This window comes from Dermochelys coriacea, chromosome 16 (genome assembly GCF_009764565.3).
Source record: "Dermochelys coriacea isolate rDerCor1 chromosome 16, rDerCor1.pri.v4, whole genome shotgun sequence".
Taxonomy (NCBI): Eukaryota; Metazoa; Chordata; order Testudines; family Dermochelyidae; genus Dermochelys; species Dermochelys coriacea.
In genome coordinates, this window is record NC_050083.1 from 8422228 (window position 1) to 8494316 (window position 72089).

Here is a 72089-nt window from a genome sequence, read left to right on the forward strand (position 1 = left end):
TTCCCGGACAATGGAAGCTGCGGGAAGCAGATGAATAAATTGAGTTCCATACAGCGTATTCTGTGCGTGTATGTGGAGTTAAACATTGCATAGCTCCCCTCCAGAAGGGTTTGCTTTAGTATCTTTGAGCAAAATATGCCTTTCCTGGTTGTTCAATGTGGTGTTTGCATAATTTGTCACTCTCCTCCCTAGAGCTGTGGAATGGAAGACATTCTGTGAATGTAAAGGATGATGATTATTGAATCGAATCTGGCTCTCAGTCACACTGTGACATGTGTACCAATCGTTGAGCTTTTCTGGCCTGCCCTATACTAACAATTTCCATAAAAATGGAAATGTTTCAGAAATATTTTTGCACTCTATCCCCGTTTCCAACCAGGTGTGGGAATTCCGTTTTTACTTGATATCTGTAACAGAGCTCACCTTAAAGATGTATACAGTGGTCACCAGCAAAAAAAAAAAAAAAAATTTACCAAGAAAGACCAACTAATAACTTAGATCAGTTTTCAGAGTAGCAGCCGTGTTAGTCTGTATTCGCAAAAAGTAAAGGAGTACTTGTGGCACCTTAGAGACTAACAAATTTATTAGAGCATAAGCTATCCGATGAAGTGAGCTGTAGCTCACAAAAGCTTATGCTCTAATAAATTTGTTAGTCTCTAAGGTGCCACAAGTACTCCTTTTCTTAGATCAGTTTGTTTCTATGGTAAGCAGAAACCATGGCATCACATATACTGCTGGCAAATATTGACCTTTTAGTGGAGACCACTTGCTGGACTAGTGAAGTACCTTTCCAGTTGGGCCTGGAGTGGTGGGATAAAGCTGGCTAATACAATACACCACAGCTTCTGTCAGTCACTGATTTCTGATGAACGCAAGTTCCTTGTTTAGCTATTGTAGTACAGCGGGTTGAATGGTGATGGGGAATGCAATTATTTTCATTACACTCATCTGGAGGTTTTGAAAAGTAACAATTTTTAATTTTCCCCCCTATATTTTTTAAAACAAACTTGAAAAGGCAGGAGGGCTAGGGAGGTGAAGAAAAGGAAAACAAAAATAAACTTCCTCTTAAAATTTCTTTTTGAATCTTATTTTCAGTTTTCCTCCCCCCCCCCCACTTTCTCTTCTCTTCCCTCCACATTGCCACTAATGCAGAAGGGTGAGAAAGCAGGGAGAAGGAAAGAAAATAATATTCAAGCAAAGATCTAAAAAGCAAAAGAAATAAGACAATTGTTTGATTTTGGAAAAAAAAGAAAACTTAAAACAAAGTCATGATATTCTTTCGAAAAGTTCCAATTCTTGCTGATAAAAATGCTCATTCAGGTTGACAAGCTCTATTTTATCGTGTGGGTTATGAGTACAACATTGTAGGGAAAATACACAACGATTTATATGGACTTTACAAAGATTGAATTTTCAGAGTCTGTCTCTGTTACAAGGAAATGGAAGTTCCATAGCCTCTCCCTTACTACTTCCCCCCTCCATACGCACACACTCCCACACAAGCTTTTTTTTGCTAAGCCAACTATAAAATGCCTGGGGAAAAAAGTGAGATAAGCCCACTTTGCTTACATGGAAAAACTGGTGTATACCTACAAAGTGATGGAACTAGCCAGGAATGTTGTGGGTGTTACAAACTATGTCAGGTTTGAAGTTCACAAGAGAACTGAGGAATGTTTAAAATAAACTTCCTGTTGGTTATCTGGGCAGGAAAGAAAGAGAGCATGTCTGAGTAATCAGGGATGGATAATGGTGTCAAGTGGACAGGAAGGGAAAAAAATCACAAGCATCTTGTAAGTCCTTACTATGGGCAAGTTTAAACCTGCGTTTCATGGGTAGCTGAGAGGCCTGTCTATTGGAAAACTAGGACCCCACTTGTAAAGCTTGTCTTGGGTCAGTAAGATGTTAGCACTTAGTCCACACCCATTGAAGTCAGTGGCGAGACTCTCTTTCACTTAGAAGGACTTAAATCAGGCCCTTATCGAACTGAATTAAAGTATGCATGTGCAAATGAGAATTAATTGCCTTAGCGCTACACTGCGATAACAGATAGGTTCATCAAAGAGATTAAACACTCTCTACCATAGGCACTGACTCTCTAGTAATTTGGGGAAAAAATTACTAGGGTGCTTAGCACCCACTGGCAGCCAGCTTCTGCCTCCCACCCAGCGCCTCCCGTCCACCGGAAGCCCTGTCAAACAACTCCTCCCCCTCCCTTCCAGTACCTTCTGCCTGCCACGATCAGCTGTTCCGCAGCGTGCCAGATAAATAATTCCTTCAATAATAACCTCTGTTCCATGACATTTGCGTGTCTCAATTGGACCTTTACTGTCACATCTCCCCAAAATATATATTTTTTTCAAGGGTCATGACACAAATACACCCATTGCCTAAAATCAAACACACTTGTGCCATTAGGGGCTAAATACTGTATTATACATTGTCCACTTGAATGGTTTAGATGACATCCCTCTAAAGACCAAGTTAGCTGTGGGCACACCCATTTATTTTCCCCTGCTCCTCACAATGGTTTATCAATTCCACCAATTTAGAGCCCCCCTCCCCTTCCTGGATCAAGTGCGTACCAGTTATTTCTAATTTTCCGTTAATAATTTTCAGCAGCACCCAGGCCATTGCTGCTCTTTTCTTTTTTCCAGTGATAGCATCCTTCACTTCCAATCCCCTTTTAGCGTGGTTTGATTCCAATGAAACCTAAGATGTTTCTTCCATCCTATAATTCATTGTTTCCATATATGGGACTCTTTCAACCATTAAAAGGGCCATTGCTCATTATTCAGTATATTGACTATTCTCTTTATATACTGTATCCCATAAGCTTGAATCATTTCTAACACAATCTTGTTATTAATTTCTGACACACTCCATAAACTTGCATTTAAAGATGTTTCCAAGGCTCATATTTGTTTTAATTGGAACATTACATTCCTTATTCCTTGCTCCGATAATGTGCTGAAATTTTATATTACGTGCATTTGTATGGCTCCATAAACCTCACCCAAGATATTTTCCCCCCTAACATCTCAATATCAAATGAATTCAACACCCCAATCTCTGCACTGAGGCCACCCACAATAAATTCTCCTATATCTCTTTGACTCCATTGTTGTTGCCATGCTAGTAATAGAGGCAAACATATTGGTAGCTCTACACGTGGGCAGAGTCTGCTCCCCAATATTCCATTCCCAGCTCTGATGCCGCAGAGCCTAGCCTGTGTCCCCCTTCCATCATTCTCTTTTCCAATTCTCTATTTTGTTTTCCCAGGTGTTCCAACTGAGTCTGCATTACTTGTGCTTGCCTTACTTCCTTCTCTAAACTTTCCTGGCAGAATTTAGAACTTTCTTGCAGGGTCTGTAGCCCTGTACATGCCTCCCTCTTGTATTCAATTACCTTTTACGTAGCCTGCCACAACAACCCACAGCTGCCTGCTTCTTGCTGGCATTAGGCTCGTATAGCTGTACATACTTCTCAAACATGTTCTCTGATGTATCAATTATCACAACAGGTTCCACTGCATCCTCTATCTAATGCAGGTCCCAAATGCAATAATCTTCTTCTCTAACATAGAAAGGGCTTTAACTTTAATCCACTGGGGTGCTTCCTCTACCCCTTTACTCTTTTTAAAACATTATCTCAATAACCCCGCGTGGTATCTCCCCGCATACTCTCACTCACTTATACTTAATGTAGCACGTTCCCAAAACTCCACGCAGTATCTCCCATCTCTACTTTTAATCTCACAAATCCCACAAATAAGGAGTCACCCTTTAGACTCCCCCAACACTGTGAGACTCTGTTCACAATCCAGCACTCCTTATATTTCTCCCCCTAGCCCACCACAATTCTCCACTGTGTCCAGTATCTGTCCACATTCTCCTCCAAATGTCAGGCTCTGATAGAGGCCTACAGGATGGGGGAGCAGGCAGATACCGGACACAGTGTTGGTATATAATACTCTAAATATTTTTATTGATTACAATATAAACCCCATTCACTCCACATTCACACTCCTTTCACACTACACCAGAATCTGAACATCCAAATGAAATCCCAATGGCCAGTCAAAATTCAGTCCGATCACAAGGTCTGGGGAGCTGGTGTTATGCACCTTTTCTTTTTCAGAGCTCTGGATCTATGTCTTACTCCAAATTTCAGATATGTCAGGCAATTATTTATAGACCAGTTTGTTGCATCATCAACTTTGTTTCTGTTTACAAAGTCTTTCACCCATAACTCCAGGCAAACAGCTCTGGGCAGGCCACCATAATCTAAGAGGTTCCATTTCCCCCAATTTTTGCATAACTGCACAACTGGTGTTATTCCTTTCTCTGCTGATTCTTCATATTCCCCATAGACATAAAAGTTGGTTTTGCAGACTGCTCATAACCTTGAACGCTTGCTTCAGCTGCCAGCATGCAACTCACGTATTCATGTCAAACATACAGCATTTATACTAGGCCCATATGGCCTATAGCATATAGCATACATCACAACACAAACAATTCCATGCTGCAACCTCTGCTGCTCCTTCTAAGTTCCATGCAAGTTGCTGCAGCCTAGGCTTTGGTATTATGTCACTTAATTGCATTGTTGTTGTCGTCTGATCCTATTGGCTGAAGAAAATCTGAGCATGTGGCCAACTGGGATGACACGGTGATGGAATTTATGACCCAAATGCTGGTCTATGCTCCACTACTTCCTTTACTATTTTTGAACCATTCTTGGCCTGAATTCTGTCCCATGGAAGCCAAAAGCGCACTGGACTTCAAGGAATGCAGAAAGAGGCCTGTTTGTTTTTGCACAGGGCCAAATCCTGGACCCATTGAAGCCAATGCTGACAATGTCAGACTAGGGTCTGACCCTTTTTTTTTTTTTTTTTAAAAAAAAAGCATCATTGATGCATTGAATGAGAATGAAGCCAAATACATCAGGAAAGAGATTATTATCTGTGCTACAGACTTAAGCAAAAACAAAGGAAACAATAAAGTGTAATGTACAATGCAATGTTCAAGTCTTTGCCTTTCAATTTTAATGAAAATTTAGCATAATTAAATGTGAAGTGGGTGCCTTGTTATTGCTCTGGTCCTTTTGATTAAGAGGCAGGGTGCTATCTGCTTATTACTTCCTGGACCCTCCGAGTTGGGGAGGAGCTAAAAGGTGACTTTTCAGGCTGTATGCACTGAGTTGATGGAATATCGGAGGCAGTGGATCTTGTACATCCTGGACATGTCTATGTGCATGGGGGAAAAAGGAATGAAAATGATCCTTTATTGTGACAGCATGGTTGTAAGGATATGTGGAACGTTTATTTAAATCTGCAGCAGGAAGCCAGGCCAAAGGGGGAAACAAGGAATGTTCCAAATAGAGTTCTAACACAGAGCGAGAGAATGTACCTTCCAGATAATAATATTTCACTTGTTCTAATGAAGTTCCGTGTTCAGTGTCAGAAGCCAATGGTTCTTTCCGTAATGCTGTACCATTGCCATACGACAGCAGCTGCTGAATTACTCCTGCATAGAGGGAGGTCGAAGATAGGGGCACATAGCTAAAGATCTCATTAACATGTTAGTGATTATGCTTAAACTCATGTTTCCTCAGCCATGCACATTCTCCTACCACCCTGTGCTCTTGTAAGGGAGTGACTATGCAAGAGACTTGAGTTGCACTTTTACCAAGGGATCAGGATTATGCCTAGCCATTTTACCCTACTTTCACCTAGATGCAGCTACCACTCATGCTCGCACTGGGGAACAACAGCATTGCACATCCTGTTGCCCACCACATGGAGGATCAAGGATGAAATGATTTCTCTTAGACCCCATGATCCAAGGCACAAAAGAACCCCTGTGACATTCCCCTCTGGTGTTATCTGGACCGGTAATCTGCTAGGCCTCTCCAATCCTTGACTCTGGGAGCCAGCCTTATCCTGCTCTGCTCTGAGAACCCCCCACTCCTGGGCTGTTCACACACAGCCTCTGGGATGTAAGCTGCTCCCAGCTACTTGCAAGTGAATGACACTAGCCAGTATCTCCGGTCCCAGACACAACCCTAGGAACCTCCATCTTGCAGTGTCCAGTTATGCCCACTGGACACTGCAAGCTTATATGAGTTCATCAATTTAACAAAGAAATTGATTTGTACCATGCTTGTTATCCCAAGGTGAGCCTCTATCACACTTCAAACCAAATGCACTGCTTCAGGTAGAATAAACAAACAGATTTTCTAACTATAAAGATAGATTGTAAGTGATTATAAGTCAAAGCATAAGAAGTCAGATTTGGTCAAATGAAATAAAAGCAAAACACATGTTGGTGATTATGCTTAAACTCATGTTAACATCGGGGCACTAGGCGTTCCCCCGAGGTACAGAGCATCACAACCCCCCTTTCTTGAATTCCAAATCCTGAAAGTGCTCCTATACTTGGAGAAGTGACTCTGTAGAAATAGCAGCCCTGCATTCTGCAGTTGTTCCCTTCTTCCCTTCTAGGTCCAGTTTCTCCCTTTACAAATCAAAGGCTGGCTTTGCTGTCTGCAAGGGTCACTAACTCAGCCTGACATCTGAAAACTCACCTGTGCCCCTTCTGCCTCTTGCATTACAAGAGCTGCTAATAAAGGTTCTGCAATCTGATCTGATAGGCAGGTTGTCCCTGGCTGCAGCACTGGGGCAAGGAAAAAGGAAAGGTGCAAAGGGCATGCCAATTGCATTCAGTGTGCAATGGGGAGTCCACTGTGCACCTGCTGGAGATAGAATCTATCCCAAAGGGAGAGACAGGGCCATGGTCTCAGTCCTTCTTCACACTCAGTGTACCTATCCCTCTGAAGATGAGGCCCTAAGAGACTTGCTCAGGGTCACACTGAGTCAGTAGCAAAGCCAAGCCTGACCCATGTCTTTTTGAGTCCCAGTGCAATGCTTGAACCACAGAATCACCTTCGAGCTGTAACATTGCTATATCAGATCAGCATCCTCACCCTGCACAACCCAGGAACTTGCTAAATGGTTAGCAAAGTCCAAAATTTCCCTATTAACAACACACTTGCTTTCTTTAGCAAGGAGAGCTAGAAGGGCTCTGATGAAAGATCATAAAGACTGAGAATATGTCCTTTATCTGCTTTGCTATGATTTATGTTAATTAGTGGGTGAATGAAGGAGGCTATATAGTTGTAATTTAGAAATGCATAATGGGGTACCTTAAGCAAAAGGTAAACACACCTTTTTTATTGAACGAGTGTATAAATAAATGCATAAAATATTACAAAATATATAGGGTCTGATCCAATGTCTGAGAAAGTCTATGGGAGTCTTCCTTAATTCAGATTGGGTCAAACCCACAATTCCTATTTCCTAATATCCTACAGAAAAAGATGAGGAGAATGTTTTCATTCATTCCTATAAGATAATAGAGACAACTGACCACACCAAGTTGTCTCTCTCTTGACTTGTTTTAAGCATCCCTTCTGAATCATCTTGTTTTCAAGTCTTTCCTGTCATTTATTTGTCACTGACTAGAAAAATACATTATATCCAGGAAGGAAGAGATCGAAACATTTCCAGTTCCGGAAGTTAAAACAAATGATGCCAGGACTTGGAGGGCTGCAGGAAAGTTGGCTACAACCTAATTTTCATAATTAGACCTCTCAGATAAAGGGGTTTCACCTAGTGTTTCACAGATAGGGTGTGTGGGTTTACATGAAGTTGATCTTCTAGTCATCTTCCTTCTATTTTAGACCTAGCAGGCTCGTGATGGTTCATCTGTCCCTTAGGTATTTCCTAGCTTTGCATCTGGGTTGCCGATCAGTGACACAATGGGAACTAGGAGTACTTGGGGCACCTTATAGTCTAACTTTCACACTGAGTCAGTAGCAAAACCAAGCCTGATCCATGTCTTTTTGAGTCCCAGTGCAATGCTTGAACCACCGAATCACCTTCGAGCTGTAACATTGCTATATCAGCTCAGCATCCTCACTCTGTCATCACACTGTCAGTTCAAGACTCTAAGTTAAGAGTTTAACTCTAACTGGGAGTTTAAGAACCAAGAAATATTGGAGGTAGGGAAAACTGATCTGAGCCCAACATTCTTAAAGAGATGCATATCCTTGAATAATTTGTCTCTAAATGGTCATCTATCAGTATTGCTAGAGTGTCATTCTTTGCATTCAATCCCTTATCTTGGAATGTATGTGGTGCCACTATTCCATTATCATCAAGTTCTAGTACATTCAAATCTCTTTATAATCACAGATTTTTTTTTTAAATTCAAGCAATCTCAAAATAAAAGAACAAAGATATATTGCTGTATGGATAGCAATGACTCACATTACAAAGGCTGTTGTCGACATTTTCCATGGCAGGACCCTGTTTAGCAATATAGGAAAGGTGGGGAAGAGTGGTTGACTTTTTTTGGACACCTGTTTACAACCCTCAGGTCCAGAAACCAGACTTTGCAAAAAGTGTCTTACTAAATTGGAATTGCATTAACTCGCTAGGTTTTTCTACAATGTTCAAACACTCTTACACTACAGTGATATCTGATTAAGATGACCAATGACAAATATTATTATGACCTTTCTTTCTAGGTAGGAGAACCTAGGGCACTGGTAGGATTAAGTCAAGAGTTCTCAGAAGTGGCCATTGACTGTGGGTGTCCCTGAGTTCTGGGTGCCATAACAAGCTTTGCTCCAGAAAATGGAGACGGCCAATATCAGTCACTTCTGAAAACATTGTTCTGACTTTCACTATGGGACCTTGGATAAGTCAGTCAGTCAGTAGAGCTGGGAGGAGAGGCTGGGAGTTTCAAGGGAGTTTCAAAGGAGTTTAGGAACCCAAATCTTACTGAATTTCAATGGGACTTGAGCACTTAACTACCTTTTAGGCTCGTTGCTAAACCCCAGCCAGCACTCAGGTCTCTTGATCTCCAGTATCTCGCTGTAACCCACAAAGCACATGGCCTTTCTTGTAACAGCCACATTGGCCTGTTTTAAGACCAGGAAACAGGCACTAAGATGTTCTATGCTTTCGTGTACACACTGCATCACTGCTTAAGAATTCCATTAATCTTCCATTTCTGCTACTTTCACTTTCCAACCTACAGAACATCTGGTCTGAGCAATATCTCCTATGTGGGAGTGGAAGGTGGCAGACTCAGCAGCTGGGATAAGCAGAGCAAAGAGTGAGAACAAAACAATCGAGGAAATGGAAAGAGGAAGTGACCGTCCAAAAAGATTGCTCACAGCTTCCTCCCTCCTTCATGGCTGAGGAAAACAGGGGGCTGTAGGGCTGGGGAACTCTTTCTGGAAACCTCCTTCACTCTTCCTTTGTGACCATTACCATTTGCTCTTGAAAGGGAAGAGAAACTGGAGTTTAAAATCCTACCCTTGCATGTCGTCATGTTCCCTGCCACTGGTATTGGGAATCTTGTCAACAGGGCCAGTGCAAGGAGGTTTCACGCCCTAGGCGAAACTTCCACCTTGCGCTGCCCCCCCGCCCCCCCCTTGGCCTGGGGAGCCCCCCGCTGTGGCAGCTCCCCTCCGCCCCCTCCCTCGGCCTGGGGAGCTGCTGCCCCAGCTCACCTCTGCTCCGCCTCCTCCCTGAGCACGCCGCCACCCCTCCACTTCTCCCGCCTCCCAGACTTGCGGCGCCAATCAGCTCTTCGGCACACAAGCCTGGGAGGGAGAGAAGCAGAGTGGGGTGGTGCTCAGGGGAGGAGGCGAGCTGGGTGCAGGGAGCAGTTCCCCTGTGCGCCACCCCCCCGCCCCTGTTACTTGCTGCAGGCGGCCCTCCCCGCGCCCCCGTGCCCTAGCTCACCTCCGCCCCACCGCCTCCCCAGAGCGTGCTTTTGGCTGCCCCCAACCGCTTGGTGCCACAGGTGACCGCCTAGTTGGCCTAGTGGTTGCACCGGCCCTGCTTGTCAACTGTTCTTTGCAGTGTTCTCTCTGCATAATTTGAAAGATGGGGAGAAAGGATAGCTCAGTGGCTTGAGTATTGGCCTGCTAAACACAGGGTTGTGAGTTCAATCCTTGAGGGTGCCATTTAGGGATACAGGGCAAAAATTGCGGATTGGTCCTGCTTTGAGCAGGGGGTTGGACTAGATGACCTCCTGAGGTCCCTTCCAACCCTGATATTCTTCTAAGATTGTGAAAGCCTTTGGAAGCGAATCAATGCCTGCTTTCCTCTGGGGAACTTTAAAACAATCCTGCCACTTAGGATTTAAGTGTTTCAAAAGGGCTTGGCAGCCAGAAATGCAAGAGCAAAGCTCCTCTCTAAGCATCCAGTGATCTGCTGGGCAGGGAGCTCTTCTGAGACTCTGACCCTGAATATCACAAGGGGAGCTACTGGCTGCTGAGAAAATCTGGTTTTTTTTTTTTAGGTGTCTACACAGGAGCTGGGCTCTTTGGAAAATCCGACACTAGTCGTGGGTGCTCAGTCCTTGGAAACCTGGCCATGAGCTCTTTAGGTATGTTAAGTACTATGTAAAAAAGAAAAGGAGTACTTGTGGCACCTTAGAGACTAACAAATTTATTTGAGCATAAGTTTTTGTGAGCTACAGCTCACTTCATCGAATGTGAACTATGTGAGCTTATGCTCAAATAAATTTGTTAGTCTCTAAGGTGCCACAAGTACTCCTTTTCTTTTTTGCAAATACAGACTAACACGGCTGCTACTCTGAAACCTAAGTACTATGTGAAATCCAACCAGAAGTATTGTATTATTATCAGCCAGGGCTAAACACCAGCCCAGGTGCCATTATTCAGTGGTGTCCAGATATGAAGATGGGTACCACTAGGTGCAGGGACATCTTCATTCTTTATCACGTTGATTGCCGCTTCTGTCATGAATCCTTTATTTTCAGGACTTTCAAGCCTGGCTGTAAACATTTGCTCTGTAAACTGCTTACCCCTGAGTGTTTAAGCATTGTGTTGGGAACTGCTTTTGTAATTTGAAATGTCAGGGATTTTATGGCAAACATATTTTGTTGGAAAATACCAATTGAGAAGGTTTTTGCAGCTCTAGGATTAAATTGAGAGACAGGGAGAGTGAGTGCAGGCAGAACTCCAGAGTAGCCAGTTGTTATGTGGTTAGAGTAATCACCAGGGATGTGGGCGTACCACGTTCAAGTCCCTGTCTTGAAGCTGGGGCTTGCATATATCAACTGAGTGCCTTCACCACTGGGCTTATGACTAGTCTAGGGTAGATGTGTGCCTCTTTCTTTCTTTCTCCCTCCCCCCCCCCAAATATTGAAATGTCTTGTTTTTGATCCAACGTGGCATTAAACCAAATTCTGAAAGTTATTTTACAAAAGGGAATTCTTATTTTCCAGCCAGCCTTAATTGTAATGAATCTATAGGCTCCTGGGACTCTTGGGGCCAGCTGCATTAGGCTACATGCCCTGGCTGGCCCCTTGGAACTTCATATTGATGGTGAAGATAGAATTCAGATCTTCCTGCTCTGAAAACACAGCTCCCTCTAATCTGAACTAAAGGAAAATCCTCATTATCAGTAAAGGGCTTCTGGCATATGGTTAAGCATTCCAATTCCATGCAGTGCTGGAGTGCAATGGCAAACATGCAAACTAACCTGGGAATTATGACCAATCCATATGCACTGCTTTAAAAAGCTAGATCTAGATCTCCAGGTAGTGTAAACTGTGTAATTGACTTGGATGGAGCTACGCTGCTGTAAACCAGATGAGGATCTGACCCTAAAGTATAACTTGGGCTACAAAATCAGTTACATTTTAGAAATGAAAGGGAGTCTATAAACTTAACAATCACACTATCATTTAAAATTATCTCTGCCAATACAAATAACCACTATGAGTCTTGCTACTGAAAAAGATTAGAGAAAAAGAAATATCCCCTCTCCCGCTTCCCCCTCTGCCCCCACACACAAACTTAATTTTTCCAGTGTGTTCACATCCAGTAAAATGCATGGAGTAAAGCCAGATTTTCATAAAAGTTCAGCCACCTGAAATTCCCACTCACGTTGATGGGCAGATTTCCGAAAGGGCTCAACTCTGAAAAAGCGGTGCTCTTTTGATAAATTGGTCCTTTCTGTAGTATTTGTTTCTTCTGCACGAGTAGTCAGTTTCACTTTCCCCTTTGTATTCAGTATCCCTTGTTGTTTGTGGAGTTCTTTCACATAGCAACACGAGACAGGAAAACATTTTTGGAATGTGATTGGAAATCCTCGATAATAGCCCAGATCAAAACCCAATAAAAGGGAATACGTTTGAACACAACTGTATAATTAGACTGAAAATCGCTAAGGCTGAGAATTTAACAAGATTCAAAAAGGGATTGGACATTTATAGGGATATCAAGAATATCCAGAGTTCTACTTAATGCCAGCAAACATTTTGGAGTGGATATAAACATGCTTCATGGTTTAACCGAGCTCTGTTACAGATAGTTGGTATGAGGGTGGGGGAACACCTGGCAGATTATCCCACATATGTTGACTTCAGGTTTCTTTTTCATCTGAAACAGTTGGTACTAGCCGCTACTGGAGACAAGATGGTCCTTGGGTCTGACTCATTCTGGAAATTCCTATATTTCTGCAAAAGTACCTGAAACTACTTTTAACTTGCTTTTTGTTAAGTTGACAGCGTCTCTTTAGCCATCACTATTAATGAAATATAGCCTTGTCAATTAATAAAATCCCAGCATCTTCCCTTTTTATATAACCAGTAGGATTATTAAATCCTCATGATAGTAAATTCACACTACTGGGAAATCTCACATATAACCACAGACCTTAGCAGAATCATCATTATAATTACACAAGCATAACCATTGTGGTGTATACCATAGATTTTAAAGACCAACCTAGACCCAACATTTCCCCATTAACAAACCTGTATCAACAGCCTCATCTCTGAGGGTGAGCTTGGGGGGGGGGAACCCTCCATTCCCAAAGGTACCCCTTCCCTCCCAACGCCCGCTGCCCTTGTTCCATCTCTGGTTGCCTCCTGTCCATGGGATAGGTGTGGCAGCAGCTGCATGCCCCTCTCCTCATGGCTACTGCCTGTTCTGTGTGTTGTGGAGAGAGAAGCACAGCGACTTGCTGGCAAACTCACTAGGTGGCACACACCCAGAGCAGGAAGGTGGCGGCGGCCAGCAGGATCAGGGCACTCATCCTTTGCCATGCCAACCCCACAGGCTGGAAGAGGTGTTCAGAGATGACCCAACCTGAGCATGAGCGGGTTGCGTATTTCAGGCCTGACCTGAACATGACACTTGTTGTTTGGTCCCAGGGGGGTTGAGTCAGGTTGCAAGGCTCTAGTTTCCTGTCTGGAAAGCTGTTTCCTAAGTTATGAACCTTTAAGAGTAAGTTGGCACGCCTAACGTGTCTACAACATGGAATTCAAGATGGGTGCATTTACAGAATGCATCACTCGCACTGTTCTCTCTCTTAGGGGACTTTATATTCGTTCTTTCTTTCTTGATTTCTCTTACTCTGCAATAAAAACTATCCAGTCTCAAAGCTACTGAGCTCTTTGCCTAGGGAAACATCACAACCTTCAACTCTTATTAGCCTTTGAGGGGCTTCAGTGAATAGTAAAACAATATTCACACTGAAGTCACTGTTGAATATTGGATTTCACAACCTTAAAATTGCATTAAAGTTATTCAGGGTTTTTTTTTAACATTTAATATATATGATAATGAGGAATCAAAGTGCTTGAGCAATTGCTTAAAGTATTAGCAGAAGGTAAATGTACCAAGATTGAATCACCTTGTAGCTTTACAGGCTGAAATGGCATTGGCTCTGGAAAGCACCCGAGCTGCATTTAAGTCCAGCCCCATTCAGGACAGCCCCCAAACACACGCTTAACTTTAAACATGTGCTTATGACCCACTGACTTCAATAAGATATAAGCATGTGATTAAAGCTAAACAAGCGTTTAAGTTCTTCTCTGCATCAGGGACAGGTTACTGAGCACCATGCTGGATCAAGCCAGTGGAAAAGTGGCAATGAATATGTTAAAACACCATGTGCAAGCCATTAACCCTTGCTACAGCCATTTTACTCATAGGAATGTCCTATAGCTGTCCCAGAGATGTATAACCTTTCGGCAGAAATTTTAAACCAATCTTTAAAATTCCACAGCAGGGATCTCATTCTCAATTAAATTCTATGGGCCCAGTTGTCCTCTCATTTACACCCGTGTAACAGCTGGGGAATTGCATTGCTTTCAATGATGTTACTCCAAATTTCTGCTGGTGGAAGTGAGCCCAAAGTCAGGCCCTGTGTGTCATTACAGTAATTTGTTTTAAATCCTGTTTCATTTCTATAGAACAAAATTATGTGTTTTAAAAACATGGGGTCTGATTTTTCCCTTCACTTATACCAGTTTAACTCAATTGACTCTTGATTCATAGATTCATAGATACTAAGGTCAGAAGGGACCACTCTGATCATCTAGTCCGACCTCCTGCACAGCGCAGGCCACAGAATGTCACCCACCACTCCTATGAAAAACCTCACCCATGTCTGAGCTATTGAAGTCCTCAAATCATGGTTCAAAACTTCAAGGAGCAGAGAAGCCTCCCTCCAGTCAACCATGCCCCATGCTACAGAGGAAGGCGAAAAACCTCCAGGGCCTCTCCAATCTGCCCTGGAGGAAAATTCCTTCCCGACCCCAAATATGGCAATCAGCTAAACCCTGAGCATATGGGCAAGATTCACCAGCCAGATACCCAGGAAAGAATTTTCTATAGTAACTCAGATCCCATCCATCTAATATCCCATCTCAGGGGATTTGGCCTATTTACCCTGAATATTTAAAGATCAGTTACTTACCAAAATCCCATTATCCCATCATACCATCTCCTCCATAAACTTATCGAGTAGAATCTTAAAACCAGATAGATCTTTTGCCCCCACTGCTTCCCTTGGAAGGTTATTCCAAAACTTCACTCCTCTGATGGTTAAAAACCTTCGTCTGATTTCAAGTCTAAACTTCCTGGTGGCCAGTTTATACCCATTTGTTCTTGTGTCCACATTGGTGCTGAGCTTAAATAATTCCTCTCCCTCTCCTATATTTATCCCTCTGATATATTTATAGAGAGCAATCATATCTCCCCTCAACCTTCTTTTAGTTAGGCTAAACAAGCCAAGCTCCTTAAGTCTCCTTTCATAAGACAAGTTTTCCATTCCTCGGATCATCCTAGTAGCCCTTCTCTGTACCTGCTCCAGTTTGAATTCATCCTTTTTAAACATGGGAGACCAGAACTGCACACAGTATTCTAGGTGAGGTCTCACCAGTGCCTTGTATAACGGTACTAAAACCTCCTTATCCCTACTGGAAATGCCTCTCCTGATGCATCCCAAAACCGCATTAGCTTTTTTCACAGCCATATCACATTGGTAGCTCATAGTCATCCTATGATCAACCAATACTCCAAGGTCCTTCTCCTCTTCCGTTACTTCTAATTGATGCGTCCCCAGCTTATAACTAAAATTCTTGTTATTAATCCCTAAATGCATAACCTTACACTTCTCACTATTAAATTTCATCCTATTACTATTACTCCAGTTTACAAGGTCATCCAGATCCTCTTGTATAATATCCTGATCCTTCTCCGAATTGGCAATACCTCCCAGCTTTGTATCATCTGCAAACTTTATTAGCACACTCCCACTTTTTGTGCCAAGGTCAGTAACAAAAAGATTAAATAAGATTGGTCCCAAAACCGATCCCTGAGGAACTCCACTGGTAACCTCCCTCCAACCTGACAGTTCGCCTTTCAGTAGGACCCGTTGCAGTCTCCCCTTTAACCAATTCCTTATCCACCTTCTGATGTTCATATTGATCCCCATCTTCTCCAATTTAACTAATAATTCCCCATGTGGCACGGTATCAAATGCCTTACTGAAATCTAGGTAAATTAGATCCACTGCATTTCCTTTATCTAAAAAATCTGTTACTTTTTCAAAAAAGGAGATTAGGTTGGTTTGGCACGATCTACCTTTTGTAAAACCATGTTGTATTTTGTCCCATTTACCATTGACTTCAATGTCCTTAACTAATTTCTCCTTCAAAATTTTTTCCAGGACCTTGCATACTACAGATGTCAAACTAACTGGCCTGTAGTTACCTGGATCACTTTTTTTTCCTTTCTTAAAAATAGGAACTATATTAGCAATTCTCCAATCATTCGGTACTATTCCTGAGTTTACAGATTCATTAAAAATTCTTGCTAATGGGCTTGCAATTTCAGGTGCCAATTCCTTTAATATTCTTGGATGAAGATTATCTGGGCCCCCCGATTTAGTCCCATTAAGCTGTTTCAGTTTCGCTTCTACCTCTGATATGGTAATATCTACCTCTATATCCTCCTTCCCATTTGTCATGCTACCATTATCCCCAAGATCCTCTTTAGCCTTATTAAAGACTGAGGCAAAGTATTTGTTTAGATATTGGGCCATGCCTAGATTATCTTTAACCTCCGCTCCATCCTCAGTGTTAAGCGGCCCCACTTCTTCCTTCTTAGTTTTCTTCTTATTTATATGGCTATAGAAGCTTTTACTATTGGTTTTAATTCCCTTTGCAAGGTCCAACTCTACTCGACTTTTAGCCTCTCTGACTTTATCCCTACATCTTCTGACCTCAATTAGGTAGGTTTCCTTGCTGATCCCTCCCATCTTCCACTCCCTGTATGCTTTCTGCTTCTTCATAATCACCTCTCTAAGATGCTTGCTCATCCAGCTTGGTCTACAACTCCTTCCTATGAATTTTTTCCCCTTTCTTGGGATACAGGCTTCCGATAGCTTCTGCAGTTTTGATTTAAAGTAATCCCAGGCCTCAACTGCCTTTAGATCCATAAGTTCTTCAGTCCAATCCACTTCCCTAACCAATTGCCTTAATTTTTGAAAGTCAGCCCTTTTGAAATCAAAAACCCTAGTTGCAGATTTATTTTTGTTAATCCTTCCATTTAGTTTGAACTGAATTAGCTCATGATCACTTGAGCCAAGATTGTCCCCTACAACCATTTCTTCTATGAGGTCCTCGCTACTCACCAAAATTAAATCTAAAATGGCATCCCCTCTAGTCGGTTCAGCAACTACTTGTTGAAGGAATCCATCAGCTATCGCATCTAGGAAAATCTGAGCCCTATTATTATTACTAGCACTGGTCCTCCAGTCTATATCTGGGAAGTTAAAGTCTCCCATGACACGCAGTTTCCATTAGTATTTACTTTATTAAAGACATCAAAAAGGGCTCTATCCATAACCAAATTAGATCCTGGAGGTCTATAGCACACCCCAAGCACTATCATAGGAGAGGCTTTACTAGTTTTCTTCCCCAATGTAATTTTTGCCCAGACAGACTCTGTCTTATCCATTGCATCGCTTCTTATTTCTTTACATTCTAACTCATCGTTGATATACAATGCTACTCCACCCCCTTTACCTTTGTTTCTGTCTTTCCTAAACAGCACATACCCTTCAATACCTGTAGTCCAGTCATGACTACTATTCCACCATGTTTCTGTTATCCCTATAATATCTGGTTTCACTTCCTGCACCAGTAGCTCTAGTTCCTCCATTTTGTTACCTAGACTCCTCGCATTGGTGTATAAACATCTTAATTTTTGCTGTTTGGCCTCGCTCACATTTTGTACCCTATTAGGCACAGTCATTCTACAGCCATTATAACCTATTAGACTAGTATCCACACCGCCCTCGCTCCTTATATACATTCTCCTACCCATGGCTGTATCCTTTCTTACTTCATCTTCTTCCCTCTCAATGCTAAAATCTGGCGTGGAGATTTTCCGGACATCTCCCATCCATCTCCCCCCAATTCCTAGTTTAAAGCTCTCTTTATCAGTTGTGCCAGCCTCGATCCTAGAAGTCTATTTCCTTCCCTACTCAGATGAAGTCCATCCTGAGAGATCTGACCTCTGTCCGTGAATGCCTCCCAGTGGCCATACATCCCAAAGCCCTCCTTATAGCACCACTGCCTAAGCCATCTGTTGACAGTCATAATCTTGTCACACCTTTGTTGCCCTTCTCTAGGAACAGGAAGGATCCCGCTGAAGATCACCTGAGCCTCAATTTCCTTAAGCGTCTTCCGCAGCCTAGCATAGTCTCCCTTGATACTTTCCAGCGAGAATCTGGCTGTATCATTTGTTCCCACATGAAGGATAATTAGGGGATTCTTTCCCGCTCCCTTGAGGATCCTTTTCAACCTCAGGTCTACATCCCTTATCTTAGCACCTGGAAGACAGCACACCCTTCTATTCTCAGGATCAGCTCTAGTTACAGGCCTGTCTATTCTTCTCAATAAAGAGTCCCCGATCACATAGACCTGCCTTTTCCTGGTGACAGTGCTATTCTCCAGTCTCTCCCCTGTTCCCTCTGGCTGCAAGTTCTTTCCATTCCTATTTTCCCTTACAATTCTCTTCAACCCATCCTGTATCCTCCTGGGGCTCATATTTGGTGTAGTCTCCCTTGACTCTTCCCCTTTTTCTATAGGGCTAGCCTCTCTTCTCTTCTTCCTTACCCTTCCACCTTCAACAAGTACCTGCTGAGCCCCTTCTTCATTTTCCAACTCTGCAAACCTGTTCCTAAGCTCTATTTCTCCTTCACTAGCCCGTCTTTTTCTCTGCCTGGTTCTTTGAGTCACATGTTTCCACTGACCACTTTCCTCATCCAGTCTCTCCTCAAAATTCCCCAGCCCTGCTTCCATCCGAGAGTCTGAGCTTTTCCCTTCAGATACCTCATATCTTTGCTCCATCATCTGCTCAAACCCCTTCCTAAACTCAACGAGACTTTCCACCTGCATCTCCAAACCTCGGATCTTTTCCTCCATCAGCTCTATCAGACGGCATTTCATGCAGACAAAACTCTTACCGGTTCCCCCCTCCAGGATCACGTACATACCACAGCTTCCACATCCAGTCATCCTCAATGTGTCTTTCACTGCAGGAGTCACTCCCACAGCTTCCTCTGTATCTGTCATCTCCTTCCCACCTAAATCCTGTTAATCTGGGAAACACAAGCCACACCAAAAAGACCACCCCCCCCAGCAAAAGCAAACCCCAAACAAGCACCACAATCCAAACTCCCCTGTTTAGAGCTCTGTTTGCTAGCTCCTGTGCCGCTGCAGCTGTCTGTGCCGCTGCCTGACTGGCTGGCTACCTTTACACTGTGATTTACACTAACTGAAGAGTTTCCATTGAGTTCCATTGGCTCTGGACCTCTGATCAGTGGAAGCAGAATGCGAGGATCAATGCCAGGACAATTAGACTTCACACAAATCTGCCCCCCCCCCAAGAACTTACATGTATTGAGTTAACCAAAATTGAGCCGAAGTCAGCTGAATACCAGTCCACAATCCTGTCTGCACCAGAATGTCTAATGCTTGTTTGTACCCTGGGGCTTATATCTTTATCTATGACACTTACTGAGATTAAAAACAAACCATAACTGAGTTACAAACCAGATCTATTTATTCAGATTTCTAAAAAGAAAATAACAATTTACAAAAAAACCTGCTTCATTTTAGTTTGTTTACATGCCATTTATTTAGATGTCCTATATCTGTGTTCATTGCTAAAGCCCCAGGCTATACTATCTCACTGAACACAATCCTGTTTATACATATTTTGTTTAAATAGCCTTTAACGGTAAAGGCTTTGACACACTAGACCCAATCCTGCTCACAATGATGCTGATCAGAATCAGGTCCCAATCTGGATTAACTCATTTGAAATCAGTGGAGTTAGCCCAGTGCAAGATTCTCATCCTTCAAGGATTTCCACATGTACTTAACCCTAAACATGTGAATAGTCTCATCAATTTCAAGCACAGGGACACTTATTTTCAGCATAGTGACCTAAACTGGCATTAATTTTAAATGAAGTCAATGGGGATGCAGCAGCAATAGAACTGAAATTGTTTTAACAAAAACATTGTTGAACATTTTCAAGAAAAAAATACTGTCTTTTAAACTTTTCTTTTTAAAAATGTATTTTTAGAAATTGGAAAACAAAAAAAACGGCTGTTTGGAGAGTTTTTTTATTGCATGTGGAGGTTTTGGGGTTGGTTTTTCCTTTTCCCTCCCTCTCTTCCACTTTTCTCCCACCCATTTTTCAGTGGAAAAAGGAAGACATGGGGGTGGGGGGAGAAGGAGGGAGAGGGGAAAACAAAGAAATTAAAAATCTGAAAAGTTGAAACATTTCAAAAATGAATGTTTGAAGAAAAAATATTCAATAAAATATTGATGAAAAGGTAGAGTAAACAAATTATTCCTCTTCAAAACCTGCAGCATTAAAATGGTAGACATTTTAATTTTGGGGGGCTCCCCGCCCCCCTTCATTTTTGACCATTGGTAATGAGTGTAAACTGGTAAAAGTGAAATCCGATTCAAGCCATTAACTGCAATAGCATCCACTCTCATTCCTTTTTTTTCCCTCTCTCCACGTACTGAAAAACAAAATCTAAACATGCCCTAACCAGGAACGCAAGCCAACTATCTAAATATTCTCCAGCCCTGCTCTGCACTTGGCATCAATGATTTGCTGCACAAGCAGATGCCACTGGGGAGATGTGGGACTGGCTGCTGCTCTGAAATGTCATACTTTCCCTAGATAAATTCATGGAGGATAGGTCCATCAATAGGTATTAGCCAGGATGGGCAGGGATGGTGTCCCTAGCCTCTGTTTGCCAGAAGTTGGGAATGGGTGACAGGGGATGGATCACTTGATGATGATCTGTTCTGTTCATTCCCTCTGGGGCACCTGGCATTGGCCACTGTCAGAAGACAAAAAGAAAAGGAGGACTCATGGCAACTTAGAGACTAACAAATTTATTTGAGAATAAGCTTTCGTGAGCTACAGCTCACTTCATCAGATGCATTCAGTGGAAAATAATAATATTAAATAATAATGCATCTGATGAAGTGAGCTGTAGCTCATGAAAGCTTATGCTCAAATACATTTGTTAGTCTCTAAGGTGCCACAAGTACTCCTTTTCTTTTTGCGAATACAGACTAACATGGCTGCTACTCTGAAACCTGTCAGAAGACAGGATACTGGGCTAGATGGACCTTTGATCTGACTTAGTATGGCCGCTCTTATGTTCTTAATGCCAAGCAAGCTTCTGTTGGGCCTCTACTGTAAGAAATGATCACACGTCAGGGCTAATTACCTTTATAGTAATCTTTGTATTAAACAGGACTGAAGAAGACAAGGGCCCTGGAATATTATTGGTTCCTCAGCCTATCATTGGGTAGAACACTATCATGACACTAGTTAAGGGCCTAATCCTGCAAACACACAGGCCCTGTTCCTACAACCACTTACACGTGTGCTTATCCTCACATAAATGAGATGCTCATGAGTAATCCTCTTGGAGTCAAAAGTTGTTTCCACTCTTAAGCATTCGAAGGATCAGGTCTTAATTTAGTAGTGTCCCAGCAAAGAACAGGGCCTACATTTGTATTTGCACAGTGCCTAGCACAATGGGAGTCTGGTCCATGACTAGTGCTCCTAGGCAAAATAATAATACATTTTCAAAAGTAACCAGTGGTGCTAGGTGTTTTGAAGGGCACCCAGATTAAAGCACCTTAAAGAGACCTGAATTTCAGAAAGTGATAAACTCCCATCCTCTGAAAAGCAGGACCCTCAAGGAGGTGTCAAGTTGGGCCCTTAAAATCAACAATTGCATCTGAAAATTTAACCCTGGACATTTCTTCATGACATTTCTTTAGAGAGGGGGGGTCTCTAAAGGTAATATTTTCCAAAAGCATCCAAGTCCCACTGACTTTATATTAAACTTAGAGCGTGTCTACACGGTGTGCCAATGTGCACTGTGGCGGTGTGATGTCTAATGCTCACTAATGTGTTGCACATTAATTGGTCCGTGTAGACCAGACTGGTGCGCACTAAAGTTTCCCTAGGGTGCTTTAACACTGTGCTGTTTCAAACCATTTTTGCACACCAGCAGGGCCTACATGGACCAATTAATGCACTTTAGAAATCACATCCTGTAGTGTGCATTACACTCATGTAAACAGGCCCTTAGGCTCCTAACTTCTTCAGTTATGTTGGAAAATTGGGCTTTGGCCCAGATTCTCAAAAATTCCATTGATTTCAATGGAGTTAGGCACCCAAATGCCATTGAGGATCTGGGCCTAAATTACTCAGGTACCTATGAAAATTTTACTCCAAGTCTCTACGGCCTCAGATGTGTCTACACTTACAGGGCTGCAGTGTGTATGGTGAAGATGCTCTATATTGATGGGAGAGAGCTCTCCTGGCAGCATAAAAATACCCACGAGTGGCAGAAACTGTGTTAGTGGGAGATGCTCTCCTGCTGATATTGCGGTGTGCACACGAGCGCTTATGCCAGCCTAATTTATGTCACTCATGGGGGTGGAATATTCACATTCCTGAGTGACATAAATTATGCCAGCATAAACTGTAGTATAAACGTAGCCTTATTCTAACTGCTTAGTTCAGTCTGTTTGGTGGAAGTCGTATCTTTATTATTGTTCCCTCTATAGGAGCCCCGTTGTGGAGGACCAAAACAAGGCCTATGCAACATTTATGTTCAACTTGGATTCTCACAATATAGCATCAGTGGGATTTATGTGGTGCATATACCTGTGCCAGCCCTCAGCACAGTGTAGAATTTCACCCAGATTGTGTAGAATCTTGCCCCCCAGACCCTTGGCCAGGAAGATCTGAAGAATGGACATAAATGGAGAAGGAAACTTCAAGTCACCTGATGAAACCACCCATTGCCTAGGTTGAGAATATGTAACAGTTAGAACACAACTAAATCCCTCAGTTCTGGCCACCTCTGAATTTTGGGAAAGTTTGAATCAAGATCAGAACTTTGCAGGTGACCTCAAGCTTTATAATGGTCTGAGTCAAAAGCCTGGTTCCCAAGCCTTCCTCCTTTGGGGAAGTTCAGGTCCACCTCTGAAATCGATGACTCCAGCTCATCCTTCTGATTTTTAATTGTCAGAGGGTGGGATTATTAAAAGCACTCAACTCTGCTCCTATTGAAGTCAATGGTAAAGCAACACGAGCAGAGTTAGACCAATGCTGAGCATTTTTGAAAGTCTCGCCTATATTTATCAGTGATGGACAAATCTTCCAAAATCTGTAGAGTCGGGTCAAGAAAGCATAAAAAGATTCAAAGGACTTAGATTTTTTGGTTTCTGAACAAGGACAAGATACCCAGAAAGAACAGACTGCCGTGTGAGGTTTCTGCTGCTTCCCGTTTCTGGTCAAGTTAGGAACAGAGAGTATGCACAGAAAGCCACAGGATTGCCACACCTGAGGACATGGGGAGGCATAGTCAAAAGTGTCTATGTGACATAGGCTCTTTCAATGGTCCAAGATTGTTCTATCTTTTTAGGGAATCTCAGAGAAGGTACATCCAGAACTTGTGGATTTGAGAGACAATGAGAAGGGCAAAAGAGGAAAAGCTCCTGATTCCAAAGAGCTCTAGAGGTCTTTGGGAGTCTTGCTTGAGTAAGGACTGCAGGGTTGGGCTACCACCCTTACTGAAGGAACTTTGCATAACCAGAGTGTCCTGGGACTAAGACCAAGCTAGGCAGATTTAATACAAGAGAACAACCACCTTCTGAAAAGTGGCCTTCATTGAGAATTTGGTCTTCTGCAACCTGTGAAGTCTAGGCCTGTGGAATTATGTGTCCTCCAAAGGCTGTCACCATTGACCTTGCTGAAAAGGCATGATGTAGTGCAAAGAAATGGGTTTTCTTATTCTATAAACATGGCCAAAAACAAGGAGAAGAGAGGGGGTGGGGGAGAAGATGAAATAGTAAAGTGGTTTGGAATCTGCAATGAAGTGTGGAGTCTGATGCCTGGCCCGGGGCTTTGTTTTAATGAAAGCCGTTTGACACACATTTAGCTGATGGTCTGACTTTCTGGCTATAATTTATGCTTATTTCTTGGATGTGGCATGGTAAGGGCAAGATTGTTCTATCCTGCCATCGTGCAAAGCCAGGGGCTGATCGGTCTAATTCCACTCTTCCATTATTTCCTCCATTTGCTGAAGGAATAGCGACATATCATCTTTTGCAGGGGGATTTTTTTTTAAAAAAAGAGCTATTTTCCCCTTCAAATTCAAAGCCTTTTTAGTGTCAGTGCTGCTCCTGCATTCACGTTGGCTGAAAAATCAACTCTTGTTAAAGGTTCCTAAGAGGGATGAGCCTCTTTAACCTTTGTTGGGTTCTACTCATACAACACACAAGTGCAGGCTAATGCTGGATAGAAAGCGATTCATAGACCATTATAGATTTTTAAGAGCAGAGTGATGATTTGATTCTACCAAGGGTCTGAATGTGTAGAGCTAAGTGAATGCTGCAAAAAATATATTCCTTTAAATAAAAAACATGGTTTTGTTTCCATACTATCTGTGATCCCTTTCACTCATTTTTTGCAAGTGTGTGTATGTGTGTGAAATATTTTTCACATGAATGGTCACCGAAACAGAATGATCTAAAACAGTGGTGCTCAAACTTTTTTTTCTGCGGACCACTTGAAAATTGCTGAGGGTCTCAGCGGACCACTTAATGATCTTTCCAAATGTTGTTTGTACTGTTAGCTAACTACTGTAAAGCGCTTTGGATAAAAACTCTGTAGAAAAAAACCCCTTAATAATAAGTGGGTTTTTTTGTTCTACATATAAAAGCACACAACTCATATTGTTATACCAGTAGTCTTACCTTTCTAATGCAATGGATGCACCCTCTCTTCCCTGCTCGGCAGCCCCTGAGCTGGGACTGTGAAGGGTGTGTGTGTTTGGGGGTATCTCCCTTTCTTTTCCACCACAGCAGCCCCCAAGCTGGGGCTGGGAAGGAGGGCCATCTCTCCCCGGCTGCTACAGCCCTGGCTCTGGGGAAAGTTGCCTCTTTCTCTGGCCACCGCAGCCTTGCACATCCCAAATTCCTCCCACCCCGTCTTCTCACCCCACTGCCCCCTCCCACCTACCCCTTATTCCCCCCCAAGGCCATCACCTCACCTTACATGTGCGTCTTCTCCAGTATCCAGGCACCTAATTAGTGGAGACACACCTGCACATCTCCACTAATTGGGTGGGTGGCCCTTCATTCTCTCATGTGTGGCTGCTCAAGCACGCACTTTAGAGGGAACTACCGACGGACCACCTGAATGGAGCTCGCGGACCACTGGTGGTCCACGGACCACAGTTTGAGAACCTCTGATCTAAAAGATATACACTCTAGTTCGAACAGAAATTATTTTGGAGGAGTTCTACAGCCTGCAAGACTAGATCACCACACTGGTCCCTTCTGCCCTTGGAATCTACAACTTATGTAATTATGTTTCCCCCCACACACATTTTTGTGTGACTGTGTATTTGCACAGATGGGGTGGATGTGTTTTGAAATCTCTTTGTGCATTTTGAAATCATCTGACCAGGGAGCAGAAACCATACCATGTGACTTGGGTGACCAGTTACATGACACAATTAATGAATTATTAATATTACAAATATTCTGAATGTGCTCACACAAGCCATTAATCAGAAAATCCTGAATAACAAAACCCATAGTAAAACCTGTAGTCTGTTTATGGGTAATTCACAAAGACACAAGAGAGCTAAATCCACTGAAAAAATCCACTGTGAACAGTTCACCCAGTTCTAGTCATGTGGCTAAAACAAAATATAGGTACTCATGAAAATCTTTATATCAGTAGGCTTTTGATGGTGAAGAGAGAGTATGATCTAGTGCTTGCTTTCTTAATTTTACATTTTCTGCTGTCACCAGTAGTACAGGAATTACATTTTAATTAAACATGTTTGTGAAACTGGAATTTCAGGTAAAACTCTGATTTACTGTACTATAGATAAATAACTTCATAACTTTAGAGCATGGTCCTGTACTGTCGCATCCTCCGTCCTCTACACTCAGAAGTAACAGATGCAAGGTCAAACCAAAAGCACAGTGCAGCCCTGATCCAAATGCCAGATCTCGATGGTGGCCCATATCAAAACTCCAGATGCAAACATTCCCAAATATGGGTGCTCAAATCCAGAGCTTAATCTAAAATGTCACAAAATGGCAGGTGTTTAGTGCAGTGTGGGCCATTCCTTCCTCCTCTGAGCCCCCTAAAAGCAAATGTTTATATGCATGTATGCTGTGGTGACATTTAGATTACATCTAAAACTTGACTTCACAAAGCACTTCAACATATACTATAAGGAACAAGCCTGTTACGTGGCACATGGACTAGATTATTATTACTACTTTTAATATTTGTATTATGCATGTACCTAGAGGTCCCAATTGAGATCAGCATCCCATTGTGCTGGGCACTGTACAAGTACATAGTCCCTGCCCCAAAGAGCTTACAATTTAAATACGAAAGATGGACCAATGGTGAAACACCTTGTGCAAAGCCACTCTGCAGGTCAGTAGCAGAATAGGGAACAGAACCCAAGTCTCAATCCAGTGCCCTAATCGCTGGGCAACACTGACCTAATTTCTTCCCACCTCTGCTTTCAATGATGCTGCCCACAGGCTGTCTCACAGATTTATAGCTGCTTGCTCTAGTTGTAAAGAAAGCATCAATTATCAGCTTTGACTGCTAGTTTTGGGAAAAAAACTAGCTCAAAGTACTATCATGTATAATTCAAAAATCCTCAGATGACAAGAGGTTCCATTCCCCCCAGGCTAGTCATGCTTGCCCAGCGGCTTCTGTAAGTGGAAGATATCAGATATCTGATCATTTTCAGCATAGAAAGTTCTTCTCCTAATTTGGTTGTTTTTGTTTTGAGGCATCATTGTCATGACTGCTAGTCACTTGCTGGCCTCGTTTCTGACGGACAGTCTTCTGGCATCATGGCAATCCCACTTTCGGCCAAAGCAGAGTGTTTTCCTGTGTTCGTTGGGTGAATGTTTTACTGTGTTTTAGATTTCTCTTTTGGACGCTTGGAGAGTTCCTTATTTCCCCTTAGGATGAGGTAATATATGTCAACTAAGACCAGGTATTGTCCAGCAGAGGCATTGTCATTGAAGGTAGGTTACTTTGAGCTACAGGGAGCAGTCAGCGCATTCCTTACTTTTATCACTGTACCTGAGGACTGCAAGAACATTGTCATTGGGAAAGAAATCTAAATCCAAATATTTGTACTGCTCAGTTTTTACTGATATCCAGTCATTTGCATCTAGGTTCACCAAATGGAGTATGGAGAGCTCCTGAAATATCCTGTTAGAGTCTGCAATTGATGCACACTGCTTGAATACTGTTTGCCTGTTGGTGGTGGGACAGTGTGTGAGTAATGTTTGCCTGTTGATGGTGTTATTCACAAGAAGGTCCACCTGTAGGTCGATTGTGTTTCTTGAGAAGTTGGTTAGATGAAAGTGCAAGTTGCAGTAGACCAAGTACAAGCCTGGCGTCTGGATCACCGGGTCTCCGTTGCTGTTGTATGTGATGTCTTGGAGAATACGATTTTTAGTCCACTTCAGTTTTGGACTATTTATTGGCTTTGACACTAGAAAGAAAAGGAGAATGAGCTAATACAATATACCAATATGGTGTATATTCTATTTAAACACACAAGTGAGAGCTTGCTGGACTTATTTGCTGGTAAATGGTAGCCATGTATTCTGTCATTCTCCTATAGGAGACAACAACCACTGTCCTAGGCCCACTAGGCTTTAGGCTGAGAATTTTGAACTCCTCTCTTCCCAACTTAAACACAAGCAGATGTAGTCAAAATGTTGTCAGGAACATGTGGTGGGAAATAGTACGCACAAAGACATTCATTCATTCAATATTTTTTTTCATCATTTAAAACCAAAATATTTGGTTGCTGAAAACTTTAAAAAAAAATCATTTTCCCCACAAAACCAGTACAATTTTCATGAAAATATCCACTTAGTCAAAAGGCCATTTTCCACCAAATTTTTTTTGATGGAAAATCTTCAGCCAGTTTGAGATATAGGCTCCCATAAACTTGAATTAGCTGGACTCATTCACTGACCTGTCATGTATGCAGCCGCTTTCTTAAATGAAGCATTCTGTAGGGTTGTTAAAACATCTAAATCATTCCCTGGAGGAAACAAAAGATAAATAACCATTGCAGTTTCATTTCCATTAAAGGGTTTGCTACCAGCATTCTTTTGCAGTGATTCTCCAACCCACACCAACATGAACCGTTCCCCATCCCAAGTAAAAAGACCAAGTCCCATGGTCCTCAATGCAGCATAATCCTATTCTAGCTTCATTTCATTTTTTAATGAATGGAGAAAATTCATTCCTGGTTTAACTTTACTGAAGTCAGGGATGACTTTAGCTCAGTATTGCTTTAAATTCATTCTGCTGACACTCAGATGGAATACTTGTCAGCTGAGGATGCCAATAAAAGACAACAGAGAAAGAACTTGAAAATAAACCAAATATTATCCCAGAAATTAATTTGCTGGGAATTAATAAATCAATGTTCTGGAAACATAATTGTCCCTATTGTAATACATTTTGCAATAATTGTCCCTATTGTACTGCAAATGACTTAGCCGAAGTACCATTTTCAGAAGAGATTTCGGCGTCTATGGGCATGTCTACACTTGCCATTAAAGCGCAAAAAGTCCCTTTTTGTGTGCAAAAATCGTGGGAGCATCTACGCTTGCCAGTGACTTTTTGTGGTGAAACTCAGAAGTTTCACGGTAAAAAGAAAACCACCTCCACGAGAGGCGTACAGCTCTCACCGGTGATGCTTTTGCACTGATGGGCATGTGAAGACCCTTTTTTCCTGTTTACAGTGCTTTTAGCCTCCACAGGATATCCCACAGTGCCTAGGTGACCACTCTGGCCAGCAGCTCTGCTGCTCTGACGCCAGGTAAACAGACGTCCGCCCCTCCCTCTGTAAAGCTCCTGGAACTTTGAAACTCCCCTTCCTGTTGTCTTGGCAAGTGCTCACTTATCCTCTGGCCAGGTGACAATGGCTGCTCCATGGAGCAAAGGATCCCCTGCTTGGAGCAATGCTGAGTTACTGGAGCTGATCAGTGTTTGGGGAGAGGCGGCTGTGCAGGGACCCAGGATGCCCTGCCATCACCCCACACTTCCCACAAGACAAGACCTACCCTCAAAATGGAGAGATAGCTACCCTAGAGTGCTCTCATCAGCAATGGAAGTGCTGCAAATGTGAACACGATCTGATGCCAGTGGAAGTAAGTGAGAACACAAACCAGTGCTTTTCTTTCACCGGTTCCCAATCACCGGTGAAACTGACAGCGCAAAAACTCTGCAAGTGTAGACATAGCTAAGTCGTATTAACTTTCTAAATAACGCTCGATCCACACACAGATTTTGTATCAGTATAACTATCTCATTTAGTAAAAAGAAAAGGAGTACTTGTGGCACCTTAGAGACTAACAAATTTATTAGAGCATAAGCTTTCATGAGCTACAGCTCACTTCATTGGATGCATACTCATGAAAGCTTATGCTCTAATAAATTTGTTAGTCTCTAAGGTGCCACATGTACTCCTTTACTTTTTACCGACACAGACTAACATGGCTGCTACTCTGAAACCTATCTCATTTAGGGGTATGATTTTTTTACTGATATCATTATACTGGTGCAAGCCTTTGGACCCGTTATGCTGGTATAAAGGTGACATACACTGGTACCCCTTCTTCCCCATCCCGTATGGGGATAAGTTATAACAGTATAAGCACATTTAACCACCCTACTGAGTTTCACTGCTTTAACTAGAGCAATGTAGTTAAAGCAGTACAGCTTTCTAGGGTAGACAAGGCCTTGCTTTTGAAAAGGGGATTTAGGCTCACACGGGCACTTTTGACAATTTTACCCTATTTCTTTATAATTAGAGAAACGTTAAGATGGGCTCAAAGATGTTCATGGGAGTTTGATGACCCTCTAGACCTGAAGGCCACAGGTTACTTCATACAAGTCAATTCGATTTTTGTATATGTTTCTTCCTGCTTAACAATAGTGAAAGAGGAATTGATACACACAATGCAAACACCTTCAATCAATCCAGGAACTGAAGCTGGGGAGGAATGGGGCATGGGGAAAGTCAGTAAAACCCAACAAAAGATGATTGAGATGTTTTCCATTAGCTCTTCAGACTCTGTTGCCATGCTTGAGCCTGGAACTACTATTTGCTCATTGTCATGCCCTAAATCACTGCCCTGTCAGCATAATCAAGCTGTAGACAGAGTACAGAAGGACTGTATAAAGAGAACTTTAAACTTTTTTAGTGGTGCATGAACTCTTGCAAACTTCCTAAATGTTATGAAACAATTGACCCTTTTATATACCCTCTCGGAGGTTTTATTTCCATTACGCACAATGCATTTCCCCCGGATCCTTTTCTCTGATGATGAGGCAATAAGAAATGACTGATTTGCAAGCGTGAAGCTGAGCGACTCAAATTATGCAATAGAGAGGTGATCTCATGCGTACTGTCTGTGAACCAGAGACTGCCGTGAGCAGGGCGCTGTATTTCTGTAGCTGCTTTACCGCTGCTCAAGAGCAGGAGAACAGGTCCCCCTACTGGGCAAAAATAGTGCAGCAGAGCTGAATTCTGTCAATACAACAGGGAGTGAATTTCACATTCTGCCACAGTGTGGATGCAGATGTTTGTAAGCCAGACCTCCTCCCTTCTTAACCAATGATCCTGTCAGCTCTTACGCTCTTGCTAACCTGTCCCCCAATTCTCTTTCTTTTATTGATTACTGCAACAGCCTTCTCCTTAGCCTTGACGAATGCAATCTTACCCCGCTCCTATCCATTCAGAATGCTGTTGCAAAGACCATTTTCCTAGCCCGTCGCTTTGAGCATGTCACACTTCTCTTTGAATCACTCGACTGGCTCCCTCTTCTCTAGCATGTCAAATAAAAGGTACTTTTCTTCACTTCCAAAGCCCTTCACCGCCTTGCTCCGCCCTACCTATCGTCTCTCCTTCACTGTTGATGCTTGCCTCCAGTCTACCTATGCTGCCACCCTCCACTGCCCACTGGTTCAATTTTCAAACAAGCACCTTCAGGCGTTCTTCCATGCTGCCTCTCATGCTTGGGCGTTGCTCCCCGTTAAAATCTACAAAGCTACCTCATTTAGCCACCTTCAAATCTCCCCTCAAATATCTCCTTTGCTGTGATGCCAACAAAAAACCTTGACACAGTTCAGTTGCTGGTGTGCTGACTGCCAATTCCATCTCATTGTTTCCCTGCACTCATCCCCTCTATATATAGCTATTTGTTGTCTCTTGTTTTATACTGGGATTGTAAACTCTTGGGGAAGGGAATGTCTTCTCTTCTGTGTTTGTATAATCCCTAGCACAGTGGGACCTTGCTCAGTGACTGGGTCTTCCTTGCACTATGGTAACACAAATAATAAATAGTAATAATAACCATTACTTTGTGATTAAGATAGAAAGATCTTGCATCTCTTGCATTTCCTCCCCCCCCCTCGCCCCGCCCCATAGTTTCCCTGACTGTTTTGGCTATAAACTAGGTGTTATAAACTAGAGCATACAGTCCAGGAAATATATTTCAGTGCACAACAAATCATTTCCTCCAGATGGGTGAATGCTACTTTCATATTAAGAAAAGGAGTACTTGTGGCACCTTAGAGACTAACAAATTTATTTGAGCATAAGCTTTGGTGAGCTACAGCTCACTTCATCAGATGCATTCAGTGGAAAATACAGTGGGGAGATTTATATACACACACAGAGAACATTAAACAATGAGTTTATCATACACACTGTAAGGAGAGTGATCACTTAAGATGAGCTATTACCAGCAGGAAGGAGGGGAGGGGAAGGAAGAAAACCTTTTGTGGTGATAATCAAGGTGGGTCATTTCCAGCAGTTGACAAGAATGTCTGAGGAACAGTGTGCGGTGGGGTGGGGTGGAGGGGAGAAATAACATGGGGAAATAGTTTTACTTTGTGTAATGACCCATCCACTCCCAGTCTCTATTCAAGCCTCAGTTAATTGTATCCAGTTTGCAAATTAATTCCAATTCAGCAGTCTCTCGTTGGAATCTGTTTTTGAAGTTTTTTTGTTGAAGAATGAGGTCTGTAATCGAGTGACCAGAGAGATTGAAGTGTTCTCCGACTGGTATTTGAATGTTATAATTCTTGATGTCTGATTTGTGTCCATTTATTCTTTTATGTAGAGACTGTCCAGTTTGACCAATGTACATGGCAGAGGGGCATTGCTGGCACATGATGGCATATATCACATTGGTAGATGCGCATGTGAATGAGCCTCTGATAGTGTGGCTGATATGATTAGGCCCTATGATGGTGTCCCCTGAATAGATATGTGAACAGAGTTGGCAACGGGCTTTGTTGCAAGGATAGGTTCCTGGGTTAGTGGTTCTGTTGTGTGGTGTGTGGTTGCTGGTGAGTATTTGCTTCAGATTGGGGGGCTGTCTGTAAGCAAGGACTGGTCTGTCTCCCAAGATCTGTGAGAGTGATGGGTCGTCCTTCAGGATAGGTTGTAAATCCTTGATGATGTATTGAAGAGGTTTTAGTTGGGGGCTGAAGGTGATGGCTAGTGGCGTTCTGTTGTTTTCTTTGTTGGGCCTGTCCTGTAGTAGGTGACTTCTGGGTACTCTTCTGGCTCTGTCAATCCTTTTCTTCACTTCAGCAGGTGAGTATTGTAGTGGTAAGAATGCATGATAGAGATCTTGTAGGTGTTTGTCTCTGTCTGAGGGGTTGGAGCAAATATGGTTATATCGTAGAGCTTGGCTGTAGACAATGGATCATGTGGTGTGATCTGGATGAAAGCAAGAGGCATGTAGGTAGAAATAGCGGTCAGTAGGTTTCCGGTATAAGGTGGTGTTTCTGTGACCATCGCTTATTAGCACCGTAGTGTCCAGGAAGTGGATCTCTTGTGTGGACTGGTCCAGGCTGAGGTTGATGGTGGGATGGGAATTGTTGAAATCCTGGTGGAATTCCTCAAGGGCTTCTTTTCCATGGGTCCAGATGATGAAGATGTCATCATGTAGCGCAAGTAGAGTAGGGGCATTAGGGGACGAGAGCTGAGGAACAGACTCCAACGAGAGACTGCTGAACTGGAATTAATTTGCAAACTGGATACAATTAACTTAGACTTGAATAGAGACTGGGAGTGGATGGGTCATTACACAAAATAAAACTATTTCCCCATGTTATTTCTCTCCCCCACCCCACCCCTCACTGTTCCTCAGACGTTCTTATCAACTGCTGGAAATGGCCCACGTTGATTATCACCACAAAAGGTTTTCTTCCTTCCCCCCCCTTGCTGGTAATAGCTCATCTTAAATGATCACTCTCCTTACAGAGTATATGATAAAACCCATTGTTTCATGCTCTCTGTGTGTGTATATAAATCTCCCCACTGTATTTTCCACTGAATGCATCCGATGAAGTGAGCTGTAGCTCACGAAAGCTTATGCTCTAATAAATTTGTTCGTCTCTAAGGTGCCACAAGTACTCCTTTTCTTTTTGCGAATACAGACTAACACGGCTGTTACTTGGATACTTTCACATTGTACATGAAAGCCCTATTGACTAAGTAACATAGAATTACACAGGGCATAAGTAAAACCTGTGACTTGAAATCCAGATGCGGAGAGTGTGTTGTCTAGTAGCTAAAACAGGAGAACCGAAGTCACGATTCCTGGGTTCTGTACCTGGATCTGACACTACAGGGCCAAATTCTCCAGGTGTAAATGGGCTTTAATGAACCTGTGTCATTTTATACCAGCAAAGAATTTGGCCCAAGATATCAAGTCACTTACACCTTTCTGTGCCTCAATTTCTCCTTCTGTTAAACTGGAATAATACTTATCTACCTCACAGGGTTCTTACAAAGCCTTGTTAATGATAGGGTCAACTTGTGCTGTCTAAGCACGTCAGTAGTAAATCTGGAGTAACTCCACTGAGATCAATAGAGCTACTCATTTTCACTGTGTAAATGAGAACAAACTGTGGCCTGTGTGTAAAACTAGTTAAGATTTTCAGATAAAATTTGCTATAAAAGTGAGATCCTAATGTCTAGGTCTCAAGAACATCTGCTTAGCCTGACTTTTAAGTCAGAAGGTAGAGGTTGCCTGTCATTGGGGTGGGCAAACAGGGGAGCTGTTGAGCAGCTATAGATAATCCTACTGGCTGGCCATTTGTAATGTTGCAATCTTTGTACTCATACCACCAAACCATTGGTCAGGCAGGTGATGCACACAGGAATGAATTAAATTAGATAACACTAAACATATGACCGAGGCTGGGATTTTCAAAAGGGCCAAAGGTAGGTGACTGTTGCACATGGAAAGTCCATAAGAGTGGGTCCTTTATTGTTGAAAATCCCAGTCAAAGAAAGACCAAAGCATAGATTTAATCACATTGCTTCATGCATGACTGGAAATTGCCCAGATACTACAGTGATGAGAATAGAATAGAATAGAATAGAATAGAAAGCTTTATGACTATCCTAGATACTTAAAACCTGCATTATGATGAAAAATAGGATTTGGTAATATGCATTCATAGCCCTGGACCCTTAAAACTTTATCTGTCCTACAGGAGAGTCTGTCTCTAGGAGAGTCCTAGAGTCTATTTTTGGGGGTGGGGGTTTAACAGAAACTCAGTGTTATTGAGTGGAATTCACCCTTCAGGTCAGAAAAGCCCCTGTAGCATTTAAAGCTTCAGCACTCCAAGCTCTGTTGATCAAGAAAAGAATGCTGCCTTGAAATAAAGAGCATGATTTTGCAAAGAGCTGAGTACTTCACTAGATAACTTCAGGCGATTCAAGGCGTCTCCCACGATCAGTTCTGAGCTGAAGTGACTGTACCTGGCCTTTGTAAACCTGAACTTACTTTCATTGACGTCAGCAAGTTTTAATAGCATTTATTTGGTGACATCAGCTGTGTTTCTGAGAAAACCAAGCATGGAAAAAAAAAAGTCTGGTTGTAAAGAAGCATTTCCTGAGCTCAAGCTGCCACTGGGGCTTCTTATAACCATTTTTCAGTTTTGCTTTTCTAGTTAGTTATTCTGATTGCAATTGGCCCAGTGCAAATCAAAGGAGTTCCATGAGCATAAAACTCGTGTGTGTGTGTTCAGAAGCACAGGAAGATCAGTGTGTGCAGGGCTTAATTCTCTTATGTAAATGGTATAAATCAGGAGTAATGCCACTGAAGTCGGTTGGATTACATCAGTTTTAAACCACAGTAAGTACGAGGAAAACCAGGGCCAGACTCTGGAAACAAGGGTAAGGGAATCTTTGCTGGCTGCATTTTTGTCCCCTGAGATGTATGGTACCTAACGGTCACAGATGGTGCAAACTTGAGGAGAATCTGACAGTGGGAGAGAAGCCCTAGAGGGAAGGTGTGTAGACAATTGTGTCCTGAAGATGCTACTTATGTCATGAGACTCTCAACATTTGTATGCCATTGCCATGGATTCTGGGAATAAGTTACATGTGGCTCCGAAGGGAACCTATCTTATCTTACCTATCTTAACCTATCCTAGGGATGCGGTATCTGCATGCTGAAAGACAAGAGAGAGTAACAGCTCACACAAGCCTAGTGTATCTCCTTGGGGTCCAGATCAAGGGATGCTCCCTGTCTGACGCGAGCAATAGAGCTTGCTATGTCTATGGAACATGCATCTCAGGTGGGCTACAGCCACATCTGCAGTAACATTGAGAACATGACTCAGATTCCACCAGTCATGCAAGAAGGAGGGTGTCTATAACAGGTGCACAATGTTATTCAGTGGACTGTAGCTTCAGGACAGGAAGAATCTGATGGCCATACACATGCATTCGGTCTCTCTGTCTCCCACACACAGAACATGGTGAATCCAGCCACCAGATGGAGCACTCTGGCAACAGGATCAAGGAGTAAACAGGAGAAGACGCTTAAACAGGATGTCTTGGCAGATGAAGTTTACCCTGATTAGGTAGTTGCCCCATTTCAATGAAATTCTCCTGCCCAGGGTGGAGCATCAGGTTTGGTTGGAGCTGAGGGAGCTGAAGATTTGTGATTCTTATGGAATTATTTAGGAGGTTCATAAAATGAGTTCATCTTATTTGAAGTATAATTTGAACCAAAATTATTCTACAAATCTGATTCAAATAATACTACAAATTTCTAGCTAAACAGCTGCCTGTGAAGAGACCCCTGTAGCTAGGCAGCCACAGCCTGAGTGATCTAGTTTTGGGATACAGTACACAGTGTATCTGCTTTTCAGCTCGCCCCTCTCTCTGCTCCCATCTCCTAAGGGGATGGTGAACCCACTAGCCATCACCTACAGCCCCCAACTAAAACCTCTCCAAAGGATCATCAAGGATCTACAACCTATCCTGAAGGACAATTCCTCACTCTCACAGACCTTGGGAGGCAAGCCAGTCATTGTTTACAGACAGCCCCCCAACCTGAAGCAAATACTGATCAGCAACTACACACCACACAACAAAAACACTAACCCAGGAACCAAACCCTGCAACAAATCCAGTGCCAACTCTGTCAGTATATCTATTAAAGGGACACCATCATAGGACCTAAGCACATCAGCCACACCATCAGGGGCTCGTTCACTTGTACATCTACCAATGTGATATGTGCCATCATGTGCCAGCAATGTGCCCTCTGCCATGTACATTGGCCAAATCGGACAGTCTCTATGCAAAAGAATAAATGGACACAAATCTGACATCATGAATTATAACATTCAAAAAGCTTCAATCTTCAATCTTCCTGGTCACTCAATAACAGACTTAAAAGTGGCCATCTTCAACAACAAAACTTCAAAAACAGACTTCAACGAGAAACTGCAGAACTGGAATTAATTTACAAACTGGACACCATCAAATTAGGCCTCAATAAAGTCTGGGAGTGGATGAGTCACTACAAAAACTAATGTCTTTCTACTGATATTCGCATCTTCTTGCCAACTGTTTGAAATGGGCCACCTTGATTACATTGGCCTCATTAGCACTACAAAAGTGATTTCCACCCCTTCTTGTCAACTGTTGAGAACAGCCCACTTCCACCTTAATTGAATTGCTCGTTAGCACTGACCCCCAACTTGGTAAGGCAATGCCCATCTTTTCATATGCTGTGTATTTATACCTCCCTACTGTATTGTCCACTCCATGCATCTGATGAAGTGGGTTTTAGCCCACAAAAGCTTATGCCCAAATAAATTTGTTAGTCTTTAAGGTGCCACGAGGACTCCTCGTTGTTTTTGCTGATACAGACTAACACAGCTACCTCTCTGAAACCTGTCACCAATAATGTTTGAGTCACATGTCCAAACCCACTATTGTTTAAGTTGCCTTTGAAATTAGGCAAAACGAGTTCACCCATCTCTAGCAAATATCTGCTTAGCTATCTGAGAGTATTTTAATTAAACCTGTAGGTTTGCTTTTGTATCCTGCTGTCAGCTGCAAGACACAGCACCCACTGCTGCTGTCAGATCCTAGAGGATCGTACAAGCTGAGCAGAGCTCTTCAGCATGACCTTCGTGTGCTGCTCTTACTAGGGCACCGTCGTGGAGGAAAGCAGGTAGCATGGTTGAGAGAATGGGAGTTCTTGTCCCAGCTCTGCTAATGACCTGCTGAGTGTCCTTGCCACTTCATCAGCCTCTGTTTCCCCTCCCACCTTTTTGTCTGTCCTGTCTTTAGAGCAGGAACTGCCTTTCACTATGTGCCGGCACAGTACCTAGCACAATAGGCGCCTGATCTCTAAGCTCTGTTGTAATACAAATAATCATAACGAACTAGAGATGGTGGCAAAATTTCCAGTGGAGCAACTTTTTGTTGGAAAATGCTGACTTGGTAGAATCGATACGTTGCATTGATTCTGTCGAAACTTTCACCAAAAACTAAGATGGCTGGGGCAGGCTGTCTGCCTGGTTTCCTGCTATCTGAGCTGCTTGCCCAGCTCTCCAGACTCCTCAGCATCGCAGCTGGTGGGACCTCTTGTATATCACATGCTATTAAAAAATGTATTGAACCAAGCAGCTTGGTTTAGACTAAAACGTCTCTTCCACAAAAGCATCCAGTCTTGATTTCAAGATCTCAGGAGATGGAGACTCCATCACTTCCCTTGGTAGTTTGTTCCAGTAGTTAATCACCCTCACTACAAGCAAGAGGTGATTTATTTCTAATTTTAATTTGTCTGGCTTTAACTTCCGGCCACTTGTTCATGTTATGCCAGACATATTGCATTGGTGGTCAGGTAGGGAAGCCTGGTTTAGAAGTAAACTGAAGGACCTGATTAACATTTGCAAGCCCAGACTTGCCACCGCCCACTTTTTCTCCTAAAAGGAAACAGAGGAAGAAACAAAAAACGGTTTCTATAATTGGGGACTAGGAAGCTCTCAGAGGGCAGTACCAAACCTGTCTGTGAATCTCCATACTAAAGTCATGGCAAGGTAGCCTTCTCCTCCCCACATTACATATACAAATGTAATGACTGTGACTTGCAAAGACAGGTCAGTAAAGTTGCAGTCTTTCCTTATCTCTCAGTCCAGACAGACTCCTTAGAAACTGACTACCATCGTATGACTGGATTCTGCTTTCACTTACATTATTTTTGCCCCAGTGTAACTCCAGAGTCTTCAGTGGAGTTGTACCAGATTTACTCTGGTGTAAGAGAGATCAGATTCAAACCCATCAGATGAAATTGTGCTCTTAGTTCTATTGGTATAAATCTGGAATTACTCCACTGACTCCAAGTTTATTCTGATTTACTCTGGCATAATAAAGATCAAAATATGTTCTGCGTGTCTTATCACTCAGCTCCTAATGAATTTCAATATCTTACTTCCGGGCAAACAATGAAGTATCTCCTGGTATACCCTGGGGTCAATGAGAGCAGAGTTTGGTGCCATGACTTCATGATCCAGAGAAGAACAAGAGAAGTCAGCAAGCTGGAGACATAGAACTGGAAGGGGAATGACAGATGGAGAGGTTTGTGGAGCCCTGATAGATAACTCTCACCAAACAGCTTCTGACAGGCAGAAATCACTTGTTAAGCAAAATGGTCAATGCATGCCAAGAACCCTGGAAGTGATTTCACAACTGCAGAGACTACATTTCAGGAAAGATTTATTTTATGGTGATCTTAATTTTTTCCCTCTGTTGCTTGTGCCATTCCACCGAATATCGAAAAGAGATTTATCAATGCTTTAGTGGCGCATTTTCAAATAAACATTTAATTAGCTGGCAAAGCATGCCTCTAAATTAGTTGCCATTAGACTATTTCAAACCTATCCCCAGAGGATTGACAGCTGAGTAAGGAATATGTACACCTGAATAAATTTGCTGTTAAGTACCCATTGGCATTTAGTTAATAATATGCAATAGGATGTAAACTCTAAATGAAACATGAGATGAAAATGTAATGCATGTTGTTAGTATCACTCAATCAACTCTGGAAAGCAGCATATGTCTATCCCATTGTGAATTTGCCTGATGATACATTTTTAAATTGTTTGATAATCTGCTCTTTTCTCCACCTGCCTCCTTCAGGACACAGAGGGATAGAATTAAGGTTGCACTGACAACCATAAATCTGGCATTTCCTAACTTTTGAATGCTTGACTTTACAACCTAACTAGCTTTCTCTGAATGTAGCTTTTTGTATATAGAATGTATATTTACATGGAGGCCACTTTACACCAATTGAGTCATAGAAAGGGGCCTCAAAGTGCACCCAAATCCTACTTTGAGTATGTCTACACTGCAGCTAGGAGCAAATGAAATGACAGCTTGTAAGCACCCTGAGAGTGCACATTCCTTCTGTCTGACATTCCCCTGGTTATTCAAGCTGAGAGAGAGAGCAATTGGCAGGAGCTGGCTGGGAAGGAATCAGGGTTTCAGTGTGTTTATTTAGAATCATAGAATTGTAGGACTGGAAGGGGTCATCTAGTCCAGTCCCCTGCACTCATGGCAGGACTAAGTATTATCTAGACCATCCCTGACAGGTGTTTGGAGATTTTTAAGAGCAGATAAGACAATGATGTAGATTCCACAACCTCCCTAGGCAATTTATTCCACTGCTTAACCACCCTGACAGGAATTTTTTCCTAATGTGAACCTAAACTATTCTTGCTGCAATTTAAACCCATTGCTTCTTGTCCTATCCTCAGAGGTTTACAAGAACAATTTATCTGCTTCCTCCTTTTATGTACTTGAAAACTGTTATGTCCCCTCTCAGTCGTCTCTTCTCAAGACTAAGCAAACCCATTTTTTTCAAACTTCCCTCATAGGTCATGTTTTCTTGATCTTTAATCATTTTTGTTGCTCTTCTCTGGACTTTCTCCAATTTGTCCACATTCTTCCTGAAATGTGGTGCCCAGAACTGGACACAAGACACTGGTTGAGGCTTAATCAACATTGAGTAGAGCAGAAGAATTACTTCTTGTGTCTTGCTTACAACACTCCTGCTAATATAAGAATAAGTGAGCAATCTACCTTGCACCAGAGAATTGTATTGTACCATTAGCTCTGGATTAAATATACATTAATTGATTGCCAATTTCGCTGCACCTGATTTTCATCAATTCCTCTGTCTATGATAAGCATCCACTACTGCAGTTCCCTCTGCCTCTTACTAATTAGGACTAAAGCCTCAGATGGCTGTAAATCAGCATCACTCCAGTGATGTCAGTGAGGCCATGTCAACTTACAATTGCCAAGGCTCTGGTCCTCTGAGTGTCTCTTTTAGTCCCTAGTCCCTATCTTCACACTGCCAGTGTCTGCCTTTCCTTCTCTTGGTGTAAAGATTAGAAATGGTCCAACCTTGGCTGATGATGTTTTGCAAATCTTCGGAGGGCATTTGTAAAGTTTACTCAGGTTCTGATATCAACCTCAGTTACTATGGTGTAAAGCCAGGGTAGCTCCCCTGAAGCCATTACTCTGGATTGGTACTGCAGTGATTGAGAGCAGAATCTGGACTTCAGGGATCTAATCTTCTCTTTACCCAAACCTGGTTGTGTAAATTAAAACCTTGGGTTATTTCCAGAGAGATTCAATTTGAAAACAATAAGAAGTGATGAGACATTTATGCTGCCAGGAAGCTTGTGATGGTATAGTTGGCATGTGACGGCAGTTTGGCATGCTGGATAGCGTATGAACTTGGACAGACATTGCTCTGAGTTACCTCTGGGTAAATGCTGAGTAAGAGAAAGGCTGATCTCGTAATTAAGGCACTGGATTGGCACTCAGGAGTTCCTGGTTAAACTCTTGACTTTGCCACATGCTTTCTGTGTGACCTTGAGCTAGCCAATATAAAGTGTCGTGCCTCAGTTTCCCCACATGTAAAATGATAATGGTAATGATGCTTTCCTTCTTCTTGGAGGTGGAGATAAATTCATTAATATTTGTGAGATGCTGAAATACTTGGTGATAAGGATCATATAAGCAGATGGATAATTGCAATGAAACCAACAATTACTCCAGTTTTATGATGGTTTAAGTGACAGATTCTTGGCCCACTGTATACACTATTCTCATTAGACTTGTCTCCCCCTCTGTGCTCTGTTTTCCCCCACATATTTCTCCCTCTGCCTCTCTTGATGCCCCATTTTTTACCAGCCTTCCGCCTACCTCCACCTCAACTCTCCTTCTTTCTTGCATCCTTTCTGAAGCAGGTTTCAGAGTAGCAGCCGTGTTAGTCTGTATTCGCAAAAAGAAAAGGAGTACTTGTGGCACCTTAGAGACTAACAAATTTATTAGAGCATAAGCTTTCGTGAGCTACAGCTCACTTCATCGAATGCATCCAATGAAGTGAGCTGTAGCTCATGAAAGCTTATGCTCTAATAAATTTGTTAGTCTCTAAGGTGCCACAAGTACTCTTTTTCTTTTTTCTGAAGCAGAATGTGAGCCCAGTACTGTTTGAAATCATATCAAACCCATGAACCCATGGTGTCCCAGTGGTTTTGACGAGAGTGACAATGACCCATCCCTAATAAAAACAGGGTAAAATGTGTCTCTGCATGCAGGAAAGCAGGACTGAGCCATCCAAGTGCTGCCGTATAAACAGATTAACATTCACATCCTTTGGCAAAAAACACACTGTACCGAAGACAAGAAATGCTTGTTATTTGCTTAGCTGTGCACTGGTTTCCGGAGGTACTGAGTAACTTATAAGCTTTTTCCACTGGCTTGGCTTTAACAACAAGAGGAGAGTTTGGGTAAGTGATTAAGACTTACGCAAACAGCTTTTCATTACCCTGGGTGGCATTTGCATTATAAACCAGGCAAATTATATTGATAGTCAGTTACAGGCCTTACCTCTTCTGCTTGCATGTGTAATGCCATCCTCTGGGGGAGCCAGACCCTGAAATAAAAGTAAGGAAGCCGATATTTATTCTAGGCCCTATGAATATTTGTGTTCAAGGTATAGGTTTCAAGTTATGTTCTATTACATTCTGTCCCTGAAGAGTGAAATTCAATCTGAGCAGCAGACCAGCACAAGGCCTTATCCATTACTTATGTCCCCTGGTGTCCTACAAGCAAGAGATGGTTTATTTCTAATTTTAATTTGTCTGTCCTCCAATTCTGGCTGTGACTAGAACCAGAAGTGCTGAAATGACAGGCAAAAGTATCTTCGTTCAGTGGCCACAAGGCGGAAATACCTGAAAATGTCAAGGGAAAATACTTGACAGTGGGCCAAAGTCTGGTGAGTCCTGCGATGGTTCGGTGGAAAGAGGGAAGAAAGGTTGAGAGTAAAAGGCATTACTTGGTCTGATGTTCTGTAAATCTGTCTGAGGCACAAGGATCAGCCTTGTGATCCCTTCCACTCCTTCAAGTCCTGAGGTGCTAGGCCTAAATGTCCATGAATATTTTTAATATAACACCTTGGCCAACTGTGCCTGTGACGCCCTTCTGTGACTGACCCACAGATCAGCTGCTACAGCTGTCATCTAAGGCACTTCCTCCTTTAGTCCAAATGGTAGACGTTTGTATGACGCAGCTAGAGATCTATTTAGGTACTTATATGCCCCTTGTTACTGTAACATCTGAGGGCCAGATCCCCAAAGGTATTTAGGTGCCTAACACCCAAAGGAAACCAGTGGAATTTAGGTGCCTAAATGCCTCTGATGATCTTGGCCTGAGTAACTTTCAGCCAGTAATAGATTTTACCTTCTAAGGATCCCCGTGCGATAGGGAAAAAATACTATCTCCATTTTACAGAGGGAGACCAGAGGCATGGGGTAGAATGGGTGACTTGGCCAAGATCACTAAGGGAAGCTGTAGCTGAGCTGGGAATTAAAGGCAAGTCTCCTGTGCTTCAATACAGGGCCCTAGCCATTAGACCATCTTTCCCACCATGGGACCCCACAACCAAGGACTCAGGGCATTAAATCTCAGTGCAATATACTTGGTTCTAAAAAGAGGTGGGCACATTATGCCCTGTGAAGAAGGAAACTTTGCATCTACAATTACATTTCACATGGGCTGTTGATTAATCACAGTTAACTCACGCGAATAACTCAAAAAAATTAACTGCGATTTAAAAAATTAATCGTGATTAATCGCACTGTTAAACAATGGAACACCAGTTGAAATGTATTAAATATTTTGGGATTTTTCTACATTTTCAAATATATTGATTTCTGTTACAACACAGAATACAAAGTGCACAGAACTCACTTTATATTATTATTTTTTATTAGAAATATTTGCACTGTAAAAATGATAAAAGAAATAGTATTTTTGAGGTTTCACCTCATACAAGTACTGTAGTGCAATCTCTTTATTGTGCAAGTGTAACTTACAAATGTAGATTTTTGGTTTGTTATATAACTGTACTCAAAAACAAAACAATGTAAAACTTTAAAGCCTACAAGTCCACTCAGTCCTACTTCAGCCAGTCGCTCAGACAAACAAGTTTGTTTACATATACGGGAAATAATGCTGCCTGCTTCTTATTTACAATGTCACCTGAAAGTGAGAACAGGCATTTGCATGGCACTTTGTAGCTGGCGTTGCAAGGTATTTACATGCCAGATATGCTAAACATTCATATGCCCCTTCATGCTTCGGCCACCATTTCAGAGGCATGCTTCCATGCTGATGACGCTCATTAAAAAAATGTGTTAATTAAATTTGTGACTGAACTCTTTGGGGGAGAATTGCAAGTCTCCTGCTCTGTTTTACCCACATTCTGCCAGATATTTCATGTTATAGCAGTCTTGGATGCTGACCCAGCACCTTAGTGTTCATTTTAAGAACACTTTCACAGCAGATTTGACAAAACACAAAGAAGGTACCAGTATGAGATTTCTAAAGATAGCTACAGCACTCGACGCAAGATTCAAGAATCTGAAATGACTTACAAAATCTGAGAGTGATGAAGTGCGGAGCATGCTTTCAGATGTCTTACAAGAGCAACACTCCAATGTGGAAACTACAGAACCCAAACCACCAAAAAAGAAAAGCAACTTTCTGCTGGTGGCAGCTGACTCAGATGATGAAAATGAACATGCATTGGTCCACTCTGCTTTAGATCGTTATCGAGCAGAACCTGTCATCAGCATGGACGCATGTCCCCTGGAATGGTGGTTGAAGCATGACAGGACATATAATTCTTTAGCGCATCTGGCATGTAAATATCTTGCGATGCCGACCTACTACACGAGTGCCGTGCGAACACCTGTTCTCACTTTCAGGTGGCATTGTAAACAAGATGTAAACAAGAATTATCTCCTGCAAATTGTAACCAAACTTGTTTGTCTGAACAATTGGCTGAAGTAGGACTGAGTAGACTTATAGGCTCTAAAGTTTTACATTATTTTATTTTTGAATGCAGTTATTTATTGTACATAATTCTACATTTGTAAGTTCAACTTTCATGATAAAGGGATTGCACTACAGTACTTGTACTAGGTGAATTGAAATATACTATTTCTTTTGTTTTTTACAGTGCAAATATTTGTAATAAAAATAAATATAAAGTGAGTACTGTACACTTAGTATTCTGTGTTGTAATTGAAATTAATAGGTTTGAAAATGTAGAAAACATCCAAAAATATTTAAATAAATGGTATTCTATTATTGTTTAACAGTGTGATTAATTGCTATTAATTTTTTTAATCGCTTGACAGCCCTACATTTCACAAAATGGAATCAGGCAATGGTTCCACGGCTGTTTATAAAGGAGTGTTTTGCAAAGCAATTGAGCCATTAGTGTTCGAATGAGGCATTCACCTTTTAAACCTTCCTCTGCGATAGAGGTTAGGGGAAAAATATATAAATCTGATGACTTGTAGTTTGCTGTACAGATGGGGTGACTTGAGGGAAATTAAAATGCACTAATGTATCGCATTCCCACTTGGAAAGTCTCAGAATGGATGGAAAATAACAGAAACTAATGCATTTTATTTCAAGAATAATTGAGTAGACACCCAAATAAAACTTTATTGCTTGCTTCTAAACATTGGGGGGGGGCATTTCCTTTCCCACAGCAAGAAGATTCAGTTTAATGCTCTAATTTGAAATGTAAAACATTCCCCTCTAGGTGCTCAAAGAGATGAAAGTATATTGTACAGGCCTGGGAAAAATTCATTATAAATCTGCAATGGTAGTGCGCACGGGTGATGAATGGTCTCAGTCATCACAAGCAGAATGATTTGCGTTTGCTTCATCAAAGAAAATGATAATCCTGTGCCAGGGAAAATCAGCTTTTAAAAAGTGCTTTTATAAAAAAACCTTCCCAAACCAAATCAGCCTGGTGTCTCATTTGTCATCTAATCAAAATCATCTTGATAAATGGCTCTTGCAGACCCCGCTCCCTGGGAGAAAAACTGTAAAGGTCACGTATCCCCTGACTGGAAAGGAATGATACCCATAATAATTAAACAACCATGCAATAACAAACAACGAGATATGAGGATTACTGTTGCATCAGATGCCACAACATGCCCTGCAGAAGATATGAGTAGGGATGGATGAATGGGCTTGGAAAAAAGAAGCACTCTTTCACCAGATTCTATGCCTCTTTTTAAAAGTGAATTTGAATGCAGAGCCAAATTAAGCTACTATAAGTAGGTGTCACATAGTTGACTTCAGTGCACTTGCACTGGCACGAGCCTGTTCTGAAATTTTCTTTCTTTCTTTCTTTCTTTCTTTCTTTCTTTCTTTCTTTCTTTCTTTCTTTCTTTCTTTCTTTCTTTCTTTCTTTCTTTCTTTCCGTTCAGATAACTTTTTTCAGCCACTTGTGGGTATCTCAACATCCAGACTCCAACGAGAATCTACAACACTGAATGGTCACCAAAATCTCCATTCCCGTCTGGGCCCACACGTGGAGAGAAAAAGCTGTCGTTATGAGCAATTTAGCCTAGATTTTGCAGACCCAAGTGGTTTGAATTCAGTAGTTGGGATAAGATTCAGATAAGTATCCCAATTTACAGGTGTTGTAGTCAACCTGACTCCAAATTCCCTGGGGTGAAATCCGAGCATTTGAACTTAGTGGGAGGGTTTGCTATTGACTTAGTTGAAGCTTTGAGATTCACCCTTGACTTGTGAGGATACAGGCTGAGTATCTTTAGCTCCCTTAGGATTGAAAGTCCATTTTACCTGCATTCACTGAAGTGTGGGATTGTTCTTATAAAATGCATGTAAAGACACTTAACTAACATAGTGCTATACAAACACATCAGGGCAGCATCATTAGTTCTGGAGTTTTGGGGTGCTGAGCCTACACCACTCTTATGCACTTCAACCAGAGCCATGCATGTTCAGCAGCTCTGAAAATGAGGCTCCGGGGGCGAAATCTTGGGCCTATCAAAATCAACTGGAGTTTTGCCCTAGGATGTCACCCTACTTAAACCATCTATTATTAAAACAACAGGTCCCCATTTTTCTGCCTTTTAATAGGTGCAAGAATATGAAGACAGGAAAATTAATGAATGAGTCCCAGCCATTACAACTCGCCCCTATATTCCCACAGGGCCTATAAACAGCTACCTAATTCTTAATCTTTGGATATACTTGTTACAGGAGAGGCTGTAAAATGTACATCCCGGTTGCACCAGCATCATAATCTTTCATACTTTTCATCTGTGGGCCTCAAAGTGGGTGAGCATCATTACATTCATTTTACAGATGGGGAAACCGAGGCAGAGGCAATTTAAGCAGTTTGCCCAAATTCTCACACAGTCAAAGGAAGAACTGGGAATAATGATCCACATCTCCTGCCTCAAGCCTCACACTTGACCTAACAAGGGGCAACATTACAAGTGCAGGTGTAACTACAAGGGAATGATTTTAGTGCTGGTGAACAGTACCAGGCTGACAGCCTGGGACCGTGAAGGATACTGTTTAACCATAGAAAGGTTACAGCATGGGTTCAAGCGGAGGGGGTCTTGCTCCTATCAAGATGCCTTAGTCCTGTTTTGCAGGGTTCTATTTTAGTAGGTGGCTCATTTTGCTGTTGCTCCCGGAAGCTTATGCTCAAATAAATTTGTTAGTCTCTAAGGTGCCACAAGTCCCTCTTTTTTTTTTTTTTGCAAATACAGACTAACACGGCTGCTACTTTGAAACCTGTCATTTGCCATGGTATTCAGTTCTTGCTGTCTCTGCCACATTTGCCCACCAGGGGGCATTCTTTAATGCAAATTGCAACATGTCCAGGTAGGAAACGGAGTGAAATTTATAGAAGTCACATTAGCCCGTATACTAAACAGCCATCGGATAGGAATTACTTTTGGTCATTACTGAGCTGGGTTGGATTCCAGCTGGTGAAATTGTTCTAGAATTTTAACTAGATCATTCTGTAACATTAGTGGGCACGTACGTATACAATTTTACATTATTGCTAGAATAGGGCTGAATGGCTCTGGGGGAAAAAAAAAACCCAAATCCTATCAGGTTGGAAACATGAGCATGTAGAAACCCCTGAAATGTCATGTCCCGGTGTGTAGTTATGATGGCTAATAAAATACAAGCTTGGGGATGAATAAGGGTCTACTATTGCCACGTTCACTGCTATATTTTGTTACAACCGGGTAACTTAAGGCTGGCGCTCCATAATAATTATTGTTTACATCACATCCTCTGCCCTAATGTGCTTCACTGAGGAAATACCTACAGCAGCAATGAAATGCAGACACCTCTGAGGTGCAGGACATCAGTCTCTCACAGCTGCAATGAGAAAGAGAAATTTTGTCCAAGGACCCCCATGGCAAACCCTTCCGCTTTTATGAAAAACAAGGTCTCACATAAAAGAGCGAGATACAGTAAATGGGAAGATGCTTGATGTGTCTCTAGCAGAAGCATGAAGAACTGAGTTGGCTCTGTCCCAATACACAGTTCCAAGGAGTCTAAACTTACTGCTAAGCCATTACGGCTAGAGAAGTGGGTGTGAGGAAGATTTTTTTGCTGCGCTATGAAATGAACTAGGATGGATTATTATTTAATGTCATTTGTATTAGATCCAGAGGGATGACTGGATTTATGGGTGGTTGTTTATTGTGGTCTTCCATGTTGTATAATCCATGTTCGGGGTATCTTGATTTCAGGTCTGCGGAGTTTCTGTGCTTTTTTATCGAATTTCACCCTATGTAAGGTCCTTAATCATGAACCATTTTTTCTTTTAGTGAAAATTTGTTAAGAGGGAGATTTTCAACAGCACAAATGAGGGATAAGCAGCCAACTTCCATTGATGGTCAACAGGCATTGGCTACCTAACTTCCCTGTGTGCCTTTGGAAATTGCCCATCAATCCAGCTGAAAAAGACTTCCGAGACAATCAAAACAGCCTATGGGTCTGATCCAACACCATGGTTGGGTGCAGCATGTCACAGGACTGAGCCCTATGAAGCATGTGGTTCCAATGATGAGACCTTCCAAAAAACACTTGCATTATGGGAGTACATTAAAGAAAGCACCTAGACTAGAGAATCCCCTAACTCAACAGCAACAAACATAGCTCTCAGAGGAGTTCCTGCCCCATCTTACACTGACCGTGAGCATGACAGAGGATGCATGTTCCAAATGAGAACCGCATCCCACTGCGGAACTGCTCCTGGGGTGTCACAGTTCATCATTTGGGCTTGAAGGTTAGTCACTTCCCCATTGAAGGAGAGAAAAGGGACCGCAGGGAGATGATTTAGGCATGTGAGTTCTTCAGCGTCTTGAAAGCAAGACAAGGAGACACATTCCTTACTCCCTAATTCCCCCATGCAGAACAAAATTGCAGCATGATTCTCTATATCACACACCTGAGTTATCAGCTTGCTGCTTTCTCCTTTTGCAAGCTCTGTTTCCAAAATGAACAACCTTAATCCTTCATTATCATTCCTCTGGCATTCAGTGTAACAGCATTTATCCTGATGCAGTGCTAATTCAGTGTCAAATTTAGTGTTAATAAGTACTACTTGGAACCAACATTATGTGGGATCTATGCAGTAATTAACAAAACCATTATTTTAGGTGTTTCCTTAATGTTGCACTAGTTGATTATTATGTTAAACTACGTGAGTCTCATTCTGACATTGCTTACACTGGTTTTATCATAGTGTAACAACCTTGATTTCAATTAGGTGACTCCTTATTTACAATGATGTAACAGATAGATGAATTAGGCCCTGAGGTTTCATTTTAGGTAAATTCCAGATAGTTCCACACACACTTGATTTAGTAATTCAAGAGAAAAGAATATGATGGGTAGCATTTTTAAACTCAACTTTCTCCCATAAAGCTGGGTCTTGAGCTACTGTAGCTTTCCTTCTAACAGGTGCAGTGATGCATCTTTAGTACTTGGATTTATAGTAAGATTTCCAACCCCACTGTGTGAAAGCCTGGCTCCACTGAAGATAATGGAAAAACTCTCGCTGATTTCAATAGCTTCAAGATTTTATCCACTATGTGCATAATCAGCTAGAGAAATACAGTACAGAGAAATATAGCCCCATCGCCCAATCCTGAAATAAACCATTGGCTCCCCATTCATTCCAAGATCCAGCTCAGAGCTGTCCTCTTTTATTTTCAAATACTCCACAGGCTTGTCGACAACCTATCTCAGAGTTCCCCATTTTTCTTGCTCCTTATCTGCAGTTAGCACTGACCTGCTCTCTTGTTCCTTCCCCCAAACTTGACACTCAGTTCAAGAGCCTTATCCTCTGCAGCTTGTGCTAGTTTGGAATGGCTTCTCTGCATCCCTCTACCTCGATGACCTCTCCATTGCTTTCCAAAGCTAATCTGAAAACATATATCCTCCATGTCCCTCTCCATCCATTAATGAGCTTGAAATCTGAATGCTTGCAGGAATGTAACATGCAATGCCTTTGAAGCATTGCTTCCCCCTAGCCCTTGCAACTACCATTCCTTGCAAATACATGGTGTCATACACAGTGGTTCCTTCTATCACATCCATCAATAAAGCATTTTGGCAAAGCATCACAGTACTATAAGAATTGCTATGCTGGTTCAGACCACAGGTCCACCTAGCCCAGTGTCCTGCTGCTGATGGTAGCCAGAACCAGATGCATCTGAGGAAAGTATAAGAACCAATTAGTAAAAACCTGCCCTCTATAAAGGTCTAATTCTAGCCTCTCCTGATGGATTATGTCCTGGAGCATGAGGTTTTCTATTTCTCTTGTGTGGAAGATATTGTGCACAAGAAACTAGTATTGTCCTGAGAGAAAATAAATAATTTCCTTCTAACATCTCTCTCTTTCTCTTCCTCTGTTTTGCCTTTATCTTCCTGATCTACATTTTTTGTGGGCCAGTGACTGAATCTCCAGTTGCAAGAACCCTCTTAGAGAGCAGGAGGGAAAAAAAGAGACTGAAGGATAAAAGCTGGCAGTGACTTACCTTCCTCTGAACGATTAAGACCATGATGGTTGCTAGAGCAAAGACGAGGCACACCGTGAGGGAAGCTGTGGTGAAATAGAAGTATCTTTTGTTAGTGCCACTGAGCCTTCTTGGAACATTGTCTTCAGTCATGTTCATGGCTGTTTCATGAGAATCATTCACCTGGAAAAATGTTTGCTCTGGCGAGAAGCACATTCTTATATAGCCCTCAGCGCACGACTCCGTATCTCCCCTTGATCAGCTTCTCATTCACAGCCCATCTCTGTTCCTAGCAGGATTTTCCCCCCTTCATCCTGGGCTCATGTGATCTGGAAAAAAAGCTTCATCATTTGTCGTACGAAGAAAAAGGGACCCGGGGGCGTGAGGCAGGATGCAGCCGTGAAGAGGGGAAGGAGCTTCATGTTCTTGATCAGGGATTTCGTGAAGGCAGCCTCTCATGCTGCACCGGTTTCTGATGTCAGAAGGTGAATGGTAACCAAGGTTGGTCCCCCCCCCTTCCACCCTCTTTCTGTGAAACTGAGTGCAAGGCAAATGCTGTTTCACTTCCTACTCAACTGCAGTGATGGCTCAGTTCAGTAAATCACCCCCGCTGGCATCCTCCTGTTTCACAGTGTAGTTCCTGCTCATTCTTAGTCAAGTGTTGTAGGACTGCGAGCTCCTTTTCTCTTCTCGAGATCCGGGTCCAGGTGTGATTGAGCCAACACACGTTTGGTGGCCATCTGTCCTGACAGTCATGATTTGGCAACATTGGGTGGGGTTTTCATAAGTGGCTACATGACTTAGGAGCACAAGTCCCATCGAAAGTTAGTAGGACTCAGGCTCCTAAATCACTTTGGGCATGTCTACACTGCACTTGGAAGTGTGGCTCCCAGCCTGGACAGACAGACCCACACTAGCTCTGCCTGAGTGAGCATGCTAAAAATAGCAGTGTGGCATATGCAGCATGGGTGGCACAGCAGATTCAGAGCTGAAAAGACCTTGCAATGGCCTGACAGCAGCAATTATGCTGGGAGGGAGTGCTGGACAGATTCCTTTCCTGGTGGAATCCAGAGAAATAGCTCAGGTAGGAAGATGGCTGCCTAGAAAAGAAGGGTAGTTTTGTAGTGAATGAAGTAGGCTGAGTCTCAGCAAAACCAGTTTTGTTTCCAGTGAGCTGTCGCACATCACACAATCCATCTGTGCCTCAGTTATACAGCTGTGAAATGGGGACAGTAATGCCTTTTCACTAAACTGTCTATTTAGACTACACGGTGTTTGCACGGAGACTTGCTCTTACTATGTACAGTACCTGGCACAGTGAGGTCCCAGTCTTGGTTGGACCTCAGGCACCACCGTAATATACATGAGTAAGAGTAATAATTATACCTGTACTGTAATACATATAATCATTCTAATAGGCGGGCACGCAGATACGATGCTGGTGACGGCTGTATAAGTAGATAGATTAATGAAGTTTGGTGGAAAAATGGCTGGATATCTTAGGTCAAATTCAGCCCTGGTGTAAAGAAGCACAACACTCATTGAATTGTTTCTCCACCATTTTTTGCGCTAAGGTGAAAACTGGATGTTAAACCATTGGCATTAAACAACTGCATTATTTGGCCCAGCCGTTCTTTCTCCAAGATGTTTTCAGCTGTTTTCCAATAAAATAAAAGAGAAACATCTTCCCCTATGAACGTTCCTTTTCCTGGTACCCATTCAACCCCTGGACACTTCTTGTAGAACTCTGCTCTTAGTCTCATAGCTGCGTCACTCAGAAATGCAGGCTGCTACTTAAAGACAGCAAACACAACAATGTAAACATAGGCACAAATACAGCTTCCCCTTTCATATGAGAAGTGCATACTTCTGTTAGGCAGCACTCTCTGATTTCTGGTATAGGGTGTTGTTTATGTGACCATCGCTTATTTGTACTATAGTGTCCAGGAAGTGGATCTCTTGTGCAGACTGGCCCGGGCTGAGGTTGATGGTGGGGTGAAAATTATTGAAATCCTGGCAGAATTCCTCAAGAGCCTCCTTCCCATGGGTCCAGATGATGAAGATGTCATCAGTGTAGCGCAAGTAGAGTAGGGGCATTAGGGGACGAGAGCTGAGGAAGTGTTGTTCTAAGTCAGCCATAAAAATCTGGCATACTGTGGGGCCATGCGGATACCCATAGCAGCCCCGCTGACTTGAAGGTATACATTGTCCCCAAATCTGAAATAGTTGTGGGTGAGGACAAAGTCACAAAGTTCAGCCACCAGGTTTGCCATGACATTATCAGTGATACTGTTCCACAAAGTTCATCTTTGTGTGGAATATTGGTGTAGAGAGCTTCTACACTACAATACCGTCCTGGTGAAGTGAAGAAACAGATTGACAGAGCCAGAAGGATACCCAGAAGTTACCTACTACAGGACAGGCCCAACGAAGAAAGTAACAGAACACCACTAGCCATCACATTCAACTAAAACATCTCCAGCGTATCATCAAGGATCTACAAACTATCCTGAAGGACGATTCCTCACTCTCACAGACCTTGGGAGACAGGTCAGTCCTTGCTTACAGACAGCCCCCCAACCTGAAGCAAATACTCACCAACAACTACACACCACACAACAAAAAGACTAACCCAGGAACCAAACCCTGCAACAAATCCAGTGCCAACTCTGTCAGTATATCTATTAAAGGGACACCATCATAGGACCTAAGCACATCAGCCACACCATCAGGGGCTCTTTCATCTGCACATCTATCAATGTGATATATGCCATCATGTGCCAGCAATGCCCCTCTGCCATGTACATTGGCCAAACTGGACAGTCTCTACAGAAAAGAAGAAATGGACACAAATCAGACATCAAGAATTGTAACATTCAAAAACCAGTAGGAAAGCAATTCAATCTCCTTGGATACTCAATAACAGACTTAAAAATGTCCATTCTTCAACAGCAAATCTTCAAAAACAGACTTCAACAAGAAACAGCAGAACTGGAATTAATTTGCAAACTGGACACCATCAAATTAGGTCTGAATAAAGACTGGGAGTGGCTGGGTCACTACAAAAAAGTAATTTTCCCTCTGTTGATACTCACCCCTTCTTGTCAATTGTTGGGAATGGACAATGTCCACCTTCACTGAATTCGCCTCATTATCACTACAGAAAGTAATTTTCCCTCTGTTGATATTCACCCCTTCTTATCAACTGTTGAGAATAGGCCACTTCCACCTTGATTGAATTGGCCTCATTAGCACTGACCCCCCACTTGGTAAGGCAACTCCCATCTTTTCATGTGCTGTAATATATATACCGCTTACTGTATTTTTCACTCCATGCATCTGATGAAATGGGTTTTAGCCCATGAAAGCTTATGCTCAAATAAATTTGTTAGTCTCTAAGGTGCCACAAGGACTCCTCATTGTTTTTGCTGATACAGACTAACACGGCTGCTACTCAGAAACCTGTCATTAAGCTAAGTGGTTATCTTAGAGCAATTAGCAACTTTCTAAGGTATCCATTGTAGGATGAACAGATGCTTCAAAAACTCCCCCCATAACCGAGTAGTAGACCCTGCACCTCATCAGTCAATCAAATCAAGGTGAGTTTGTGGTATGAGTGGCAAGCGCTGTGTGTAGGGAGCTGGGAGAGGATTCACTACCATTGAAAACAGGCTTATGTGTCCCATAAACACTGGCCTGAGTACAACTACAACATTTTTAAACAGATCCCCACAGTGATGTTCCATCACTGTGTGGATTCTGTCATCAGCTCTGGACGCTCTCCCCTATCATCTCCCTGGTTATCTAGTGACCTTCTGGAATGTGTGCAGCTTCAAGAAGCTTCATGTAAACATTTGAACGTAGCTGCGGCTGTAGCGGCTTAAAGGCAGAGTGTAGCCAGGTCTTCGCATTGACTCTTGAATACATGAAATGTAGCACACTGCAGCATCTGCGCTACAGATCAGCAGCCAGATCTTTTCTCTGCCGTTGTGTGAAAGGACAAGAAGGGAGAAAACAAGTGAACCACAAAACCAGCAATGCTAATTGTTTCTTTGCAGAGTACACAAGTGACTCCTCTTACAGGGAAGCAAAAAAAAAAGTCCTAGTTCCAACTTAACACTGAACTACTTTTAAGTGGAAAGGAAAAATATCAAACTGGTTGAATAGGCTCAAGCTATCCAACATGGCTTATGTAAAATTCACCCCTGCACGAAGTCACTGCGAACCGAAGCTCTTCAGTACCTCTCATGAGGCACTTGCCCTCTCCCTGAAAGAGGTCCAGGTGCTGTCAAAATCTTCCTATTCTTTTGCATTTATGCCCTTGTAGCCCTCCTGCCAGAATCTGGCCCTATAGTTTGTGAACAACTAACTTATCTCTAGGCAGATTTTTGTCATGAACCATAACATACATTTGATGAGTCAGAAGGATGCCTGGAATGTAGATGAAAAATGAATAAAGGGTATTACACAGCAAATATTAGGTATTAGGAGAGGGGGCCTCTGACTCATCTCCACATTGAACCACTCAGACAGCCCCCTCCAACAAGCAGTGCCCATCACTTTAGACTCAGCTGTAGCTCTGTCCCACACGTCCTTACGATTACACTGGTAAAGCATTGGAAACCGGAAATGCAGAATCAGAAAACTGAGGTTATTGAAAATAGGTATGCTCAAGATGAGTCACACCTTTTAAAATTCCCACAGTGAATCATTTTCTCGCATCTCTCTTTGGCCTACATTATATTCTAGATTGGGGCCTGGGTGGGTTGAATAACGCATTCAGAACTTTCTGGGACATGGATGCCGTTGTGAGGGACCTTTCCACTATGAGCGCTCTGATGCATCACTCATAACGGATACTAATGTTTTCTGCACTGCTGGTATAAAACTTGGCGTTTCAGCCCTGGGAGCTGAATAGGTTGCATCCTCCCTACCCTTCCCATATTGACAAATGGAATCAGGCTCATCCAGCTTGATGGGAGAAGAGTCTCAGAGCTGCAGGTTTCCAGTACAGAAATTGGTGTGTCAACATGGAAAAGGCTAAGAAACACTGAATACAATTTTCAAAAATACCTAAGGCCCAGATCCTCCATGGTATTGTAGCACCTAATGCTCACGGAAATCAATGGAAGTTAGGCGCCTAAATACCTTTGAGGATCTGAGTAAGTGTCTTAGCTGCCTAAGTCCCTCTGAAAATCAATTATTTCAACTGAGACAAAGTTGAAAATCAATGGGATGTAGGAACCTAAGTGTTACTGTAACAATAATCATTGAAATAATTGGAAACTGACCCATGTATCATGTGGTTCTGATCAGGGTCAGGTGACTGGAGCTAATAAATAAAGTTAATGACACTGTGTGTGTTAGACACTTATTACTATTATGACAATATTTGGGGCTGTTACAATAGACTCTTCTTTTTAAGAGAGTGCTATAGAGCTTCCATCCAAGACTTCTTCCTTTGGGATATATGGGAGGATTTCAAGAAGAGAAATGGTTTTTTGTTTTGTTTTTTTCTCATTTGGACTGAGTGGAAAAAAACAATCAACCAAAATTACTGAACCAAACTAGACACAAGATGAGGAGAAAAATAGCTGTTAAATCAGCAACTCGTGCGATATTATCTCCCCGGGAAACTGCATAGTGTTTATTCTTGCTGTGCAGCCAGCTTTCTTGTTCAAAGGCAACACTTCAGTCAGCCTTTCAAGGCAATAGCAGAGCAGGTATATTGAATTAGCTGTAAAATGTCTGTAGGGGAAAAAAATCTTTTTGTAACAGTAGGCGATGTGCATCATCCATCGTTCTAAAAGTACAATACATAGAGAAACTAGTGGCATTAAGGCAGATAATAAAATGCAATACTAAGCCAATACAAATGGAATGGTTATACTAGTGCAATAACTCACATAGATTTTTCAGGTAATGCTTTCCCTCAGTTGGAGTTATTGTCTGCCATGGACTATAATAGTTCTGTCTGCATAGCATCCTCTCCAAAGATGGGACGAGTCTGGGCTGTTTGACAGTCTTTGGTATCTCACAGAAGGATGTATTAGGTAAGATTTAATAAAGATGGAAATTTTCTTTTCTGGGTCCGATACCATTTGGTAGTCTCATTAGTGACCTGGAGGATGGACTGGAGAGGGTGGTAGGGAAACTATGAAGCTGAGAGAAAAGGGAAGGTTAAGATTAACATACAGAATATGCCCAAAACCAGATTTTCAGATGTCTAGTAGTGATTTGGGGCATTTCAATTTCTGGGTACTTAATTTGAGACACCTGAAAGAAGGCTAATTTTCAGAGGGCAGGTGCTCAGCGCTTTCTGCAAATGGCCTCTTCAGCATCTCTGTAGGTGGGTACCCAAGATTGGAGTTGAAAAGATTGGATTGAAAATCTCAGGACACTTTGGCAAAGCTTAGCCTGGGAAGGTCAGTGGAATGGTTTCAAGTCACTGACTGAGGGTCAAATACAGGCAACAATAAATTGACTCAGATGATCGGGAGGAATAATCAAATGCACACACAAAAAAGGCCCTGATCCCAAATCGATTGAAATGTATGGAAAGGGTTCCCAATGATGACACTGTTCTCTGGAAGTGGCCCACAGTGAGCATGACCCTGACACCATACCGCATGAGGTGAGTTTGCATTGAAATCAGGGGTGTTAATCAGAATTTGCAGATTAAAGGAATGTTTGCTTGCTCAAGGACTACAGAGAAAGATCTTGGTCTCACAGTGCATGACATAGCCACTGGTTGTAAAGACCATTAGATCATCCAGTGTGGCCTCTTGTGTAATACAGACCCTCGCAGTTCATCCTGTTATTCCTAGAGTATGCCAATAACTTGGGTTTGACTAAAGCAAATCACACGAACAACAAAATATGACTGGAGGCAAATAAATAAATGATCAAATAAAGAAAGAATAGGATAACCTTTGTTTAACCCTTTGTGTTCACAACAGAAATTGCTCAATACAATTTGAAGAATAAGAATAAGCAGGAGGAGAGGAAGAAAGAAACCATGTGTTTTGCATGTTACATTATTAACCTGTGTAACTCATTGCCATAACAGTTACTGATCGAGTTTAGCTGGATATGAAAAAGGATTATACAGACATTTGTATGAATAATCAGAGTTAAATGAGATAGTTTAATATTGATGAGGGAGTCAAACCCTCAGGTTTCAGTTAATGGCTAATTGCCTGGGGTCAGGAAGAAACATCCCTCTGGGTAGTTTATTCCACCATATTATGTTTCCTTGAACCTTCCTATGCAATATCCGGTAGTGGTCACTGCAGCAGACAGCACACTGGGCTAGAGAGCCCATTAGTCTCTTCTCGTATGGCAATTTCTATTTTTCTGTGTTCCAAATATGAGCGAATTGGGTTAAAAATGCTATTAAAAGACTTCAGTTAGGGCAATGCGATTGGATTGGAGGTCATAAACATAAAAGGAAAAAAATGAAAAATACAGAGGGCCAAAATTAGCCCTGCTTTAACCTTACCAAACCAACAGAGTTATAGCAGAAATGAATTGGGCTCCAGACGCAGTAAAGCATCCAGATTATAATAAAGAGTCATAAGAAAAAATTACATTCTAGCGCGGACTGTTAATAAAGCTCTGAATATCTTATAAAAAGGGAAACCAAATACTCAATCTGCTGACTGTGGGATTAACATATTAAATTTAATTGGGAAATAACACAAGACAGAGAAAAAAAGTCACATCTAATGTGAAAGGCAAACTATACATCAAACTATACAGGGATGAAAAAGGACACAGGACAAATTCCTACTTATAAATCTGGCAAGCAGGAATGTTTTACCTGCAGACAATGATAAAAATCAATCAAAGTTTTCTGAGGGAGGAGACACATTTTAGATTGTGAAGTTTTTGTTGTTGTTTGTTTGATTTTGTTTTGTTTTATTTCTTGCATCACTGTCATCCGGGGAAGAAAGGAAACTGCAAAAATTAGATCATGATCTAAGTTACTTATCGGGCCCCTATTACTCTGGGCTCTGAGCAACTCCCAATTTTGAATCCTCACAACACCCCTGAGAGGCTGGGCACTCTCCCCATTGTACAGATGGGGATCTTATCCCCATTGTACAGATGGGGAACTGAGGCACAAAGAGCCTAAAGGTTAGATTCGCAAAGGTACTTTGGTGCTACAATGCTACAGTGCTCAGTTTTTAAGTACTCTGCCGTCCAGTGGAATTCACAGCCCAAGCTCCCTGTGCAATGCATGGGGAGAGTTAGGTGCTACGAATGATGTTCACGGAAATCACCAAGCAGAGGTGGGAGCCACCTAAACTAGCCAATGAGAGATACCGACAAGATAGTGGTTGGCAGCACTGAACTCCATTGCCTGAACACCTGTGTGGAGCTACTCAGATTCCAGTATGTCCAGTCTATAATGCCAAACAAGCAATTCCGCGCTGGGTTTTCAAAGATATTCAGCACTGGCCAAACTCTGCCCTCAATGCAGTCAGTAATAAAACTCGTGTTCACTTTAATGGGTAGAATTTTCAAAAGCCACTATGTCACTTAGGTGCACAAGTTCTGTTGCAGGTCAATGGGACTTGGGTCCTTAAGTCACTTAGGCATCTTTTAAAAATCACAGCCAAAGGGAGCAGAGGTAAACCAGAGCTGAGCATTTTTGAAAATCTCACCTTCAATGCTCATGAGGGTGCTTTTTTAAATACCTGTGAAAGAGAAAAGTTTTGTCGAGAACTTCACAGTGTAGACAAGCCCTATGTGTCCGCATGGGGAAAAGACAGATAATACACTATCTTGAATTGACTCACCAAGATTTTTCACTTGAACTGCTGCTTAGAAACACCCAGAGCTTTTATCATTGCAATATACTTTATCCACCAGAAGCAGATATCCAACATGGATAATACTAAATCTGACCTCCGATGAGTTATTTTTAATTCTGTGTTTCTTTGATGTCAAGTTCATTTTTCCATTGATTTTTAGATCCTTTCTACTTTAGCCTTTTCTTGAGTTAATGAAACCTTAGGCACCTTAATAATGTTGATTTCAATGTTTTTAGGATTCCCCCCGCCCCCAAATTCTGCTCTAAATTAGACACCTTTAGGGCAATGTCTCAGGATTTGTATCAGCTCTTCCTTCCTTGGGCAGAGAAGAGGGGTGAGGACACTTCTGATGGAAAATCAAGGACTTCACTGTTCCCAGCAAAGTTGGAGGCAAGGGCACAAGGAGAATGCAGAGCCAAGTCAAGGGGAACACCATCAACAGTCTCCTCCCCCAGTCACATCTGCTCCAGACAGCCAGGGTGTTTCTAGCAGTGTTACTTAGTACCCCATTTTCTCCAAAGTCTTTCACCATCTTGGAGGCATGCCAGCTAATATGGGAATGTCCAGCTTCTTGGAAAAAAGCAGAAGGCATGCTACAAGATTCTAAAATCAGCAGCACAACAGAAGGGGCTACTTTTACAACAGGAGCACAGCATCAAACATCACGTTCACAACGGAAGGACACAAGAGTCCACAAATAGCCCAGATCAAAAGGGTTCAGGAAGACAGAAATTGGTAAAGCATTTAGAGGAGAGGGGCTCAGAGACTCAGCAACCAGTAGCATGGCTCAAAGGGGAGTGAAATTCAATTTGCAAACCTGGCCTGCGGTTTCAGGCTAAACCCTTTTTGTTCTTTAGATGGTATGGGTTCATGCCCCCTGAATTTTGCTCTCGGTTTCAGGTATGAATGAATTCAAACACCTCTAAGCAAAACTCAACCAAAACTACCTACTTTTGCCTAGTTTCAATACAAACCCAAAGCAAAAACCACAGAATTGCTCATGGTTTCCAGACCAAACCATATATTTTACCTAGTTTGGGGTTTCAGTATGATAATTGCATAGCTCCTGAAATAGAACACATGAAGCACAGATGCCAAAGCAGATTGAATGGCTATATATACACTTTTGTCTTCTTGTAACACAATGGGTGAAAATTCATCCTTCTGCTAGGGGAGGGGGGACAGAAACGGGATAGCACTAGGCACCGTTTATGACTTACAAACACATGCTAAATGGGAATGTCGTTCCTGATAGGCCTTGAACGGACCCTTAGGCCAGGGATGAACATCACACAATAGGCTCAATCCTGGGGCTCAGCTCTGGCTGCTTTGCACAGCTCCTCAGCTGCACAAAGCGGAGTTACCCCCCAGGGAAGGAAATGAAGAGTTCCACCTGTCACAGGGAAATCCACAAGAGGTGTGAAGGTGATGTAGCCAGCTCTACATCCTCTGCCCCCTTGGTGCAGGACACAGCTTGGGGACATGGGAAGGTGGGGGAAACCAAGAAGCTTTGTAGCTGCTCTTGGTTATGCCAAAGGCATAGGTGATAGAACTGGCGGTGCTGCTGCACCCCCTGGCGTGAAGTATAACAACCCAAATACGTGGTTTCTGCCTTCAGCACCCCTCCCCACTATAAAAACTGTTCCAGCACCCCTGGCCAAGGGCCATTTCTGCCCCAGATGACCTGGAGTAGAAAGGCAGCGTAGAGCCAAACCAGTGTGGAAGCATGACGCAGTTGGGGATTGAGCACAAAGTGGTAAGGACCCTCCATCCATGGGGATAAGCATGTTCAAACAATAGAAACATTCAAATAAAAGCTGGCTGTATCTATATGGTGGGTGGATAGAAAAGGATTTTTTTTTTAAGTGTAGACAATTTGGTCAAAATTATTATGTAACTGAGCATGTAATATAAATGGGCATGGAAGTGAATACGTGCCCTTTGGCAGTGATGTTATTTCTGAAGACAAGGTCTCGGATATTGAAATGGAGCCAAAGTTGTCTTTCAATGAACAGCAGTGGTTCTCGTTGAATTCTAAAGGAACCATCCCATTAAATACTAATGAACCCATTAACCTGTGACTGAACTGGAGGATATCTTTTAGAAATTGATCTAGTCTTCATTTAAAAGACTTCAAGTGATGATGAATTTACCACATACCCTTGAAAAGCTGCCCCCCATGATTAACTACCCTCATTTTTAGGAAACTTCATCTAATTTTCAATTACTAGTTTCAGCTTCCAGCCATTGGATCTTGTTATGTCTTTCCTTGATAGCTCAAAGTGTCCCTTAATGTCAGATCCCTTCTCCCTATATAGGTTAACATAGACTGTGGTGAAATTGCCTCTTTAATTTAGCTTTGATCAGCAAAACAGATAAAGTTCCTTAACTCTCCCACTGTAAAGTGTGCTTTTCAGACCTCAAATTATTTTATCACATCTTGCCACTGTAATTTCTTAGAGGGAAAGAACAGAACATTTCCCCAGAGAACATACAAATGTTAGAAACCCTGTAAATTGCAAGTTAAAGGTATGCTAAAGGAAAGACCAACAGAATTGAAACTATGGGTCACACACACAAACCTAACCCTGGCATTGTGGCCAATGGTAATTTAATTAGCGAGTTGGAGGACACATCCTACTCATTTCCTTTTTTGGTTTGTTTGGCTGTTTATCTCTAGAGAGAAGACAGGTGGTTACCCACAGGATTGAGAGTCTGGAGATTTGGGTATTCTGCCATAGACTGCTTGTGTGACTTTAGCCATGTCACTTAACCTGTCTGTGTCTTGGCTTTTCCATCTGCATAGGAGAGAGAATAATATGTTCTTTACCCCATCGTTTGTCTATCATTGTACACTGAAAACTCTCTGAGCACATGTATTTGTACATCACCTAGCACAATGGAGTCTCAATGTCCACTAGGGCCATTAGGTACTACTGTAATATAAATAACATTAGCACTTCGCAAAGGAAGTATCATTATCTCCATTTTACAGATGGGGAAACTGAGTCACTGAGAGGCAAAGTAACTTGCCCAAGGAATAGAAACCAGCTGTCTTGAGTCCCCCAACCAGTGCTGTAGCCACTAGGCAAAGTGGCTCCCCGGGAAGGCATGATAGATTATCATTCCCAAGTGCCTACTGGGTTTATAAGCAGAAATGTAATCACTGGCAGAAATTTCCACAGGAAGTCGCTCCTGGGTCTGTCAAGGCACATGGTGCTTCTCTAACTTCATTTGGGCTGTATGGATCTGAAAATTTGTATCTTTACAGTCAACCAGACAGGCTAAGGAATAAGGAAGAGGAGTGGGATGAAGACAGTGAGAAAGAGGAGGTGGTGGTGTAGGTTGTGAAAGCAAACGAAAAAAGCTCTGACATAAGCAAAGGAAACTTCAAGTTTGTAATTTAAAAAATAGACTCAACATTTCTGTGGCAGTTAGATAAACATCTATCTGATGTGCTGCTGGGACTCCTTTTCAGGCTATAAACAGAAGCAACTTTTTATCTTACGTTATTTCCTCTGGGGTTTTTGGGGGTACAAATGCGTAGTAGAGGGGATTAAAGAGCTTGCAAATGAGTTATTATTAGTCAATATGAAAAATGGCCCCCAGGGTTCTGATGTGCATGGCACTGTAAATCATGCACTAAAACAGTCCCTGTCCCTGAAGACCTAAAAGCTAAAGGAAGCACAGCACAGCTGAACTGCCACCAAGTCTGTAGGTGTGATTAGTGTTTGTTTACCATAATGTCTGTGCTTCTCAAGACAATTGTCATACAGAAAAGAAAGGACAGGCCCAGCCCCAAAGAGCTCATAATCTAATGGCAGACAAACAGGCAGAGGACAGGGCAGAGGGATACAACATATAAGAAGAGTTGTCAAAGTGGTGATCTTGGTTATGAGAATACAATGTCTTTTTTAAAAAATCTAGGCAATATAAACCACTTCCAATTACTTCTCAGTCTTGTCCGTATCAGTCAGTGAGCCAGATATCTATCTATCTATCTATCTATCTATCTATCTATCTATCCACACACACACACACACACACACACACACACACACACACACAGAGTCTCTTACTATGTATTTCTACAGCACCTAGAAGTATGGGACTTGAGTCTCAGTTGAGGCCACCCTCCTGCAAGACAAATAATAATAATTTGTAAATGCAGTATTATAGAATAGATAATAGATAATCAGCATGCTGTCTACGCACCTCATTCAGAACACTCTAACAAGGCATTTACAAGTTATTATTTGTCTTGCAGAAGCACCTGGTGGCTCCAACTGAGACTCAAGTCCCATTGTGCTATATGCTGTACAAACACATGTAAGAGACAGGTTGCAGAGTAGCAGCCGTGTTAGTCTGTATTCGCAAAAAGAAAAGGAGTACTTGTGGCACCTTAGAGACTAACAAATTTATTAGAGCATAAGCTTTTGTGAGCTACAGTTCACTTCATTGGATGCATTTGGTGGGAAAAAAAAACAAAAAACTTTTTTTTGCATGCAATGCAATGCATCCAATGAAGTGAGCTGTAGCTCACGAAAGCTTATGCTCTAATAAATTTGTTAGTCTCTAAGGTGCCACAAGTACTCCTTTTCTTTATGTAAGAGACAGTTTCCTTAGTCCATCCCATGCTTCAATGCACATTGGGCTACCCACATTTGCAATCCTTGCCTATCAACTGCCGTTCTCTCCAAATCTTCCATTTCATACTGAGGTGCTTGATGTAATTCAGAACTGTTCATTTTCATGTTATTTGCAGTCTTCCTCTCTTTCTTCTTGGTTTCCATTCAAGGGCAGTATTTGGTAAGCATTCTTTTTCCATTCTCAGCACATGTCCCAGTCACTGAGGTCTTCTTCTTTAGATTATTTGTGAGAGGATACCTTGTCCAGTAATTTTTCTGACTTCTTCATTCATCTTCCTATCTCTATATTTTCTCAGGCATTTGTGATGAAATGCATCCAGCTTTTGCGTATCTTTCTTGGTAAGTGGCCATGTCTCACTGCTATATGTTGTGATAGTGATAACAATTGCTTTGTACACATTCAGTTTTTCTCTTGAGGGAGATGTTTTTGAGTTGCCAGATGTTTTTGAGTCTTCCAAATGCAGCGTTTGCCTTCCCGATTCTTCCTTCCTGTCTCAAATAGTCAAGAAAGACAAAGGGTGGGAGGGGAAACATAGGCACCAAGAGAACTGACTTGCCCAAGGTCATACAGAAGATCCATAGTAGATCCTGGGATGGAATCAAGGATTCCTGAGTCCCAGTCCAATACTGTAAATTTTGCTGATGGAACATTTTTTCACTAGAAAATGCTAATTTGTCAAAAGCAAAACATGTTATGGACATTTTATCTTGGGAGGGGGGATGATGGGGGAGGGAACATTTTGATAACATCAAAATGTTCCATTGCAACATTTTTGGAATGGAATGATTTCATTTTTAAACAACTTGTCATTTAGAAATTCCTTCCATTTTATATTAATTATATTATATTATATTATATATTATATATACTATATATATTTTAAAAAAACTGAAATAGAAAATAATTTAAATGAAAGGACATATTAGGCAGCTTTGATTTTGTCAAAATTAAATGTTTCAACAGACCCATTTTTTAAAAAATTTGTTTTATGGTAAATTTTGATTTCCTTTATTTTGTTCCACTTCTGAATGGAAGAAAAATCAATTTTCTTGTGATATTGAAAATCTGGCTTCCGCCCAGCTCTGTGTAAAATCACTGGCCATCAGTGGCTTGAAATCTCAGCAATATTTTCATTCTGAATTATGGAAAAATGTCTCTTACTGTCACACCCCCGGGGTCTCTGCTATGTTTTGAGACATGTAAATGAAAGGGGTGGAGGTGTCTTACGAAAGTGTCAATTCTATGTAAAAAGAACTGAATTAAAGTACTTGAGGAAAGCTGAGAAGGGGTGGGGAGTAGGAGGCTGGGACAGGAAGTGCGAGGCAGGGGTTGGTATAAAGATAGCAAGGGCTAGAAGGAAAGTGAGTAATAAGAGGTGAGTGGTGGGAGGGGGACACCATCAGGTTGAGGAGAGAAATTCTGCATGTAATCATCTCTCTAATGAAGTTGTCTATGGAAATAAATCTTTCAAGAACCACTGTCCTAAACAGAAGCAACATTTGGGATATCTGGTTCTTCTCTATGAAGGGGAAAAGTCCCATTAGGCTGCCCTGGGAGATTACTCTGATTTATGTTCTCTTCCATTCTAAATCTTTGCCCTGATTTGGAGCACTGCTCTGTGTCCTGCAGCAGATAAAACAACCCAAGAGGAAAGTGAATAAAAAAATCTGGCAGCAAATAGCCTTCTAAATCAGCGCATTAATGCATCATAAAAATCAATATCTAATAGGTTTAGATTAGGGCTGTCAATTAATTGCAGTTAATTCATACAATTAACTCAAAAATGTATTGCTATTAAAAAATTATTCGCGATTAATCGCACATTTAATCACATTGTTAAACAATAGAATACCAATTAAAATTTATTAAATATTTATGACTATTTTTCTACATTTTCAAATATATTGATTTCAATTACAACACAGAATACAAAGTGTACAGTGCTCACTTTATATTATTATTTTTATTACAAATATTTGCACTGTAAAATGATAAACAAAAGAAATAGTATTTTTCAATTCACCTTATACAAGTATTGTAGTGCAATCTGTTTATCATGAAAGTGTAACTTACAAATGTAGATTTTGTTTTTTTGTTACATAACTGCACTCAAAATAAAACAACGTAAAATGTTAGCGCCTACAAGTCCACTCAGTCCTACCTCTTGTTCAGCCAATCGCTCAGATGAACATATTTGTTTACATTTACAGGAGATAATGCTGCTTGCTTATTATTTACAATGTCACCTGAAAGTGAGAACAGGCATTTTCATGGTACTTTTGTAGCTGGCATTGCAAAGTATTTACGTGCCAGATATGCTGAACATTTGTATGTCCCTTCATGCTTTGACCACCATTCCAGAGGACATGCTTCCATGCTAATGATGCTTGTTAAAAAAATAATTCAGCACTCGACCCAAAGTTTAAGAATCTGAAGTGCCTTACAAAACCTGAGAAGGACGAGGTGTGGAACATGGTTTCAGAAGAGTTAAAAAAGCAACACTCCAGTGTGGAAACTACAGAACCCAAACCACCAAAACAGAAAATCAACCTTCTGTGGGTGGCATCTGACTCAGATAATGAAAATGAACATGCATTGGTTTGCACCACTTTGGATTGTTATTATGCAGAGCCTGTCATCAGCATGGACAAATGTCCTCTGGAATGGTGGTTGAAGCATGAAGGGACATCTTAATCTTTAGTGCATCTGGCACATAAATGTCTTGCGATGCCGGCTACAACAGTGCCATGCGAACACCTGTTCTCACTTTCAAGTAACATTGTAAACAAGAAGCGGGCAGTATTAACTCCTGCAAATGTAAATGAACTTGTCTGAGTGATTGGCTGAACAGGAAATAGGATTGAGTGGACTTGTAGGCTCTAAAGTGTTACATTGTTTTATTTTTGAGTGCAGTTTTTTTGTAAATAATTCTACATTTGTAAGTTGCAGTTTCATGATAAAGAGATTGCACTGCAGTAATTGTATTAGGTGAATTGAAAAATACTATTTCTTTTATTTTTATTACAAATAGTTGTAATAAAAATAATAATATAAAGTGACCATGGTACACATTGTATTCTGTGTTGTAATTGAAATCAATGTACTTGAAAATGTAGAAAATATTCAAAACTATTTAAATAAATGGTATTCTATTATTGTTTAACAGTGCAATTAATCACGATTCATTTTTTTATTCATGCAGTTAATCACGATTAATTTTTTTAATCGCTTGACAGCCCTAGTTCAGATGCATCAGAGTAATAATGCTAGGGCAATACACCTGTAATTTAAATCAAAAGGAGGAAAAGTAGGTGCCAAAAATGAATAAGATGACCATGAAAGAGATGTTCTAGACTGCAGCAACCCACATTGCAGGCTTTCAGCACACCTATAGTGGAACAAGTTTTGATAGTCATCTACCTCTATGCACATAGAATGAGATTCCAAGTGCCAAGAATCCTCAGCTCGCAGCGTGGTCTCATTCACAGTCCACTATCCTCAAAAGTGCAGGGTGGAACAATTGAATGGGGCTGGGGGCTTGAAGCACCTGGCTGGATCAAATCTTTGGTGAGACTACAGGAGCACACGCTGATGTACCAGCACAAAAGCCTATTGAGTAGGAGATGCCTCAGCCCAATTCCTAGTGGATGAATTGTTACCCAGAGTTTTCAAAATCCCAAGCAGTGGTAACTTAACTGTTTGCCTTCAGGCAGTGTCAGGAATAAATCAATGGGGACACAGCTCCTCCATCTGATAAAATGATTGATACAAACAAGAGTGCTTTTACCTTTAAAACGACTCTTTATTTAGGTCTCAAGTGCTCGTGTGTGCGCACACTCACACACACACACACACACACACACACACACACACACACAGATGCTATAACAGTAGGTTCAGAGAAACCTAAACCTTTATATTTACCAAAGTCTAAGATGGTTTCGAGGAATCAGCAGCCAGCCTTCCAGGGGCCCTCCTTCCGTTCAGATGTGGGGGAGTTTTGGTGTCAGATCCTTGCCCAAAGAGACACTTCCTCTGAGTGCTCCAAACCATACTTTCTAACTAAACTCTTTATATTTTCACCCAACAAAGCAGATAATTCATAATAGCCCCTAATAGACTAACAATTTCCATAGTAACAGCCAATAAAAATTCAATATTCTCCTTATCAGCAAAGCAGCTTCAGCAAACAAAACAAAACAAAACAAAACAAAAAACAACAACCCCACAACCTTACTGTGACAGTTCCCCCTGGGATGCCACCTGGAACTGGGGTACCACTGACCCCTCTGACCCAACGGCCTGGGCTCCGTCTCACACTGTGCTGCTGTGACAAGTTGCAAAGTTCTCCAAGCTTGAACTTTCACCAGCATTCACACAGGTAGGGACATGCCCAACTGCAGTCACATGCCGGATTCCTAACTACCAGCCTCCCAGCTCAGGACCCCAGAGCAGAACTGTCCTTCCCTGGTCAAATCTGGCCAATATATGGTTTAACACCTGGTCTGCCTTTCCCTCAATGTGAAGAGGACCAAGCACACTTCTTGTAACCAAGCTGAGATTTTCCCTAGATGTCTTAGTCAAATGCACACTGGTTTTGTTTAAAGCATAAAATAAGTTTATTAACTACAAAAGGATAGGTTTTAAGTGATTATAAGTGATAGCAAACAGATCAAAGCAAATTACCTAGTAAATAAACAAACCACAAACTGAGTTTAACACACTAGATAGGTAGGATATGAATTAGCCAATTCTCACCCTGAGTGATAAACAGGCTGTCAGATTCGTAAGGCACAAGCTGCCTTGGTTTTGCAGCTTGGGTTTCTCAGATTTTCATACACAGGTTAGAAATGCCTTTAGCTCAGGACCATCAATTCCCCCCTGTTCAGTCTTTGTTCCTCAGGTGTTTCCAGGTATGTTGTTGTAGGGAGAGTGTGGTTCCCCCCAGAATGTCATTTTCTTCCTTTTATATCTTCTTCCCACTTGCTGGAAAGCTCTTTTCCTGTGACCTGGGTCAAACAGTTCCCATTTTGTAGTGCTGTCTCAGAGAGGTTTCTATTGTACACAGTTCGTGGGGTAATCCTTGTGCTTGTGTGCATTTCCTCAATATGCCATTCACATTGTTTGGCCTTTTTAAGGTCATACCTGAAAGGCTACTGGTGGGTGTTTTCAATCTTACACCATGTTTCAGTAACACATACCTAGCCAAACGTCATAATTTCACATATAATGATAGCACATACAATCCAATGAGATATTAATGACAAGCAGATCAAGACTTTTAAAATGATACCTCACAAGGCATACTTTGTACAAAACATATCCAAATTACATGACAGTGGTGAATATTGGCGTGCCAGGGTGTCACACTTACAATCACAAACAACCAAAATCAAGGTCAGGTTTCCACATTCCCCCCTTCTCACGAATCTGTCCTTTAACTTTATCTATACCAGTTAGTAAAACTGCAGCTTGCAGCTGTTTTTGTTCTGTCTGCCTAAGCAAGGCCAAATTATTCTTATGTGGTGTCCTCACTTCCAGTTTATGAGGGCCAAGTGCAAAAGATGGCTGAGAGTTATGCCAAATCCAGTTCTCTCATAACAAAGTGGCTACATCACAAAAGGCATCATTGACAGTAAGGGTCTGTCTAGAGTGCAATTAGACATCAATACCTGGCCCATGCCAGCTGATGTGGGCTTGGGCTAAGGGGCTATTTAACTGCATTGGAGATGGTCGGGCTAGGGTTGCCAATTTTAGTTGGATGTATTCCTGGAGGTTTCATCATATGACATAATCTTTAACTAAAGATTAATCTTTAATTTCTGGAGATTCCAGGACAATCCTGGAGGATTGGCAATCTAATCCAGAATCAGGCTGCAATCCAAGTTCTGGGACCTTCCCACCTCACAGGGCCCTATAACCCAGGCGCCAGCCCAAGCCTGAACAACTACACTGCAATTAAACAGCCCCTTAGCCCAAACCCGGTGAGCCGGAGTCAACTGGCACAGACCAGTTGCAGGTTTTTAATTGCAGCATAGAAATACCCTGATTGGTCACTTTGTTGGCAGCGTCAACAGAGGTTGGGGAATGAATGGGCTATTGACACAGAAATACTCTCTCACCATTAAAGGCAGCTCCTCTAGGTAAAATATAACGGCTGAGAAAAAGTTTGACTGGCTCTTGTCTGTCTGACATATGGTGATTATGAATATCCATAGATGTTGTTTCAGAGTAGAAGCCATGTTAGTCTGTATCCACAAAAAGAAAAGGAGGACTTGTGGCACCTTAGACACTAATAAATTTATTTGAGCATAAGCTTTGACTTGTAGCTCACGAAAGCTTATGCTCAAATAAATTTGTTAATCTCTAAGGTGCCACAAGTCCTCCTTTTTTTTTCACAGATGTTGTGGTGATTAAGAAGATATAGACACAAACCCACTTGGTTCCTAAGGGATATCCAGTGAGTCATCTAGCTTCAAGGCTTTGAAATTCATCAGACATTTAAATGTTTTTAAACATATGCAGTGCTACCTCAACCTTTCACTAGAAACTGCTTTGAGAATATTGAGAGCATGTAGAACAGGGATCGGCAACCTTTGGCACGTGGCCAGTTAGGGAAAGCTGCTGGCAGGCCGGGCCGGTTTGTTTACTGGCAGCATCCACAGGTTCGGCCCATCGCGGCTCCCACTGGCCGTGGTTCACCGCTCCAGGCCAATGGGGGCTGTGGGAAGTGGCGTGGGCCCAGGGATGTGCTGGCCGCCGCTTCCCACAGCCCCACTTGGCCTGGAAAGGCAAACTGCAGCCAGTGGGTGCTGTGATCAGCCGAACCTGCAGATGCTGCAGGTAAGCAAACCATCCCGGCCCACCAGGAGCTTTCCCTGATGGGCCGCGTGCCAAATGCTGCCGATCCATGATGTAGAACATTACATGGGATTTCTGCTATCTGCTGGACTGGAAGTTACATAACTGAAGTCAACATAACCTAGGTAGACTTACAGCTGTGGTGGAGCAACCTGCATGGAACAAGAAGCACAGGGTGAAGAAGGGAAGAGTTTGGAGGAAGCACCAGGCAATCATTCTGTGTGCACATGGTTGGAATGCCAGCTACAGTTGCAGCACCCCTGTAAATAGTTCCATTAATAAAGAGCCAGTTCAGTTTTACAGACATGGAGTCCTCCCAGCACTTGGTACATGAAACATGGTTGCAGCTGTCAGTCTACTGAGACCCACAACAAGGAAGAGAATTTCAGTAACAGGCAAATAAAGCAGCACCTAGGTACAGAGCAAACAGGCAACATGGAGGCACTCAAGCCATTGGGAATGCTAGATTTCCAGAGAAAAAACCTTGCATGGACATGGAAGCAGTGCAAACAAGAATGGAGTCAGCATCAAGAGCTGACTGTGGGGGATAAAGATGAGACAACATAAGTAAAGATTTTTTACTGTCCCGTTGGGAGGAAAAGGATGATAAGTGAGTGAAACACTGTTGCCAGAAGTAATGCCTGAAAGGCTGGAACAGCTGCTGATTAAAGTGTTTGATGAGGTCCGTGACCCTAGACAGAAAGAATCGGTAAACAAAACTAAGTAGTAGTAGAAGATATATTACATTACAGAGCTGAGAAATCTGACATCCACAGGTAATTTGGAGACAGAAAAGATTCCCTAGACAGGATTGTTTGTGGGATTCCCATTTTTAAAGAGACAGTCCCATACTTAAGCCATCCTGCAGGTGTCCCAACTTTTTCTTAAAAATGGGCAAATTGTCCCATATTTTCTGTCTCCCCCACATCCATAATGGCAGGTCCTGCAGTTGGCCAAATCCCTTCTCTC

At 42.0% G+C, this 72089-nt stretch overlaps 1 protein-coding gene across 2 annotated transcripts; it reads right to left on the bottom strand.

Annotated features, from left to right (window-relative positions):
• Positions 1-8974: 8974 nt before the first annotated feature.
• Positions 8975-51284, bottom strand: TNFSF8 (TNF superfamily member 8). Of its 2 annotated transcripts, XM_038374952.2 has the most exons (6): positions 50812-51275; positions 42287-42332; positions 28010-28078; positions 26498-27517; positions 15652-15656; positions 8975-8985 (listed from the first exon to the last, which is right to left on the bottom strand). In XM_038374952.2, exons 1-4 carry the CDS (start codon positions 51004-51006, stop codon positions 27057-27059), a joined length of 771 nt encoding a protein of 256 aa, XP_038230880.1. In that variant the 5' UTR covers positions 51007-51275; the 3' UTR covers positions 8975-8985; positions 15652-15656; positions 26498-27056. The 2 variants fall into 2 exon arrangements, with proteins under 2 accessions (XP_038230880.1, XP_043354651.1); XM_043498716.1 differs by lacking the exons at positions 8975-8985; positions 15652-15656 and adding an exon at positions 19461-20776 and having other exon boundaries at positions 21039-27517; positions 50812-51284.
• Positions 51285-72089: the final 20805 nt, after the last annotated feature.

Excerpts from the sequence above, each read along its gene's own strand:
- TNFSF8 (XM_038374952.2), bottom strand. The coding sequence starts at position 51,006 with ATGTGCTTCTCGCCAGAGCAAACATTTTTCCAGGTGAATGATTCTCAT. Across the intron at positions 42,333-50,811 it reads TCTTAATCGTTCAGAGGAAG|GGTCTGGCTCCCCCAGAGGA; the intron begins GTAAGTCACTGC and ends CTTTTATTTCAG. Across the intron at positions 27,518-28,009 it reads AGCGGCTGCATACATGACAG|TGTCAAAGCCAATAAATAGT; the intron begins GTCAGTGAATGA and ends TTTTCTTTCTAG.